Genomic DNA, 72,089 nt, shown 5'->3' with positions numbered 1-72,089 from the left:
GACGAAACTCCGTACAATAGTCCTCGGCAGTTCTAACTCCCTGCTGAATAGACAACAGATGGGACTCGGCCAAGGCAACTCTATTAGGGTCATCATAAATCTGACCTAATGTTTCAAAAAACTTTTTAACGAATTCCATTCAGGAGCTCCAGAAGGTAGAGCCAAGGCCCAGTCTTGTGGTGATCCTCGTAGAAGGGACACCACCAGCGCCACCTGCTCTGCTTCAGAAGAAAGGAAATTAAAACGAAAAAATAAATGGCAAGATTCCCGAAATGTTCGGAATCTGTCTGGTTTACCGTCAAAACGGTCAGGCAAGAGCATTTCAGGATCCTGACGGGTATTCAATGTGGGAAAAACTGGTGTTTGAATAGAAGAACCTGCAGCGGCTAATGCTGGATCAGGCAAAGCCTCCAGACGCTGCGAGACTTGGTTAATTAACCCAGCCATGCCCTGCACCTGCCTTGACAGTTCGTCCAGGCGGTCAGTTACAGAGTGTTCGGCATCCACACTAAACCACCGGGCGGCCTGTCTAGGGTAAGGGCCAGCCATTATGTAAGGATTGGAGTCAGGGTCAGGAAGTGCAAAGTGACACAGCTGGGAAAGCAACACTGTGCAGCTAATGACAAAAGGGGTCGCAGGCCCTGCAGCTATAACTATGGTGTAATATCTGAGATGAGGCAGACCAATGCACTTCCTAATTGAAGTGCGCCTACCACGGCTCCTTACGCTTCTATTCGGCGGCTAGGATAAGGGGAGAGGAGGCCCTGAAAGTCCTAGGGACTGGAGTCACGGGGTCACACCTAAACAGAAAGCACAGTGTAACTGCAATGCCAAACAAAAGACTAAACAGCATGGAACCAGGGAGGACCACAAGTCCCAGCAAGACACAGAAGAGAAGGCGACGTCAGACGAGCAAGAGGTCGAGCCAGGAGATATAATAAAGGTACCAAATCAAAAGACAAGGGATAGTCAAAAATACAAGCCGGGTAAATAAACCAAGAGAACAGACCGAATACTAACAGACAGGGAATCAGACTGAGCAGAGGAACCAGGAAACCCAAAGTGAATGGCTGGCAAGGATCCATGCCTGGGTGGGGTTTAAATAGCAGCAGAGAACACACCTGATGGCTAATGGCATGGAGACTGAAAGCAAGGAAAAGATTAACCCTTAATGACCTAAGCACACCCAATAGAACTCCTAACACGTCTCCCAGGGAGACGCCACGCAGCAAGGAGACCGCGGCGACTCCGTATCCTGACAAGAGTATTCTACACTATGTATTATAGATAGGTTCCTAGGAGTCCTAAGAGTATTCTACACTATGTTTTATAGATAGGTTCCTAGGAGTCCTAAGAGTATTCTACACTATGTTTTATAGATAGGTTCCTTGGAGGCCTAAGAGTGTCCTACACTATGTTTTATAGATAGGTTCCTAGGAGCCCTAAGAGTATTCTACACTATGTTTTATAGATAGGTTCCTAGGAGCCCTAAGAGTATTCTACACTATGTTTTATAGATAGGTTCCTAGGAGCCCTAAGAGTATTCTACACTACGTATTATAGATAGGTTCCTAGGAGTCCTAAGAGTATTCTACACTATGTTTTATAGATAGGTTCCTAGGAGTCCTAAGAGTATTCTACACTATGTTTTATAGATAGGTTCCTAGGAGTCCTAAGAGTATTCTACATTATGTATTATAGATAGGTTCCTTGGAGGCCTAAGAGTGTCCTACACTATGTTTTATAGATAGGTTCCTAGGAGTCCTTAAGAGTATTTTACACTACGTATTAAAGATAGAGATGAGCGAACAGTGTTCTATCGTACTCATGTTCGATCGGATATTAGGCTGTTCGGCATGTTCGAATCGAATCGAACACCACGTGGTAAAGTGCGCCATTACTCGATTCCCCTCCCACCTTCCCTGGCGCCTTTTTTGCTCCAATAACAGCGCAGGGTAGGTGGGACAGGAACTACGACACCGGTGACATTGAAAAAAGTAGGCAAAACCGGGGACGGAGGTTTCCGTCCAGTTAGCTAGGGCTTAGATTCTGGGTAGGCAGGGACAGGCTAGGATAGGAAGGAGAAGACAACCAACAGCTCTTGTAAGAGCTAAATTCCAGGGAGAAGCTTGTCAGTGTAACGTGGCACTGACGGGCTCAATCGCCGCAACCCAGCTTTCCCAGCATCCTGAATGGAATACACTGACAGTGTATTCCCGTATACCCGATATATACACCCCAAATCCCCGTTCCAACGGTGTGCCCCCCCACCTTCACCCCAGAAATACCCTGCAAGTCCCCTACCAATAGAATTGGGGCTATATACACCCACTATTTTTGCTACTGCCATATAGTGCCATTGTCTGACTGGGAATTCAAAGAATATATTGGGGTTATAAATACCCTCATTTCTTGCTACTGCCATATAGTGCCAGTTTCTGACTGGTAATTCAAAGAATATATTGGGGTTACGTGCACCCACAATTTTTGCTACTGGTATATAGTGCCATTGTCTGACTGGGAATTCAAAGAATATATTGGGGTTGCAAATACCCTCATTTCTTGCTACTGGTATATAGTGCCAGTTTCTGACTGGTAATTCAAATAATATATTGGGGTTATAAATACCCTCATTTCTTGCTACTGCCATATAGTGCCAGTTTCTGACTGGTAATTCAAAGAATATATTGGGGTTACGTGCACCCACAATTTTTGCTACTGGTATATAGTGCCAGTTTCTAACTGGGAATTCAAAATGCACAAGGCTCCCGGAAAGGGACGTGGACGAGGCCGTGGGCGAGGTCGGGGGAATGGTTCTGGAGAGCAAGGTAGCAGTGAAGCCACAGGGCGTCCCGTGCCTACTCCTGTGGGGCAGCAAGCATTGCGCCACTCCACAGTGCCAGGGTTGCTTGCCACATTAACTAAACAGCAGGGTACAAACCTTAGTAGGCCCGAGAACCAGGAACAGGTCTTGCAATGGCTGTCAGAGAACGCTTACAGCACATTGTCCAGCAGCCAGTCAGACTCTGCCTCCTCCCCTCCTATTACCCAACAGTCTTGTCCTCCTTCCTCCCAAAATTCCCAAGCTTCACAAAACAATAACCCCAACTGTCCCTGCTCCCCAGAGCTGTTCTCCGCTCCTTTCATTGTCCCTCAACCTGCCCCTCCACGTCACGATTCCACGAACCTAACAGAGGAGCATCTGTGTCCAGATGCTCAAACACTAGAGTCTCCTCCATCTCCGTTCGATTTGGTGGTGGATGACCAGCAACCCACCCTCATCGACGATGATGTGACGCAGTTGCCGTCAGGGCATCCAGTTGACCGGCGCATTGTGCGGGAGGAGGAGATGAGACAGGAGTTGGAAGAGGAAGTGGTGGATGATGAGGACACTGACCCGACCTGGACAGGGGGGATGTCAAGCATGGAAAGTAGTGTGGATGTTGAGGCATTTGCAGCACCAAAAAGGGTAGCTAAAGGCAGAGGCAGAGGTCAGCAGCTTAGGTGAAACCAGGCCACACCCGGAGTCTCCCAAGATGTTCCAGTTCGTACCCAGCCCCGAAAAACTCCCACCTCGAGGGCATGTTTCTCGAAGGTGTGGAGTTTTTTCAAGGAATGCGCCGAGGACAGATATAGTGTTGTCTGCACAATTTGCCTCTCGAAATTGATTAGGGGCTCTGAGAAGAGCAACCTGTCCACCACTTCAATGCGCCGTCATTTGGAATCCAAGCACTGGAATCAGTGGCAGGCAGCAACGGCAGGACAAAGGCCGCCTGCCGTTCACGCCACTGCCACTGCCTCTGCCTCTGCCACTGCCACTGCTCACTGTGCTGGCGATGCACTCCAGAGGACGAGCCAGGACACCACTTCATCTGCCTCCGCCACTTTGTTGACTTCTTCCTCATCCTCCCCTGTTCCTGTCTTATCTCCTTCTCCTGCACCATCAAAGGCACCATCAGGCGCTTCTTTACAACAACCCACCATCTCTCAGACATTGGAGCGGCGGCAGAAATACACTGCTAACCACCCACACGCGCAAGCCTTGAACGCCAACATCGCTAAACTGCTGGCCCAGGAGATGTTGGCGTTCCGGCTTGTTGAAAATCCCGCCTTCCTGGACCTGATGGCAACTGCAGCACCTCGCTATGCCGTCCCTAGCCGTCACTACTTCTCCCGGTGTGCCGTCCCCGCCTTGCACCAGCACGTGTCACTCAACATCAGGCGGGCCCTTAGTTCCGCGCTTTGCACAAAGGTCCACTTGACCACCGACGCGTGGACAAGTGCATGCGGACAGGGACGCTACATTTCACTGACGGCACACTGGGTGAATGTAGTTGAGGCTGGGACTGCTTCCCAAACTGGCCCGGTGTACCTCGTCTCCCCGCCTAACTTTCCTGGCAGGGACACGAGAAGAACACCCCCCTCCTCCTCCTCCTCCTCCACCGCCTCCTCCTCCGCCACCGCCTCCTCCTCCGCTGTTAGATTGACCCCAGCTACGAGTTGGAAACGTTGCAGCACTGGCGTTGGTAGACGTCAGCAGGCCATGCTAAAGCTGATCAGCTTGGGGGACAGACAGCACACTGCCTCCGAGGTAAAGGAAGCCCTCTTCGATGAGACGGCAATATGGTTTGAGCCGCTGCACCTGGGCCCAGGCATGGTCGTTTGTGATAACGGCCGGAACCTGGTAGCAGCTCTGGAGCTTGCCGGACTCCAACATGTTCCATGCCTGGCCCACGTCTTCAACCTAGTGGTGCAACGTTTCCTAAAGAGCTACCCCAATGTTCCAGAGCTACTGGTGAAAGTGCGGCGCATGTGCGCCCACTTTCGCAAGTCGACAGTAGCCGCTGCTAGCTTAAAATCTCTCCAGCAACGCCTGCATGTGCCAATACACCGGCTTTTGTGCGACGTCCCCACACACTGGAACTCAACGTTTCAGATGTTGAATAGAGTGGTTGAGCAGCAGAGACCTTTGATGGAATACCAGCTACAAAACCCTAGGGTGCCACAAAGTCAGCTGCCTCAGTTTCACATCCATGAGTGGCCATGGATGAGAGACCTTTGTGACATCCTACGGGTCTTTGAGGAGTCCACAAGGAGGGTGAGCTCTGAGGATGCGATGGTGAGCCTTACAATCCCGCTCTTGTGTGTTCTGAGAGAATCCCTGATTGACATCAGGGATAACTCAGATCACACAGAGGAGTCAGGGATAGCATCCGATCCGTCACAGCTGGAGAGTAGGTCCACACATCTGTCCGCTTCATCGCGTTTAATGGAGGAGGAGGAGGAGGAGGAGGGGGAGGAGGAAGAAGAGTTGTCCGATGATGTGATGGTGATACAGGAGGCTTCCGGGCAACTTCGAATCGTCCCATTGTTGCAGCGCGGATGGGTAGACATGGAGGATGAGGAGGAAATGGAGATTGAACTTTCCGGTGTGGCCAGAGTAGTCATGCCAACTAACACTGTGGCAGACATGGCTGAGTTCATGTTGGGGTGCTTTACAACCGACAAGCGTATTGTCAAAATCATGGAGGACAACCAGTACTGGATCTTTGCTATCCTTGACCCCCGGTATAAAAACAACATCTCGTCTTTTATTCCGGTAGAGGGGAGGGCCAATCGCATCAATGCTTGCCACAGGCAATTGGTGCAGAATATGATGGAGATGTTTCCAGCATGTGACGTTGGCAGCAGGGAGGGCAGTTCCTCCAGTAGGCGACCAAGTTCTCACCGGTCCACACAAACGAGGGGAACACTGTCTAAGGTCTGGGACACCTTGATGGCACCCCCTCGCCAAAGTGCCGCCACAGAGGGTCCTAGTGTCACCAGGCGTGAGAAGTATAGGCGCATGTTGCGGGAATACCTTTCCGACCACAGCCCTGTCCTCTCCGACCCATCTGCGCCCTACACGTATTGGGTGTCGAAGTTGGACCTGTGGCTTGAACTTGCCCTATATGCCTTGGAGGTGCTGTCCTGTCCTGCCGCCAGCGTCCTATCTGAGAGGGTGTTCAGTGCAGCCGGTGGCATCATCACTGACAAGCGCACCCGTCTGTCAGCTGAGAGTGCCGACCGGCTCACTTTGATAAAAATGAACCACCACTGGATAGAGCCTTCATTTTTGTGCCCACCTGTGTAAAGCACCCCAACATGAAACTCCATGTCTGTACTCAACCTCTCCAATTCCTCCGCATCCTCATACTCATCCACCATAAGCGTTGCACAATTCTGCTAATACTAGGCTCCCTCCACCCTGATTTCCCCCAACTCTGCTGGTTAGAGGCTCCCTCCACCCTGATTTCCACCAACTCTGCTGGTTAGAGGCTACCTCCACCCTGTTTTCCCACAACTCTGCTGGTTAGAGGCTCCCTCCACCCTGCTTTCCCACAACTCTGCTGGTTAGAGGCTCCCTCCACCCTGCTTTCCCAGAACTCTGCTGGTTAGAGGCTCCCTCCACCCTGATTTCCACCAACTCTGCTGGTTAGAGGCTCCCTCCACCCTGCTTTCCCACAACTCTGCTGGTTAGAGGCTCCCTCCACCCTGATTTCCACCAACTCTGCTGGTTAGAGGCTCCCTCCACCCTGATTTCCACCAACTCTGCTGGTTAGAGGCTCCCTCCACCATGAATTGGTCCAAACTGGGCTGGTTAGAGGCTCCCTCCACCATGAATTGGTCCAAACTGGGCTGGTTAGAGGCTCCCTCCACCATGAATTTGCCCAAACTGGGCTGTTTAGAGGCTCCCTCCATCATGAATTGGTCCAAACTGGGCTGGTTAGAGGCTCCCTCCACCATGAATTTGCCCAAACTGGGCTGTTTAGAGGCTCCCTCCACCATGAATTTGGCCTAACTGGGGTTTTTAGAGGCTCCCTCCACCATGAATTGGTCCAAACTGGGGTTTTTAGAGGCTCCCTCCACCATGAATTGGTCCAAACTGGGGTTTTTAGAGGCTCCCTCCACCATGAATTTGCCCCAACTCTGCTAGTTAGAGGCTCCCTCCACCCTGCTTTCCCACAACTCTGCTGGTTAGAGGCTCCCTCCACCCTGATTTCCACCAACTCTGCTGGTTAGAGGCTCCCTCCACCCTGATTTCCACCAACTCTGCTGGTTAGAGGCTCCCTCCACCCTGCTTTCCCACAACTCTGCTTGTTAGAAGCTCCCTCCACCATGAATTGGTCCAAACTGGGCTGGTTAGAGGCTCCCTCCACCATGAATTGGTCCAAACTGGGCTGGTTAGAGGCTCCCTCCACCATGAATTTGCCCAAACTGGGCTGTTTAGAGGCTCCCTCCATCATGAATTGGTCCAAACTGGGCTGGTTAGAGGCTCCCTCCACCATGAATTTGCCAAAACTGGGCTGTTTAGAGGCTCCCTCCACCATGAATTGGTCCAAACTGGGGTTTTTAGAGGCTCCCTCCACCATGAATTTGCCCAAACTGGGCTGGTTAGAGGCTCCCTCCACCATGAATTTGCCCAAACTGGGCTGGTTAGAGGCTCCCTTCACCATGAATTTGCCCAAACTGGGCTGGTTAGAGGCTCCCTCCACCATGAATTTGCCCAAACTGGGCTGTTTAGAGGCTCCCTCCACCATGAATTTGCCCAAACTGGGCTGTTTAGAGGCTCCCTCCATCATGAATTGGTCCAAACTGGGGTTTTAGAGGCTCCCTCCACCATGAATTGGTCCAAACTGGGTTTTTTAGAGACTCCCTCCACCATGAATTGGCCCAAACTGGGCTGTTTAGAGGCTCCCTCCACCATGAATTGGTCCAAACTGGGCTGTTTAGAGGCTCCCTCCACCATGAATTTGCCCAAACTGGGCTGGTTAGAGTCTCCCTCCACCATGAATTTGCCCAAACTGGGCTGGTTAGAGGCTCCCTCCACCATGAATTGGTCCAAACTGGGGTTTTTAGAGGCTCCCTCCACCATGAATTTGCCCAAACTGGGCTGGTTAGAGGCTCCCTCCACCATGAATTTGCCCAAACTGGGCTGGTTAGAGGCTCCCTTCACCATGAATTTGCCCAAACTGGGCTGGTTAGAGGCTCCCTCCACCATGAATTTGCCCAAACTGGGCTGTTTAGAGGCTCCCTCCACCATGAATTTGCCCAAACTTGGCTGTTTAGAGGCTCCCTCCACCATGAATTGGTCCAAATTGGGGTTTTTAGAGGCTCCCTCCACCATGAATTGGTCCAAACTGGGGTTTTTAGAAGCTCCCTCCACCATGAATTTGCCCAAACTGGGCTGTTTAGAGGCTCCCTCCAGCATGAATTGGTCCAAACTGGGGTTTTTAGAGGCTCCCTCCACCATGAATTGGTCCAAACTGGGGTTTTTAGAGGCTCCCTCCACCATGAATTGGTCCAAACTGGGCTGGTTAGAGGCTCCCTCCACCATGAATTGGTCCAAACTGGGCTGGTTAGAGGCTCCCTCCACCATGAATTTGCCCAAACTGGGCTGGTTAGAGGCTCCCTCCACCATGAATTGGTCCAAACTGGGCTGGTTAGAGGCTCCCTCCACCATGAATTTGCCCAAACTGGGCTGGTTAGAGGCTCCCTCCACCATGAATTTGCCCAAATTGGGCTGTTTAGAGGCTCCCTCCACCATGAATTTGGCCTAACTGGGGTTTTTAGAGGCTCCCTCCACCATGAATTGGTCCAAACTGGGGTTTTTAGAGGCTCCCTCCACCATGAATTGGTCCAAACTGGGGTTTTTAGAGGCTCCCTCCACCATGAATTTGCCCCAACTCTGCTAGTTAGAGGCTCCCTCCACCCTGCTTTCCCACAACTCTGCTGGTTAGAGGCTCCCTCCACCCTGATTTCCACCAACTCTGCTGGTTAGAGGCTCCCTCCACCCTTCTTTCCCACAACTCTGCTGGTTAGAGGCTCCCTCCACCCTGATTTCCACCAACTCTGCTGGTTAGAGGCTCCCTCCACCCTGCTTTCCCACAACTCTGCTTGTTAGAAGCTCCCTCCACCATGAATTGGTCCAAACTGGGCTGGTTAGAGGCTCCCTCCACCATGAATTGGTCCAAACTGGGCTGGTTAGAGGCTCCCTCCACCATGAATTTGCCCAAACTGGGCTGTTTAGAGGCTCCCTCCATCATGAATTGGTCCAAACTGGGCTGGTTAGAGGCTCCCTCCACCATGAATTTGCCAAAACTGGGCTGTTTAGAGGCTCCCTCCACCATGAATTGGTCCAAACTGGGGTTTTTAGAGGCTCCCTCCACCATGAATTTGCCCAAACTGGGCTGGTTAGAGGCTCCCTCCACCATGAATTTGCCCAAACTGGGCTGGTTAGAGGCTCCCTTCACCATGAATTTGCCCAAACTGGGCTGGTTAGAGGCTCCCTCCACCATGAATTTGCCCAAACTGGGCTGGTTAGAGTCTCCCTCCACCATGAATTTGCCCAAACTGGGCTGGTTAGAGGCTCCCTCCACCATGAATTGGTCCAAACTGGGGTTTTTAGAGGCTCCCTCCACCATGAATTTGCCCAAACTGGGCTGTTTAGAGGCTCCCTCCAGCATGAATTGGTCCAAACTGGGGTTTTTAGAGGCTCCCTCCACCATGAATTGGTCCAAACTGGGGTTTTTAGAGGCTCCCTCCACCATGAATTGGTCCAAACTGGGCTGGTTAGAGGCTCCCTCCACCATGAATTGGTCCAAACTGGGCTGGTTAGAGGCTCCCTCCACCATGAATTTGCCCAAACTGGGCTGGTTAGAGGCTCCCTCCACCATGAATTGGTCCAAACTGGGTTTTTTAGAGAATCCCTCCACCATGAATTGGCCCAAACTGGGCTGTTTAGAGGCTCCCTCCACCATGAATTGGTCCAAACTGGGCTGTTTAGAGGCTCCCTCCACCATGAATTTGCCCAAACTGGGCTGGTTAGAGGCTCCCTCCACCATGAATTTGCCCAAATTGGGCTGTTTAGAGGCTCCCTCCACCATGAATTTGGCCTAACTGGGGTTTTTAGAGGCTCCCTCCACCATGAATTGGTCCAAACTGGGGTTTTTAGAGGCTCCCTCCACCATGAATTGGTCCAAACTGGGCTGGTTAGAGGCTCCCTCCACCATGAATTTGCCCAAACTGGGCTGTTTAGAGGCTCCCTCCATCATGAATTGGTCCAAACTGGGCTGGTTAGAGGCTCCCTCCACCATGAATTTGCCCAAACTGGGCTGTTTAGAGGCTCCCTCCACCATGAATTGGTCCAAACTGGGGTTTTTAGAGGCTCCCTCCACCATGAATTTGCCCAAACTGGGCTGGTTAGAGGCTCCCTCCACCATGAATTTGCCCAAACTGGGCTGTTTAGAGGCTCCCTCCACCATGAATTGGTCCAAATTGGGGTTTTTAGAGGCTCCCTCCACCATGAATTGGTCCAAACTGGGGTTTTTAGAGGCTCCCTCCACCATGAATTTGCCCAAACTGGGCTGTTTAGAGGCTCCCTCCAGCATGAATTGGTCCAAACTGGGGTTTTTAGAGGCTCCCTCCACCATGAATTGGTCCAAACTGGGGTTTTTAGAGGCTCCCTCCACCATGAATTGGTCCAAACTGGGCTGGTTAGAGGCTCCCTCCACCATGAATTTGCCCCAACTGGGCTGGTTAGAGGCTCCCTCCACCATGAATTTGCCCAAACTGGGCTGGTTAGAGACTCCCTCCACCATGAATTGGTCCAAACTGGGCTGTTTAGAGGCTCCCTCCACCATGAATTGGTCCAAACTGGGCTGTTTAGAGGCTCCCTCCACCATGAATTTGGCCTAACTGGGAATTTTAGAGGCTCCCTCCACCATGAATTTGCCCAAATTGGGCTGTTTAGAGGCTCCCTCCACCATGAATTTGGCCTAACTGGGGTTTTTAGAGGCTCCCTCCACCATGAATTGGTCCAAACTGGGGTTTTTAGAGGCTCCCTCCACCATGAATTGGTCCAAACTGGGGTTTTTAGAGGCTCCCTCCACCATGAATTTGCCCCAACTCTGCTGGTTAGAGGCTCCCTCTACCCTGTTTCCCACAACTCTGCTGGTTAGAGGCTCCCTCCACCCTGATTTCCACCAACTCTGCTGGTTAGAGGCTCCCTCCACCCTTCTTTCCCACAACTCTGCTGGTTAGAGGCTCCCTCCACCCTGATTTCCACCAACTCTGCTGGTTAGAGGCTCCCTCCACCCTGCTTTCCCACAACTCTGCTTGTTAGAAGCTCCCTCCACCATGAATTGGTCCAAACTGGGCTGGTTAGAGGCTCCCTCCACCATGAATTGGTCCAAACTGGGCTGGTTAGAGGCTCCCTCCACCATGAATTTGCCCAAACTGGGCTGTTTAGAGGCTCCCTCCATCATGAATTGGTCCAAACTGGGCTGGTTAGAGGCTCCCTCCACCATGAATTTGCCAAAACTGGGCTGTTTAGAGGCTCCCTCCACCATGAATTGGTCCAAACTGGGGTTTTTAGAGGCTCCCTCCACCATGAATTTGCCCAAACTGGGCTGGTTAGAGGCTCCCTCCACCATGAATTTGCCCAAACTGGGCTGGTTAGAGGCTCCCTTCACCATGAATTTGCCCAAACTGGGCTGGTTAGAGGCTCCCTCCACCATGAATTTGCCCAAACTGGGCTGTTTAGAGGCTCCCTCCACCATGAATTTGCCCAAACTGGGCTGTTTAGAGGCTCCCTCCATCATGAATTGGTCCAAACTGGGGTTTTAGAGGCTCCCTCCACCATGAATTGGTCCAAACTGGGTTTTTTAGAGACTCCCTCCACCATGAATTGGCTCAAACTGGGCTGTTTAGAGGCTCCCTCCACCATGAATTGGTCCAAACTGGGCTGTTTAGAGGCTCCCTCCACCATGAATTTGCCCAAACTGGGCTGGTTAGAGTCTCCCTCCACCATGAATTTGCCCAAACTGGGCTGGTTAGAGGCTCCCTCCACCATGAATTTGCCCAAACTGGGCTGTTTAGAGGCTCCCTCCACCATGAATTTGCCCAAACTGGGCTGTTTAGAGGCTCCCTCCACCATGAATTTGCCCAAACTGGGCTGGTTAGAGGCTCCCTCCACCATGAATTTGCCCAAACTGGGCTGTTTAGAGGCTCCCTCCACCATGAATTGGTCCAAATTGGGGTTTTTAGAGGCTCCCTCCACCATGAATTGGTCCAAACTGGGGTTTTTAGAGGCTCCCTCCACCATGAATTTGCCCAAACTGGGCTGGTTAGAGGCTCCCTCCACCATGAATTTGCCCAAACTGGGCTGTTTAGAGGCTCCCTCCACCATGAATTGGTCCAAATTGGGGTTTTTAGAGGCTCCCTCCACCATGAATTGGTCCAAACTGGGGTTTTTAGAGGCTCCCTCCACCATGAATTTGCCCAAACTGGGCTGTTTAGAGGCTCCCTCCAGCATGAATTGGTCCAAACTGGGGTTTTTAGAGGCTCCCTCCACCATGAATTGGTCCAAACTGGGGTTTTTAGAGGCTCCCTCCACCATGAATTGGTCCAAACTGGGCTGGTTAGAGGCTCCCTCCACCATGAATTTGCCCAAACTGGGCTGGTTAGAGGCTCCCTCCACCATGAATTTGCCCAAACTGGGCTGGTTAGAGGCTCCCTCCACCATGAATTGGTCCAAACTGGGCTGGTTAGAGGCTCCCTCCACCATGAATTTGCCCAAACTGGGCTGGTTAGAGGCTCCCTCCACCATGAATTTGCCCAAATTGGGCTGTTTAGAGGCTCCCTCCACCATGAATTTGGCCTAACTGGGGTTTTTAGAGGCTCCCTCCACCATGAATTGGTCCAAACTGGGGTTTTTAGAGGCTCCCTCCACCATGAATTGGTCCAAACTGGGGTTTTTAGAGGCTCCCTCCACCATGAATTTGCCCCAACTCTGCTGGTTAGAGGCTCCCTCCACCCTGATTTCCACCAACTCTGCTGGTTAGAGGCTCCCTCCACCCTTCTTTCCCACAACTCTGCTGGTTAGAGGCTCCCTCCACCCTGATTTCCACCAACTCTGCTGGTTAGAGGCTCCCTCCACCCTGCTTTCCCACAACTCTGCTTGTTAGAAGCTCCCTCCACCATGAATTGGTCCAAACTGGGCTGGTTAGAGGCTCCCTCCACCATGAATTGGTCCAAACTGGGCTGGTTAGAGGCTCCCTCCACCATGAATTTGCCCAAACTGGGCTGTTTAGAGGCTCCCTCCATCATGAATTGGTCCAAACTGGGCTGGTTAGAGGCTCCCTCCACCATGAATTTGCCAAAACTGGGCTGTTTAGAGGCTCCCTCCACCATGAATTGGTCCAAACTGGGGTTTTTAGAGGCTCCCTCCACCATGAATTTGCCCAAACTGGGCTGGTTAGAGGCTCCCTCCACCATGAATTTGCCCAAACTGGGCTGGTTAGAGGCTCCCTTCACCATGAATTTGCCCAAACTGGGCTGGTTAGAGGCTCCCTCCACCATGAATTTGCCCAAACTGGGCTGTTTAGAGGCTCCCTCCACCATGAATTTGCCCAAACTGGGCTGTTTAGAGGCTCCCTCCATCATGAATTGGTCCAAACTGGGGTTTTAGAGGCTCCCTCCACCATGAATTGGTCCCAAACTGGGTTTTTTAGAGACTCCCTCCACCATGAATTGGCCCAAACTGGGCTGTTTAGAGGCTCCCTCCACCATGAATTGGTCCAAACTGGGCTGTTTAGAGGCTCCCTCCACCATGAATTTGCCCAAACTGGGCTGGTTAGAGTCTCCCTCCACCATGAATTTGCCCAAACTGGGCTGGTTAGAGGCTCCCTCCACCATGAATTGGTCCAAACTGGGCTGGTTAGAGGCTCCCTCCACCATGAATTTGCCCAAACTAGGCTGTTTAGAGGCTCCCTCCATCATGAATTGGTCCAAACTGGGCTGGTTAGAGGCTCCCTCCACCATGAATTTGCCCAAACTGGGCTGTTTAGAGGCTCCCTCCACCATGAATTGGTCCAAACTGGGGTTTTTAGAGGTTCCCTCCACCATGAATTTGCCCAAACTGGGCTGGTTAGAGGCTCCCTCCACCATGAATTTGCCCAAACTGGGCTGTTTAGAGGCTCCCTTCACCATGAATTGGTCCAAACTGGGGTTTTTAGAGGCTCCCTCCACCATGAATTTGCCCCAAACTGGGCTGTTTAGAGGCTCCCTCCAGCATGAATTGGTCCAAACTGGGGTTTTTAGAGGCTCCCTCCACCATGAATTGGTCCAAACTGGGGTTTTTAGAGGCTCCCTCCACCATGAATTGGTCCAAACTGGGCTGGTTAGAGGCTCCCTCCACCATGAATTGGTCCAAACTGGGCTGGTTAGAGGCTCCCTCCACCATGAATTTGCCCAAACTGGGCTGGTTAGAGGCTCCCTCCACCATGAATTGGTCCAAACTGGGTTTTTTAGAGAATCCCTCCACCATGAATTGGCCCAAACTGGGCTGTTTAGAGGCTCCCTCCACCATGAATTGGTCCAAACTGGGCTGTTTAGAGGCTCCCTCCACCATGAATTTGCCCAAACTGGGCTGGTTAGAGGCTCCCTCCACCATGAATTTGCCCAAATTGGGCTGTTTAGAGGCTCCCTCCACCATGAATTTGGCCTAACTGGGGTTTTTAGAGGCTCCCTCCACCATGAATTGGTCCAAACTGGGGTTTTTAGAGGCTCCCTCCACCATGAATTGGTCCAAACTGGGCTGGTTAGAGGCTCCCTCCACCATGAATTTGCCCAAACTGGGCTGTTTAGAGGCTCCCTCCATCATGAATTGGTCCAAACTGGGCTGGTTAGAGGCTCCCTCCACCATGAATTTGCCCAAACTGGGCTGTTTAGAGGCTCCCTCCACCATGAATTGGTCCAAACTGGGGTTTTTAGAGGCTCCCTCCACCATGAATTTGCCCAAACTGGGCTGGTTAGAGTCTTTCTCCACCATGAATTTGCCCAAACTGGGCTGTTTAGAGGCTCCCTCCACCATGAATTGGTCCAAATTGGGGTTTTTAGAGGCTCCCTCCACCATGAATTGGTCCAAACTGGGGTGTTTAGAGGCTCCCTCCACCATGAATTTGCCCAAACTGGGCTGTTTAGAGGCTCCCTCCAGCATGAATTGGTCCAAACTGGGGTTTTTAGAGGCTCCCTCCACCATGAATTGGTCCAAACTGGGGTTTTTAGAGGCTCCCTCCACCATGAATTGGTCCAAACTGGGCTGGTTAGAGGCTCCCTCCACCATGAATTTGCCCAAACTGGGCTGGTTAGAGGCTCCCTCCACCATGAATTTGCCCAAACTGGGCTGGTTAGAGACTCCCTCCACCATGAATTGGTCCAAACTGGGCTGTTTAGAGGCTCCCTCCACCATGAATTGGTCCAAACTGGGCTGTTTAGAGGCTCCCTCCACCATGAATTTGGCCTAACTGGGGTTTTTAGAGGCTCCCTCCACCATGAATTGGTCCAAACTGGGGTTTTTAGAGGCTCCCTCCACCATGAATTGGTCCAAACTGGGGTTTTTAGAGGCTCCCTCCACCATGAATTTGCCCCAACTCTGCTGGTTAGAGGCTCCCTCCACCCTGCTTTCCCACAATTCTGCTGGTTAGAGGCTCCCTCCACCCTGATTTCCACCAACTCTGCTGGTTAGAGGCTCCCTCCACCCTTCTTTCCCACAACTCTGCTGGTTAGAGGCTCCCTCCACCCTGATTTCCACCAACTCTGCTGGTTAGAGGCTCCCTCCACCCTGTTTTCCCACAACTCTGCTTGTTAGAAGCTCCCTCCACCATGAATTGGTCCAAACTGGGCTGGTTAGAGGCTCCCTCCACCATGAATTGGTCCAAACTGGGCTGGTTAGAGGCTCCCTCCACCATGAATTTGCCCAAACTGGGCTGTTTAGAGGCTCCCTCCATCATGAATTGGTCCAAACTGGGCTGGTTAGAGGCTCCCTCCACCATGAATTTGCCAAAACTGGGCTGTTTAGAGGCTCCCTCCACCATGAATTGGTCCAAACTGGGGTTTTTAGAGGCTCCCTCCACCATGAATTTGCCCAAACTGGGCTGGTTAGAGGCTCCCTCCACCATGAATTTGCCCAAACTGGGCTGGTTAGAGGCTCCCTTCACCATGAATTTGCCCAAACTGGGCTGGTTAGAGGCTCCCTCCACCATGAATTTGCCCAAACTTGGCTGTTTAGAGGCTCCCTCCACCATGAATTGGTCCAAATTGGGGTTTTTAGAGGCTCCCTCCACCATGAATTGGTCCAAACTGGGGTTTTTAGAAGCTCCCTCCACCATGAATTTGCCCAAACTGGGCTGTTTAGAGGCTCCCTCCAGCATGAATTGGTCCAAACTGGGGTTTTTAGAGGCTCCCTCCACCATGAATTGGTCCAAACTGGGGTTTTTAGAGGCTCCCTCCACCATGAATTGGTCCAAACTGGGCTGGTTAGAGGCTCCCTCCACCATGAATTGGTCCAAACTGGGCTGGTTAGAGGCTCCCTCCACCATGAATTTGCCCAAACTGGGCTGGTTAGAGGCTCCCTCCACCATGAATTGGTCCAAACTGGGCTGGTTAGAGGCTCCCTCCACCATGAATTTGCCCAAACTGGGCTGGTTAGAGGCTCCCTCCACCATGAATTTGCCCAAACTGGGCTGTTTAGAGGCTCCCTCCACCATGAATTTGCCCAAACTGGGCTGGTTAGAGGCTCCCTCCACCATGAATTGGTCCAAACTGGGGTTTTTAGAGGTTCCCTCCACCATGAATTTGCCCAAACTGGGCTGGTTAGAGGCTCCCTCCACCATGAATTTGCCCAAACTGGGCTGTTTAGAGGCTCCCTCCACCATGAATTGGTCCAAACTGGGGTTTTTAGAGGCTCCCTCCACCATGAATTTGCCCAAACTGGGCTGTTTAGAGGCTCCCTCCAGCATGAATTGGTCCAAACTGGGGTTTTTAGAGGCTCCCTCCACCATGAATTGGTCCAAACTGGGGTTTTTAGAGGCTCCCTCCACCATGAATTGGTCCAAACTGGGCTGGTTAGAGGCTCCCTCCACCATGAATTGGTCCAAACTGGGCTGGTTAGAGGCTCCCTCCACCATGAATTTGCCCAAACTAGGCTGTTTAGAGGCTCCCTCCATCATGAATTGGTCCAAACTGGGCTGGTTATAGGCTCCCTCCACCATGAATTTGCCCAAACTGGGCTGTTTAGAGGCTCCCTCCACCATGAATTGGTCCAAACTGGGGTTTTTAGAGGTTCCCTCCACCATGAATTTGCCCAAACTGGGCTGGTTAGAGGCTCCCTCCACCATGAATTTGCCCAAACTGGGCTGTTTAGAGGCTCCCTTCACCATGAATTGGTCCAAACTGGGGTTTTTAGAGGCTCCCTCCACCATGAATTTGCCCAAACTGGGCTGTTTAGAGGCTCCCTCCAGCATGAATTGGTCCAAACTGGGGTTTTTAGAGGCTCCCTCCACCATGAATTGGTCCAAACTGGGGTTTTTAGAGGCTCCCTCCACCATGAATTGGTCCAAACTGGGCTGGTTAGAGGCTCCCTCCACCATGAATTGGTCCAAACTGGGCTGGTTAGAGGCTCCCTCCACCATGAATTTGCCCAAACTGGGCTGGTTAGAGGCTCCCTCCACCATGAATTGGTCCAAACTGGGTTTTTTAGAGAATCCCTCCACCATGAATTGGCCCAAACTGGGCTGTTTAGAGGCTCCCTCCACCATGAATTGGTCCAAACTGGGCTGTTTAGAGGCTCCCTCCACCATGAATTTGCCCAAACTGGGCTGGTTAGAGGCTCCCTCCACCATGAATTTGCCCAAATTGGGCTGTTTAGAGGCTCCCTCCACCATGAATTTGGCCTAACTGGGGTTTTTAGAGGCTCCCTCCACCATGAATTGGTCCAAACTGGGGTTTTTAGAGGCTCCCTCCACCATGAATTGGTCCAAACTGGGCTGGTTAGAGGCTCCCTCCACCATGAATTTGCCCAAACTGGGCTGTTTAGAGGCTCCCTCCATCATGAATTGGTCCAAACTGGGCTGGTTAGAGGCTCCCTCCACCATGAATTTGCCCAAACTGGGCTGTTTAGAGGCTCCCTCCACCATGAATTGGTCCAAACTGGGGTTTTTAGAGGCTTCCTCCACCATGAATTTGCCCAAACTGGGCTGGTTAGAGTCTCCCTCCACCATGAATTTGCCCAAACTGGGCTGTTTAGAGGCTCCCTCCACCATGATTTGGTCCAAATTGGGGTTTTTAGAGGCTCCCTCCACCATGAATTGGTCCAAACTGGGGTGTTTAGAGGCTCCCTCCACCATGAATTTGCCCAAACTGGGCTGTTTAGAGGTTCCCTCCAGCATGAATTGGTCCAAACTGGGGTTTTTAGAGGCTCCCTCCACCATGAATTGGTCCAAACTGGGGTTTTTAGAGGCTCCCTCCACCATGAATTGGTCCAAACTGGGCTGGTTAGAGGCTCCCTCCACCATGAATTTGCCCAAACTGGGCTGGTTAGAGGCTCCTTCCACCATGAATTTGCCCAAACTGGGCTGGTTAGAGACTCCCTCCACCATGAATTGGTCCAAACTGGGCTGTTTAGAGGCTCCCTCCACCATGAATTGGTCCAAACTGGGCTGTTTAGAGGCTCCCTCCACCATGAATTTGGCCTAACTGGGGTTTTTAGAGGCTCCCTCCACCATGAATTTGCCCAAATTGGGCTGTTTAGAGGCTCCCTCCACCATGAATTTGGCCTAACTGGGGTTTTTAGAGGCTCCCTCCACCATGAATTGGTCCAAACTGGGGTTTTTAGAGGCTCCCTCCACCATGAATTGGTCCAAACTGGGGTTTTTAGAGGCTCCCTCCACCATGAATTTGCCCCAACTCTGCTGGTTAGAGGCTCCCTCCACCCTGATTTCCACCAACTCTGCTGGTTAGAGGCTCCCTCCACCCTTCTTTCCCACAACTCTGCTGGTTAGAGGCTCCCTCCACCCTGATTTCCACCAACTCTGCTGGTTAGAGGCTCCCTCCACCCTGTTTTCCCACAACTCTGCTTGTTAGAAGCTCCCTCCACCATGAATTGGTCCAAACTGGGCTGGTTAGAGGCTCCCTCCACCATGAATTGGTCCAAACTGGGCTGGTTAGAGGCTCCCTCCACCATGAATTTGCCCAAACTGGGCTGTTTAGAGGCTCCCTCCATCATGAATTGGTCCAAACTGGGCTGGTTAGAGGCTCCCTCCACCATGAATTTGCCAAAACTGGGCTGTTTAGAGGCTCCCTCCACCATGAATTGGTCCAAACTGGGGTTTTTAGAGGCTCCCTCCACCATGAATTTGCCCAAACTGGGCTGGTTAGAGGCTCCCTCCACCATGAATTTGCCCAAACTGGGCTGGTTAGAGGCTCCCTTCACCATGAATTTGCCCAAACTGGGCTGGTTAGAGGCTCCCTCCACCATGAATTTGCCCAAACTGGGCTGTTTAGAGGCTCCCTCCACCATGAATTTGCCCAAACTGGGCTGTTTAGAGGCTCCCTCCATCATGAATTGGTCCAAACTGGGGTTTTAGAGGCTCCCTCCACCATGAATTGGTCCAAACTGGGTTTTTTAGAGACTCCCTCCACCATGAATTGGCCCAAACTGGGCTGTTTAGAGGCTCCCTCCACCATGAATTGGTCCAAACTGGGCTGTTTAGAGGCTCCCTCCACCATGAATTTGCCCAAACTGGGCTGGTTAGAGTCTCCCTCCACCATGAATTTGCCCAAACTGGGCTGGTTAGAGGCTCCCTCCACCATGAATTTGCCCAAACTGGGCTGTTTAGAGGCTCCCTCCACCATGAATTTGCCCAAACTGGGCTGTTTAGAGGCTCCCTCCACCATGAATTTGCCCAAACTGGGCTGTTTAGAGGCTCCCTCCACCATGAATTTGCCCAAACTGGGCTGTTTAGAGGCTCCCTCCACCATGAATTTGCCCAAACTGGGCTGGTTAGAGGCTCCCTCCACCATGAATTGGTCCAAACTGGGGTTTTTAGAGGTTCCCTCCACCATGAATTTGCCCAAACTGGGCTGGTTAGAGGCTCCCTCCACCATGAATTTGCCCAAACTGGGCTGTTTAGAGGCTCCCTCCACCATGAATTGGTCCAAACTGGGGTTTTTAGAGGCTCCCTCCACCATGAATTTGCCCAAACTGGGCTGTTTAGAGGCTCCCTCCAGCATGAATTGGTCCAAACTGGGGTTTTTAGAGGCTCCCTCCACCATGAATTGGTCCAAACTGGGGTTTTTAGAGGCTCCCTCCACCATGAATTGGTCCAAACTGGGCTGGTTAGAGGCTCCCTCCACCATGAATTGGTCCAAACTGGGCTGGTTAGAGGCTCCCTCCACCATGAATTTGCCCAAACTGGGCTGGTTAGAGGCTCCCTCCACCATGAATTGGTCCAAACTGGGTTTTTTAGAGAATCCCTCCACCATGAATTGGCCCAAACTGGGCTGTTTAGAGGCTCCCTCCACCATGAATTGGTCCAAACTGGGCTGTTTAGAGGCTCCCTCCACCATGAATTTGCCCAAACTGGGCTGGTTAGAGGCTCCCTCCACCATGAATTTGCCCAAATTGGGCTGTTTAGAGGCTCCCTCCACCATGAATTTGGCCTAACTGGGGTTTTTAGAGGCTCCCTCCACCATGAATTGGTCTAAACTGGGGTTTTTAGAGGCTCCCTCCACCATGAATTGGTCCAAACTGGGCTGGTTAGAGGCTCCCTCCACCATGAATTTGCCCAAACTGGGCTGTTTAGAGGCTCCCTCCATCATGAATTGGTCCAAACTGGGCTGGTTAGAGGCTCCCTCCACCATGAATTTGCCCAAACTGGGCTGTTTAGAGGCTCCCTCCACCATGAATTGGTCCAAACTGGGGTTTTTAGAGGCTCCCTCCACCATGAATTTGCCCAAACTGGGCTGGTTAGAGGCTCCCTCCACCATGAATTTGCCCAAACTGGGCTGTTTAGAGGCTCCCTCCACCATGAATTGGTCCAAATTGGGGTTTTTAGAGGCTCCCTCCACCATGAATTGGTCCAAACTGGGGTTTTTAGAGGCTCCCTCCACCATGAATTTGCCCAAACTGGGCTGTTTAGAGGCTCCCTCCAGCATGAATTGGTCCAAACTGGGGTTTTTAGAGGCTCCCTCCACCATGAATTGGTCCAAACTGGGGTTTTTAGAGGCTCCCTCCACCATGAATTGGTCCAAACTGGGCTGGTTAGAGGCTCCCTCCACCATGAATTTGCCCAAACTGGGCTGGTTAGAGGCTCCCTCCACCATGAATTTGCCCAAACTGGGCTGGTTAGAGACTCCCTCCACCAGGAATTGGTCCAAACTGGGCTGTTTAGAGGCTCCCTCCACCATGAATTGGTCCAAACTGGGCTGTTTAGAGGCTCCCTCCACCATGAATTTGGCCTAACTGGGGTTTTTAGAGGCTCCCTCCACCATGAATTTGCCCAAATTGGGCTGTTTAGAGGCTCCCTCCACCATGAATTTGGCCTAACTGGGGTTTTTAGAGGCTCCCTCCACCATGAATTGGTCCAAACTGGGGTTTTTAGAGGCTCCCTCCACCATGAATTGGTCCAAACTGGGGTTTTTAGAGGCTCCCTCCACCATGAATTTGCCCCAACTCTGCTGGTTAGAGGCTCCCTCCACCCTGCTTTCCCACAACTCTGCTGGTTAGAGGCTCCCTCCACCCTGATTTCCACCAACTCTGCTGGTTAGAGGCTCCCTCCACCCTTCTTTCCCACAACTCTGCTGGTTAGAGGCTCCCTCCACCCTGATTTCCACCAACTCTGCTGGTTAGAGGCTCCCTCCACCCTGCTTTCCCACAACTCTGCTTGTTAGAAGCTCCCTCCACCATGAATTGGTCCAAACTGGGCTGGTTAGAGGCTCCCTCCACCATGAATTGGTCCAAACTGGGCTGGTTAGAGGCTCCCTCCACCATGAATTTGCCCAAACTGGGCTGTTTAGAGGCTCCCTCCATCATGAATTGGTCCAAACTGGGATGGTTAGAGGCTCCCTCCACCATGAATTTGCCCAAACTGGGCTGTTTAGAGGCTCCCTCCACCATGAATTGGTCCAAACTGGGGTTTTTAGAGGCTCCCTCCACCATGAATTTGCCCAAACTGGGCTGGTTAGAGTCTCCCTCCACCATGAATTTGCCCAAACTGGGCTGTTTAGAGGCTCCCTCCACCATGAATTGGTCCAAATTGGGGTTTTTAGAGGCTCCCTCCACCATGAATTGGTCCAAACTGGGGTGTTTAGAGGCTCCCTCCACCATGAATTTGCCCAAACTGGGCTGTTTAGAGGCTCCCTCCAGCATGAATTGGTCCAAACTGGGGTTTTTAGAGGCTCCCTCCACCATGAATTGGTCCAAACTGGGGTTTTTAGAGGCTCCCTCCACCATGAATTGGTCCAAACTGGGCTGGTTAGAGGCTCCCTCCACCATGAATTTGCCCAAACTGGGCTGGTTAGAGGCTCCCTCCACCATGAATTTGCCCAAACTGGGCTGGTTAGAGACTCCCTCCACCATGAATTGGTCCAAACTGGGCTGTTTAGAGGCTCCCTCCACCATGAATTTGCCCAAACTGGGCTGTTTAGAGGCTCCCTCCACTATGAATTTGCCCAAACTTGGCTGGTTAGAGGCTCCCTCCACCATGAATTGGTCCAAACTGGGCTGGTTAGAGGCTCCCTCCACCATGAATTTGCCCAAACTGGGCTGGTTAGAGGCTCCCTCCACCATGAATTTGCCCCAACTCTGCTGGTTAGAGGCTCAATCCACCCTGATTTTCAAAACAAATGTTGGTGCCAACCTCAACTCACTACAAGGGCCAAATTCACTGCTGGTGACAAGCTCTCCTCACTGCAATTGCCAAATACACATGTTTCAAGGTGTTTTCCTACTGTCAGAGAGGTGGTATTGAGTGTGTAAAGTGTGTAGTTAGGCTGTGATGTTGGGGTAATAGAGGGTCTTTGGTGTGTTAGATGCCCCCAGACATGCTTCCCCTGCTGTCCCAGTGTCATTCCAGAGGTGTTGGCATCATTTCCTGGGGTGTCATAGTGGACTTGGTGACCCTCCAGACACGGATTTGGGTTTCCCCCTTAACGAGTATCTGTTCCCCATAGACTATAATGGGGTTCGAAACCCGTTCGAACACACGAACAGTGAGCGGCTGTTCGATTCGAATTTCGAACCTTGAACATTTTAGTGTTCGCTCATCTCTAATTATAGATAGGTTCCTAGGAGTCCTAAGAGTATTCTACACTATGTTTTATAGATAGGTTCCTAGGAGCAATAAGAGTGTTCTACATAGAGGTCCTAGGAGCTCTCACAGTATTACATATTACATTATGTTTTAAGCCAATTTGAAGTGTTTTTGTACCAAACGTGTTCATCACAAAATAATCCATAAAAGGTTGCCCATCTCTAATTACACCAGAAAACTGTTTAGTATGTTGTGTGCTACATTTATCAAGTGTCTCGAGTCGTAACCTCGTGGGAAAGGGTTACGGCCTAAGTTGCATCTCTGTGTGCTAAAATTGTGCCAAAAATACACCAAGAACATTAAAAACAATTAATAGGATGTGCAAACTAGACAGTCTAAGAATATGCCAGCATCAGACACCTTGCTGAATCTGCTACAGTCTAAGTTTGTCTAGTCCAGTTGAGATTTATTTTTGACCTATTGGTAGTATTCAGAATGGCTGTACGAGGGTAGCTTTGTTCTTTAACCCCTTTGTTCTTTAACCCCTTTAAGCAGTAGACAACCGGCTCTAATGCCTCTGATCGGTCCCTGGACCTATCGGAGGCATTAACCCCTCCGGCGCCACGGTCAAAGGCTTTACAAGGCTCCCAAGCTCTGTCTGCAAGCTCTTTCTTTTGCAGGCTGGTCTATGCAGCCTGCAAAAGAAAGGATGATTTTTTGCAATGCATTGCAAAGCATTAGTATTGTAATGCATTGCATTAGTGATCAGACCCCCTGGGTTCAACACCTCTAGGGGTCTAATAAATGCAAAAAAAAAATTTTTTAAAAAGTAAAAAAATAATATAAAAAGTATTAAAAATTCAAATCACCCCCCTTTCCCTAGAACACATATAAAAGTAGTTAAATACTGTGAAACACATACATTTTAGGTATCCCCGTGTCCAAAATCGCCCGCTCTACAAATCTATAAAAATATTTGTCCTGTTCGGTAAACGCCGTAGCAGGAAAAATAGTCAAAAGTGCCAAACCGCCGTTTTTTCACTGTTTTAATTCTGATAAAAATTTGAATAAAAAGTGATCAAAGCAATAACATTTCCCGAAAATGGTAGAACTAAAAAGTACACCCAGCCCCGCAAAAAAAGACGCCCTATACATCCCCGTACACGCACGTATAAAAAAGTTACTGCCGTCAGAATATGGCGAGTTTTAGAAAAAAAAATTTTTAACACAGTTTGGGATTTTTTTTAAGGGGTCAAAATGTAAATAACACCATATAAATTTGGTATCCCTGGAACCGTACCGAAACACAGAATACAGGGGACAGGTCATTTTGGCTGCACAGTGAACGCTGTAAAACCAAAGCCCGTAAGAATGTCGCAGAAATGCATTTTTTCTTCAAATCCACCCCATTCTGAACTTTTTTCCAGCTTCCCAGTACATTATATAGAATAAATAATGGTGGCATCATGAAGAAAAATTTGTCCCGCAAAAACTAAGACCTCATATGACTCTGGGAGCGGAGAAATAAAAAAGTTATGGGGTTTAGAAGAAGGGGAGTCAAAAACAAAAAACGGAAATCAAAAAATGCCATCGGCGGGAAGGGGTTAAATCTGTTTAATTTCAAATTGCCAGCTGTCTCCATAAAGTCCTATATTTCACAACAGATATGTCTCAAGTAAAGAAATCAACCAGTAGAAATGCAGTTTTTACAAATTGAGGATGAAAACTTTTGAATTGTTGGTGGTTATTGGTTGCCATGATGTAATGCCATTTTCACAGATCTAATGACTCCCCAACGTAGACACCACATTCGGCTGCAGCCAGCGCAAGTTATCCTAAACTCATTTGCAATGCACTAAGCTGCACATGTCCATAACATATATCTCTTACAGGGTTAATGACAGGGGAAGGAGGGCTTATACACACTCAGGAGTAACCGATGACACCTGAGGAAGGGCGGTGAGTGCATATGGCCAGAAACTTTGGTTTGTGACGATTTTCTTCCAGTGGCAGTACCCTACTGAGTGATAATGACTGTAATAGCAATCTCAGGGACTGCAATGGTGTCCGTGGATTCAGGCAGACTTGGTGCCCAACATTGGACTCAATAGGCACTGACCAGGGTCAAATACTGTTCCTAACTCCATAATACTCGACACGTTCTCCACATACAGTGTCCAGATACTGGCCAGCATCAGAACCTTGGGTATGATGTCCATGCGCTGGCTAGCATTAACATCTGGATGTCAAGAAATTAAGAGTACTTGGGAGCAAGGAGCGATAAGTGTGAAAGAGTGTTTAGGAGGAGTGCTGTGCAGTTAAAACTCACGGACCCCATTATAGTCTATGGGTCCATGCGCTTTAACTGCACAGTGCTTGCAGTTGCACTGATATTCCATCCGATGGGGGGGGTCCTCCTGCTGACTCCTTCCGGATGGGAGGCAAGTGCTAATGTGAACAGGCTTGTCTTTGCTAGTTGGGAGAGCTGGCAGCTTGCAGTTATGCGGTAGCTGACTTTTTCTCATAGGAATGCATTGACCAGCGTTGATTGGCCGAATGCTATACAGTGTACAGCATTAGGCTGATAAACCCTGGCTCTGCTGGAGGCTCGTCTGTGAGGAAGCGGAGTGTAAGATAGGACCACAATGGAGACTGCTGTGGTCCGATCTTATAGTCCGCCTCCTCACAGACGAGCCTCCAGCAGAGCCAGGGTTTATCAGCCTAATGCTGTACACTGTATAGCATTCGGCCAATCAACGCTGGTCAATGCATTCCTATGAGAAAAAGTCAGCTTCCTCGTAACTGCAAGCTGCCAGCTCTCCCAACTAGCAAAGAAGAGCCTGCTGCAGAACCAGCGTTGATTTGCCAAATGCTATACAGCATTTGGCAAATCAACACTGGTTCTGAATTGAATCTTTACTGCAAATTGCAATAGTATTCAAACGAGTATGAGTATTTTGAATACCATAGTATTCATTTGAATACCTACTTGATTGAATACTACTCGCTCATCTCTAATTGTTACTACTCAGCTCTACCACCAGAAGTGGTCCAGGTGAAACAATCTGCCATTTGTGGACAAGTCATATAACCCAGAATGCACAGAGGGCTTCTCTCTTCACCAGTTTCAGTTTCGAAGCAGTGGAAACCCATCAGACCCCGCTGTTATCAATGAGGTCTGCCAGGGTCTGTATGTGACTTCTAAAACAGCGGTCTAGTTCTTTGATGGATGGAGAGCCAGACCCGATTGATGGTCATGTCCAGCCCAGATGTGAACCTCACCTAACATGTTTGTAACCCTTCCCCCATATGGAAAGCTACAGACTGCAAAATAACTGTATAGAATTAGAAGGGGGGTCTGAAAACTAGGCACCGGCTTTCAGACATGGCTACCCGGTTTTTGGTCCGGAACCTGAACTTTCCCTTACACTTCTCTTTTTCAGTCCTCTCATGTTATACAATTACTCTCACAATCACTACATTCTCCCGTGTATTATTCTCCAGTAATTGTTCCCTGGGGACAGTGATCTGGATACAGAGATACAGTCATTACTGTATAAAAGCAGCCGTGTATATAACCAGAGATCATTTCATGAACACCCTGACAATGACTAAACCCAGATCTTTACAATTCTACGTGTCGCCACAATGCAAACAACCACCTGGGAAAACCTTCTGATAGTCATGATGTGGTTATGTATTTCTGATGGAATATGTGAGATGTCTCACTGCCAACAATAGAAGACGGCGGAGTCTAGGAATCCAGAAAGCAAAACTATAACCTAGAATAACAAAAACAGAAAGGTAAGCGTTAGCTACAGCGAAGGGAGAGAGGAGGCCATAGCTGCTGATTTTTGTTCCCAATTAAATGTATTTAATGCCTGGAAGAAAAATTCCAAAAATCGCTAAAAACAGAAGTCACTAGTTTACTTTGATAGATTGAGATACATAAGTGCGGAAGGTTGGAGGATAGGAGAGAGATACAATAAGACAGGTCTGGTGAGTTCACCCTAATTCTGTCTATAGTAACCCTCACGAACTGGGATGTTCTATGGCAGCTCTTTAGACATTCGGAACATGAAAACATAAAAGAATCAATCGTCTCCCGGAATTGTCCCAGGCCGACTGTACATTAAATACTGTAAATTGAACTGTAAATTGAGGAATTCCACCCAAAAGTGAAGTACCCACCGACTTCCAAAGCCTGGTTGTGCTAAGACGTTTGCTCCCCTCCTTACTCTGCCATATGAGTCTTCAAATGTTCTTCAGTCCAGTAAGGGCCATGCCTCCGCACCATGGGCAAGGAACTTAACCCTTTCTTCCCGTATCCATAGAAGTTGTGTATTTTTACAGTTGTCTGATCCTCTGTAGTTCCTCATCTCATCTTGTTGCCCTCCATGACCTGCCATATCTATGTTACTGACTCTTGGCCTGTCTTTATCCACTTCCCTTCTCTCTGCACAATGCACATGTCCATAGGAATCATCACAAAAAATAGATCCTTAACCCCTCCTATCCTGCAGTCAATGTTCACCACACCATCTGAATGGATTGACAGTAAAAATTTGATCTGTCTAGTCTAACTGTATATTGTAGGGATTGTAGGGATTGTAGTGTTGATCCCAACACTGTAGGGATTGTAGGGTTATAGGTTGGACTTGATGGACTAATGTCTTTATCCGACCTCATCTACTATGTAACTATGTATACAATATATATTTGCTACCCAACAGGTTTCTCCTGGGCTAACATTGGATGTATTCACAGATGGTGCCAGTCAGAAATATAACCATGATCACTGAGATCCATCTTCTGGGATTTCGGACCTTCCATGAGCTCAGTGTTTTGCTCTTCATTGTGTTCGTCCTCATTTACTATGTAACAATTTGTGGGAATGGGATGATAATCCTCCTCGTATCTCGCAGCCATCGCCTGCACTCTCCAATGTACTTCTTCCTCACACAGCTCTCCATATCTGACTCCATGATGGCCACCAGTATCATACCCAACACGCTGTATGTAGTCCTGGACCATGATGCCACCGTCACCTTCCCAGGCTGCCTGACTCAGTTCTATTTCTTTAGTGCCTCGCTGGCATTGGAGTCTCTCCTCCTTACCGGGATGTCCTATGACAGATATCTCGCCATTTGTAACCCACTGTCTTATAACACTATCATGGATTATTCATTTTGTATGAGATTCATCACCTTTTCTTGGGTTTTGAGTTTTTCCTTAATATTAAACCACGTCCTCGCCATCTGTAATTTAGAGTTTTGTGGACCCAATGTCATTGACCATTACTTCTGTGATCTTTCTCCTCTGCTCGAACTTTCTTGTTCGGAGACCTTTCTTGTACAGGTAGAAGTCACCTTATTGGTCATCCCAATGGCTCTCTTTCAGTTCATTGTAGTGATTGTGTCTTATTCATATATCATTTTCACCATTTTAAGAATCCCATCAGTCACGGGTAGGCAGAAGGCTTTCACCACCTGCAGCTCCCACCTGACTGTGGTTTCCATGTATTATGGCACCCTTCTCTGCACATATCTTGTCCCAACACGAGGACAATCCTTAACTGCAAGCAAAGTCCTGTCTCTGCTGTATACGGTGGTCATTCCTTGTATCAACCCCATCATATATTGTTTTAGAAATAGGGACATAAAGGAAGCCTTCAATAGACATATCAGGCTTATGAGATGATGATTAGGGTTGAGCCATCGGGATCGGAAAAGATCGAATTCTGATCGGCGATCGAGCAAATTTCACGATCTGCTGGAAAATGATTGGAAATCGGATTTTGAAATCTCAAGATCGGCTCAACCCTAAGGGTGCATGCACACTACGGAACGCCGGGCGTGTATGAGAGCCGTACACGCCGGCGTTACAGCAGGGCTGCCGAACACTTCCCATTCACTTCAATGGGAGCGCTCGTAACAGCGGCGTTTACGAGCGCTCCCATTGAAGTGAATGGGAAGTGTTCGGCAGTCTGCCGTAATGCCGGCGTGTACGGCTCTCATACACGCCCGGCATTACTCAGTGTGCATGCACCCTAAAAGTGACTTTTCCCATAGAGAAGCATTGACTAGGGTTGAGTGATCAGGATCGGAAAAGATCGGATTCAGAGCAAATTTCACGATCAGGATCATCTGGAAAATGATCAGAAATCAGATTTTAAAATCGATCCTGAAATCTGAAGATCGGCTCGATTTACAATGTCTCAGACCACCTGTGATCCAGACAGAAAGCCATGTCCGTACCAGGGACACAGGGCCTTAACCCAATCCTTTCCTAAGAATGTGTTTGGTGCAATCTTTTGCACTGCTTGGGCATTGTCTGAAAGCTCTCAAAAAAATAAAAATAAGAAAATCCTCTTTTGTGATGGTGCTTGGAGCTCTGACCACTGGCAATTAATATTCATACCCCACCGCCTTTTAGAAAACGGTGTGTAGATGTGAGCAAACCAATTTGTAATTAACCAGATTCTTCATGATTTTTTGCAAAAATTTCCAGGTCGGCCAGAATATATTTCTCAGAGGCCCATTGGAGGGTCACAACATAATAATAAACATTTCCCTCTCCTCACCTCTTCTGGGTTCCCTTATATTGTTTGGTGCACGTTTCCCGCCATCTTTGATACTCTTTGGTTGTCTTCTAGTGCAGGTGCTTGCGTCAATGCATCATGGTGCATCATGGACCGCTGAGCCCTGCAATATCACAAAAGAGGCCAAAAGAGAACCAGTCTCTGGGGAATAAGCACCAGACACCATGAGGGAGCCCGTGAAAGGTAAGGAAAGATGGCTACCAGTGTGTATTATTTTTCTGCACCCCCACTGGACCTCCGATGAATTTCCTCTGGCGTCTGACGAGAGTAAAATAAAAGCACCTTTGGTTTGGACCGAGCAAGTCCTGCCTGAATCAATATTGGTGGGCAAATTTCTTGCCAGACAAATGGGGCTTCATAACGACACCATTTGATATTCTGAACAATGTATCGGGAAGCTTAAAAAAAATTCAGAATGTGGTAGAATTGGAAAAAAAAACACGATTGCACCATTTTCTTGCAGGTTTTATTTTTGTGGGTTCAGTGTGTTGTAGTAATAATGCAATAATGCAGCAATGTGACATTTCTATTGTTTTAACCCTCTTTCATTCTTTGGCATACTATTACATTGTACTAAGGGTTAATGCCCAGCACCATAATAGTACTGCTCTGTAATCCCATGGCCTCTATGCTGGGGTCCGTATGCAGACTCTACAGGGATACCAATTTTTTTTGCACAGACACAAAGTATGTCCTGTATGTCTGACTTTGTGTCCATGCAAAAATAAACTGCGAAGAGGCTGCATATGGACATCGACGATTTGCTTTAAGAACCCATTCAAATAAATGGCTGTTAAAACTGACCGCCGGGAAGCCACCCCCAATCAGGTTTCCCAGGGAAATAACAGTGTTTGCCCACTAGCTTGACCCATGTACATTGTGATCATATAGAACATTCTAGGTGCACAGACTCTCTCTTTTGGAAAACTGCAGGACTGTTCTCAAACTGAACATCAATAGAGTCACGTCTGACATGCTCACTTCTACCTTCATGAGCTTGAGGATGGAGATTCAAACAAATTTATTTAGGCTGAAGCAAAACTTAAAAGTCAAGAGGCCGAATCTGAAATGAAACCTAACAATAGTCAATATGTAAAGGAATAGAGCCAAAAGAGGTGCAAGCTGTAAAAGGATACATTAGGTAACACCAGATCTTATACAATTTTATGGCAAGCATGAAATACCTCATAGGGAGACATACCTGAATATTCTTCTATAATATTGGATCTCTGAAATCGTCTATTATATTCTTGACTTATAAAAATGTTCTGGTAACAATTCCACAAGTCTAGTTTGAGTCCTTCCAGTTTGTATTCCCATCTAACCAGAGATCACAAAAATATGTTGTTTCAAAAAGCTGTTCATCACGTGACACAAATAACTGAGAGACAAGTCCACTCTCTTTTCTTTATTAGGCCCAGTTCGCATTTGCGTTCAGTATTCTGTTTGGGGAGTCTACTTGGGACGGAAACCTATACGCAATAAAAAATGGTTATCAAAGAAAGATAGACTATGATGGGGTCCATGTGGTTTCTTAGCTAACCGCTTTTTAATGCGTATAGTTTTCCGTTTGGGGGGGTTCCCAAGTGGACTCCCTGAACGGAATACCAAAAGCAGATGTGACCTGTCTAGTCAGTGTTTAGACAGTCCTCTAAACCAAGTCACAATCGCAAAGTCCCACGTGTTCCAGGTAAGCTTGCATCATACAGGTAAAAATTAGGTAATGAAACATTCATCTGCCCCATAGCTTTAGATGCCTCCACCCTTAATGGGGTTGTCCAGAATAGAATGATCTTTCTCATCTAAGATAATGCCTAGACGTCAAGAAGAGGAGATGCCGGCTACCAAGAACATGGGAGGTTGTGTGCTGAGAAGATCCTGCCCGGAAGACAGGGAAGTATGATGGGGTGGGGTGGGTTAAATTAGTTAGGACAGGCTAGTAGTGTGCAGTGTAGCTAGGGAAACAGGGAGGGGGTGTAAGTGAGAAAGGTATTGGGAGTGAAAGAGAGGGAGGGGAGAGAATCAGCTGTAAGTAAAGCACAAGGCATCATGGTAGTTGTAGGAAAACAGACCAGGAAGCTACACCTTGTAAAGAAGTGCAGAAAATGCCAGGAGCTCACAGAGAAACCCAGAAGATCACACAAAACACTGGTAACACATTTATTATTAACCTATTAATAGCAATAAGAGACCTTTTTAAAATTATATTTTTGCCCAGAAAACCCTTTTACATAAGATTTAATCAGACATCCAGCTTTAGCAGACATGTGATGTCCAGGTTAATCTCAGACGGCACATCATCTTCATCTTCAGGTCGTGTCCTGTGTGATTGCTCTGTTTCCATGTTGGCATCTGTGAGCTATCTGTGATTTGCATGGACCTGTAGATTTAAAGGAGCTTTTGTGGTCCTCATTATTGACCAAAACAGAATATTTTTCAGCAATCAAGAGTGTGAATAAGACCTTAACCTGAATTTGGTTAAAGACTCCAATTTATATTTTTGTGACACATGTATAACGTGTTACTTTCTGAATAACAGAGATCACAAAATGGTGTTGTTTCCAAAAGCCGTTCATTTGTGTGACACAAATAACTGAGGGACAAGTCCACACTTTTTTCTTTGTTAGGCCCGATTCTCATCTGTGTTCAGTATTCTGTTTGGGGAGTCCGCTTGAGGACCCCCTGAGCGGAAACCTATACGCATTAAGAAGTGGTTAGCTAAGAAACCACACAGACGCCATAGACTATAATGGGGTCCGTGTGGTTTCTAAGGGCTTGTTCACATGGGGCAAGAGGGGTGGATTCTGGTGGAATCCCCCCCCCCCCTCACAATAGAGGTCTATGTAGACCGCTAGATTCCTTTTTCCTGTGAGCGGTATGTTCTGGCTCATGGAAAAAAGAAACGAGCTGTCCTTTATTCAGATTCCGAGGTTGAGTCAGCCCCGGCGTCCACCTCGCGACAGCACCCTCCGGACTAGGCCCATTCTTATGATCCTACTCCGGAGGGGGATGCTGCAACTGACAGTCGTGGCAGGCTCATTTTGGTCCAATTCTGATGCGGACCAAAATACGTGGCCCCATGTGCTAACCGCTTTTTAATGCATATAGGTTTCCATTTACGGGGTCCCCAAGCAGACTCCCTGAATGGAATACCAAATGCAGATGCAAACTGGGCCTCAGTCCTCTAAACACAATCACACATGAAAGACTTGTGCAGGGAACCTCCTTTCTCACCTGGGTCGAGTACTGGACTATCCTATACATGGGGATGTAGTCATATATGGCCCCACTCTATACACTCCACATGGACTTGATACTTTAGTATGGAATAAACTAGTGTTGTTATGGAATTGCTAGGACAGCAATTCCCCAGTAGCTGCTGGAAATCCTGGGAAGGGGCACAAGAGACAATGAGCCCTAAGCTGATGGCCCCCACTTTCCCTTCCAGCTTGCCTGGTCCTATCCTATGTAATAGGCGGCAACTGGACAACGGGCCCTACCTATATATGTCAAATAGAAAATGCAGACAAGACAAACAACACAAAGGGAGGTCAGCAAGACAAGGGTTCGGTAACAGTCGAGCAATGCAGTGCCAAATCGGAGTCCAAAGTCAATAGGGAAAGCCAGAGGTCGGAAGTCAGTAATATAATAGTAGAAGAAGAGAAGCTTAGCAGGGACAAAGTCAATAGCCAACACGTCTATGTGGGCTGATGACCTGTATATAGGAAGCCAAAGACCAGCCCTAGGTTTGATTGGAGGACAGGCTGGCAGTCACATGGCAAGACTAGAATTAACCACTTCATGAACAGAGGCAAACAAGGTACAGGAGACGGGCGTGGTGGAAATTCAATTACAGAAGTAGAGCCATGTTCACACAGTGCAACCAAAAACTCTAAGCAAGGAATGAAACTGCACATGCCATGCGAGCAGAGGGTGGCGCAGTGACCCAAACAGGCAGAGACGTTACAAGTGTCTTTCAAGTAGTTACAATGTTTTAATTTCAGCCGCCGTTAGACTATTTAATTGGATACCTGTAGTTACAACGAAACATCTTCACTTAGCAGAAAGTAACTTTACCATTACGAGTCTTATCTCTCGATTTCTCAAGCAGTATATAATAGGATTAAACAATGGTGTGACCACAATATACAAAAAAGAGATAAGTTTGTTAACAGTCAATGTTTGCCCATTAGCCGGAACCATGTAAATTGTGATCAGGGTCCCGAAATATAGGGCGACCACAGTGAGGTGGGAGCTACAGGTGGAGAAGGTTTTCTTCCTTCCTTTTGCAGAAGAAATCTTAAGGATCGTTATAAAGACACAGGTATAACTAACGATGACTAAGACAAAGGGTAAAATGATTATAGGGACAGCACCGATAAAGATCTCCCACTGTAAGGCCAACTTGTAAGAGCATGAAAGCTCAACAAAAGGAACAAGGTCACAGAAGAAATGGTTTATCACATTGAGGCCACAGAAGTGGAGTTGGCACAGAAAGTTCAGAGTGATCTGGGTGAAGAGAAAGCCAAAAACCCAACAGTAGGCAACTAAGGAACGCTGAAGCTTGGTGTCCATGATGGTGCTATAACGAAGGGGGTTACAGATGGCCAAGTAGCGGTCGTAAGCCATGACGGTGAGGAGGTGACATTCTGTGCACCCTATGGCACAATACAAGTAAGATTGGGCTATACATCCTATAACAGAGATGGTGGCTCCTTCTAACCAGACGACATGAAGCATGTTAGGAATAACAACAGTGAGGAACATGGATTCAACAAGTGATAATTGTTGGAGGAAGAAGTACATGGGGGAATGGAGCTTTGGCTTGATGGACACCAACACAACAATCATACAATTTATCAATAGAGTCATGATATAGACAAACAGAATCACATGAAATAAAACAACAGTCTTGGAGCCTTTAATTTCTGGAAATCCCAACAGTCTGAATTCAGTGACGGTTGTCAGGTTCTCTTTATCCATAGTAAAGGACGTCCCTTGAAAATAAAGGATGGTTTACTAGTCAACTTCACGATGGCACATGGTTATATGGTTTCTTACCTCAGAAGAATTGTATCAGTTCCATGGTCCTTACCAATATGAAGGAACGATTTCCATTATAGAGGTCATACACTACAGGGAAAGGACAATAATAGTCACATGTAACGAATGGAATAACACCAAAGACTGTAACAATGGCACAATACAAATTCTATAATATAAACAAATTATTGGACTGAAAGAAATGAGGTAAGAAAATATAAATGTAACCCTATAAAATAAAACATTGTGTGATGAAGTGGATGAGCAAAACCTGGGTGTAAAGTAATCGTGTAATAAGAAGAACAATAATATAATGTTGTATATGTGACTCGATGGAATAGTGGGCACGGGACATACGGAAAGGGAAATAGCACACAAGAAGCTGAAACGCGAACACACAAAGCAAAACCGGAACAGCTGTACAAAAATATAATGAAAGTGATTCTTGGCAAATACTACTGTGTTTCCCCGAAAATAAGACAGTGTCTTATATAAAATATTGGTCCTAAAGATATGCTATGTCTTATTTTCAGGGGATGTCTTATTTTATGTTTGTGTGCTGCTGCCACCACTGCGCTACGCTGAGATGTGCTCGCTGCGCAAAGACTGTATGAAGAAAAACATTGCAGCCGGCTGAACGCTGTGCGCGGTGCTACGAGTGCACAGGAAAACCGGCTGCTGCGATACCGTATGTTGTATCCATTGTTCCGGCTGCTGTGGGATGAGCTGGGAGAGTGGATTCCCCGCCGCATATGATGCTTAGTATATGCACAGCAGGCATCTCCCAGCTCATCTACGTATCGCAGCGACGTCAGCAGCCGGCATATCTGTGCACACGGAACATCGTGCACAGTGTTCAACCGGCTGCAATGTATTTCTTCATACAATCTTTGCACAGAAAGATTATTATCTTTGGGGGATGTCTTACTTTCTGGGGGTGCCTTATATTAGGTAATTCAACAAAACCTCTGCTATGTCTTACGTCCGGGGGATGACTTATTTTTGGGGAAACAGGGTAGGTGCAGAATGGTGAACGATGGAAAATACCATATGCAAGTTTGTGAATGCAATATGATACATCTTGTATCATACAGCAGGTTACCCATAGAGGGACACAGATTGTCTCTCTCTTCCCGATAAGCCTTCATCTTCTTTGAAGGACTGCATTTAATTATTGCGAGCTAAGATATACATTTCATGTTTGTAACCTAATAGACAAGTAAGCGCTGTAACTCTCAGCATGTCAAGCCAACAATAGACCGTGTCAAAGAACAATGCATTTTATTATTACTTTTAGGGTCCATTGAAGCCAATGGGAGAATTTTATTCCAAGTGGAATCTGACGCGGATTCAGCGTCAAAATCAGCGCCAACATTCTGGTCCTTTTTTTTTTTTTCTTATTTTGCACCTTTTTGGTTTACTTGTAATTTAAAATGTGGTGAGTGCCATGATAATGGGGTTGTAGTTTAGGTGCTTTATAGGGTTCCCATTTAATATATACCGTTTGGGTTTTTTTCTTTTGTGCAAGCACAATCCAATTCCAAGTGACCGAACAGTAACAAATGTATGAACCAGCCTGATACATTTTGATAAATTTGTTGCATAAAACACAATAGTAAGAAATAAAAATGCAGGTTTTCCACTTCAGAAATAAGTAAGCATCCAAACATGAGCACTTAGTGTCTACTGGCCTAGGGGAACCAACTCTTGTGTGCACCAAAACCCAGAGAATGACGACTCCTCACCTTCCTTCGTCTAGTCCAACCTTTCGTACCATGATGGATTCCAGGTTTCCATAGCACAAAAGTAATAGAAAATCCTTAATTCATGAAATTGTCACTAGAACATTTTAATTCGTATTATTGGTGTAAAACATGAACAATCAAGAAAGGAAGATTATTAAGGAGTGTGCGGGCTCATTCCTCCGATATCCTTGGTGAGTTTTTATTCCTAGAACATTCTGGATGTTAATTGAACGGTCACAGCCACAAAACGGAAGCCTTCCTTACAGCGCAATCTCTGCAGCAACAGCAAAAGGAGACGATGAGACAATGTCATCAATGTACTGGCACATAAAGATCTGGGAACATTTTATAGCTGAAGAAATGTCCTGAGAATTGGTTATTATTGAGATGTTAATGAAGAATCTGGGGACAAGATTAAGATTCAGATAGTGTGAGATTTAAATAGATCAAAAATGCTCCAATGGCTCAAAGTCTAAGAGAACACTGGAGAAAAGTAACTTTCTGAAGTTTTGTTTCAGTTTTGGATGGTTTGTCTAGTATTTCATTTTCATGTAAAGGACTCCTAGGACTATACAGTGTTGGCCAAAAGTATTGGCCCCCTGCAATTCTGTCAGATAATCCTCGGTGTCTCCCAGATAATGATTACAAGCACAAACTCTTTGGTAATATCTTCATTTATTTTGCTTGCAATGAAAAAACACAAAAGAGAATGAAAAAAAGTCACATCATTGATCATTTTACACAAAACTCCAAAAAAGGGCCGGGCAAAAGTGTTGTAAGTACTTGTTAAACATGGAAAACTTTACACAGGGGTCACATCCATCTGGGGTGATGGGTCATCGGGATGACTGACCATAAATTGAATAGAAACCATATTGAGCATATAGCTTCTCAAAACCCAGGAATGATGCGCTCCTCACCAAGAAAACAACAGAACCACCACGGAGCGCGAATAATCCAGGCTTTATTCCAACAGATAGATGCTTTTCGGGGTATTTCAGCGTACAAACAGAATGCACCCCTTCATTAGAGCCTCATCCTTGTTACTGCCCAGGCCCGCTGTGCTTCAGTCTCCAGGGGCGCCACAAAGTACACTATTGAACATTATCTTGTGGGAGACACTGTGGATCATTATAGTATGTGGAGGCACAATGGAGCATTAATCTGTGGGAGGCAGTGTGGAGCATTTTAAACTGTGGAGTAATTTATACCATGTGGGGACGCTGTGGAGCTGTTTAGCATTATATGGTGTGTAGAGACGGTAGAATTATGCTTTATGGAGATACTATGGTACATTATACTTTACGGGGATACTGTTGAGCCTTATGTTGTGGGAGACACTGTGGAACGTTATTCTGTGGGCAGCAGTGTGGAGCATTATGTGTTGGAGGTTCTTTGGAGCATTATGATGCAGGAGGCGCTGTGAAGAATAATACTGTGTGGAGACATTGGAGAGCATTTTATAGTGTGTGGGGCCACTATGGAGCATTGTACTCTGTGGGGAGCACTGCAGGATATTATATTGTGTAGGGAGCACAATATATTCTGAATAGAGCCTCAGAATTCTTGATGCCAGTATGTGTTCCTACTGAGTTGTTTTGGACAGGAATTTGTTGAGGAAACTGACTCAAATTCCTCCTCCAAAAAACGCCTCACCATACAGTCCTATGGGGTCACTCCTTTGGGGAATCCACTTTTCTGGCACCTTACAGGCTCTTCAAACATGACATACCAAACATCTGAATCTTCACTCCAAAAGCTACATAACAGTTCTTCTCTTTTGTGCCCTGCTGTGTGCCCCACATCTATGACACTGGTGTACCCAGGATAACGTACGAGATGTCATATGTGGGTATAAACTGCTGTTTTGGCACAGAAGGGAACAAGCTATTTTTGTTTTTGGAGCACAGGCTTAAATGGACACTGTTTCCCTTTTTCAGACCCCTGAAATGCACTCTTGGGCTCAAAATAATAATACCCCTTGATAAACTCTTAGAGGGGTATAGTTTCTAAAATGGGGTCACTTTTTGTTGGTTTCCATTTGTTGGCTCTGCGAATGCGACATGGCACCTGGAAACTATTCTGGCAAAATCTTCCCTCAAAAAGCCAAATAGCACTTTGAAAATGAAAACTTTGGGGATAAAGTGACATTTTAGTCACTTTTCATTTACATTTCCCAATCCCATCCTATATTGTTTATAAATAAATACAAAAATATTGATTAGTGGTACTAGTAACAAGAAGTACAATGTGTCATGAAAAACAATCTCAAAATCACTTGTGGAAGTTAAAGCGTCTCAAAGTTATTGCCATATAAAGTGACACATTGTGAAGTGAAGATCAGGTTGACAATAAAGAAAGATTACTCAGTAAAGTGGTACGATGTCAGAGAAGGAGGAGGATTCTTACTCGATGTCACAACATGATTGCCAGCTTTTATATTCTGCTGTGACCAGGGGCATAACAACTGGGGAAGCAGCTGAGGCAGCTGCCACAGGGCCCGGGACATTAGGGGGCCCGGTGACAGCCGCTACCGCTGCATTTTGTTTTTTAATAGGCCGTTACTGACTGGAGTTACTCCAGCCGGTAATGGGCCCTACTTACTTACCGATCCTGGCAGGGGCCAGGATCGGTAAGTGACAGCGCGGGCCCCGCAAACATCATTATTATACTCAGGGGACTTTTCAGACCCCCGAGTATAATGATTGGAGGGGTAAGCGAACATAACAAACTTGTATGACGTCTCAGACGTTATAATGCCGGGATCACATGACGTCCCTGACATAATTGAAGATAGCCGACAGCGGGGAGTGCAGGGATAGGTACGTAACAGTGTTTATGTTTGCATCCCCCTCTCAGTCTCCGATTATTATACTCTGGGGTCTGAAAAGACCCCAGAGTATAATAATTGTTAATGGGTGTCCACAATGGAGCATAATGCTGGGTGATGGGGCCACTATGGGGCACAATACTGGGTGATGGGGCCACTATGGGGTATAATGCTGTGTGCAAGGGCAACTATGGGGCATAATAGTGCGTGCAGGAATGCGGGGGGGGGGGGTTCGGGGTCTTCAGCGTCAGTCGGGGGGGGGCATGTCAAAGGTTCACCACGGGGCCCCACCATTCCTAGTTACGCAAATGGCTGTGACTAAGATTATCTTCTTCATTCTCAGGAAATACAACAGCCCTGTGACTACTGGAGGGACTGCCAAGATGGTAAGTAGTGTTTCTGTTACCGTCTACATTCTTACTATTTACTAAAACACATATATAATGACAGCTCGATTTTCGATTTTATCCATTTTCACAAAATCACTCGCATAGACTCACTACAACAACTGTCAAAGAAAAACTCCTGGTGCAAAAGGGCTGAAATTTTTGTGAGTACATTCCAAAAATATATAAATAATAACTTGCGGAGTCCAACTGGGCTCTGAGCCTCAGAGCTACCTTGCTGTGAATGAAGCCTGACTGTTAGCTTCACTGCCGGGCTACTCCACCATTTTGATTTTTCTGTTAACCCCACAGGGACAGCCTCTGCAGCTCAGAGCAGCCGCTAAAGAAATACAGTCTAGTCAGCACCTCTGAGCTAGACAGACCAACTTAACGTGTGTGCTTCCAGTGCAATACAGAAACAAGGCAACTTGCTGCTAGAGAACTAATGATGTGATTCTTACTAAGGGTAAACTTAAATTCTTACTATGGCCAACTACAGAGCAACAGCACTGGAACCTGCACACAACAACTCAGAAAGAGGATCTGGAAAAAGGCTAGGACAGTGGGCTGAGCCACCTGCCTCCTTAAATAGGGAAGGGGCGGTCCAACCAACCAGCCTAGCCGGCCACGCTGGGCGAACATTGGCTTACACAGTGCTAAGCAGGACTGTTTGCAACAGGGAAAGGGCGACAGCCGGCAAAAAGCCACAACAGAGGAGCAGGCTGTGACCTGACCCCTAGGCGGTAGCTGCTGCACTGTTCTAACACATCCTAGCCCCCTTTGTTACTTTGATATCCAATGTAAAAGAAAGTGCTTGATTTCATCACAACTCAATCTTCTGAAATTACAGCCAAGTCCTAGGATAGATGCAAGCTTGTATTTTTTAGGGTGGGAATGGGACAATAATTTGAAATTTAACTAAGGTAAAGCCAATAGCCTTAGGCTAGTCTTATCAGTAAAGGGAAGTCCATGTTTATTGACCCCTTCCGAGCCTAAAACTACTAGTCTGTGTCAACTCTTGGGTTTAATTGCTACTGCAGATGTGCTGGTTCTACTGGTACCTGGCTCTTCCTGGTACCCCTTATTGTTATAGAATAGTAAGAGTACATTAATAACAGGTTTTTTTTGTTGGTCTGGTTCACAAGTGGCTATCACAGGCTTAGCAATGAAACAGTTTCAAAGGCAGTAATAAGGTTTGAAAAACACACATACACACTTTTACTTTACAATTAACTTTAATAAAGTTTACTCCACACATATATGTTTGAGTGTTTATACAACACATTGAATTTATAATCTATTCAGATTATGGAACAAATATATTTTTCAATACAGTCTTGTGTTTATTGTCTAACACTAACACTGATTAACTTCTCCATGACGGTTTTCATTTCTTGGTTCCTCAAGCAGTAGATGATCGGGTTGAACAAGGGAGTGACTACAATGTATAAAAGTGCAATTAGCTTGTTGAGGGTCAAGGTATCTCCATTAGCTGGGACCATGTAGATAGTGATGAGGGTTCCATAGTACATGGTGACCACAGTGAGGTGGGAGCTACAGGTGGAGAAGGTTTTCTTCCTTCCTTTAGCAGAGGATATGCCAAGAATTGTTATAAAGACGCAAATGTAACTGATAATAACTAATATAAAAGGAATGACAATAGCAGGTATAGCAAAAATCAGAATCATTATCTGGAAGGCAATTTTTAGAGAACAAGAAAGTTGAACAAACGGAGCAAGATCACAGAAAAAATGGTTTATTACATTGGAGCCGCAGAAGTGAAGTTGACAAAGAAATATAAGAGTGATCTGGGTCAGGAGGAAGCCAAAAACCCAACAGTAGATGACCAAGAATTTCTGTAGTCTGGAGTCCATGATGGTGCTGTAGTGAAGAGGGTTACAAATGGCCAAGTAGCGGTCATAAGCCATGACGGTGAGAAGTTGACATTCTGCATTTCCTAAGGCACAATACAAGTAAGACTGGGCTATACAACCCCTAACAGAGATGGCGACTCCTTCCCACCATATAACCTGGAGCATGTTAGGAACAACAACAGTGAGGAACATGGATTCAATAAGTGATAACTGCTGGAGGAAGAAGTACATGGGAGAATGAAGCTGGGGCTTAATGGACACCAACACCATGACCATAGTGTTTATCATGAGAGTCATAATGTAAATCACCAGAATCACAATGAATAAAATGGCGGCTCGAAAGCCGGTGACATTTGGAAACCCTAAGAGTAGAAATTCAGTGACCACGTGGCTGCTGCTATTCATGATGTGTTATTACTATTATTATTACCTCGGTGGAGTATTTGGGTGCAATAGACTTTATTTGGATCTTAGTTGAACTATTGCTACACTTTATGTTATTTCCAAATTTAGATCATTTCCTGATTATGAAGATGAAACATTGGTCCACCCCATAGAAGAGGTCGTAATGAACATGATGAGTTGTCACTTCCCATGACCCGAGAACATCATTAATGTGACAGTAAGGACGCTCGTAATAAGCGAACCATGTTTATCTACTATTGGCATTAATATTTGTTAGGTCGTCTGTAGGAGAGAAAGACAGATAACAATAACAGTTAATTATCATGTGATATAGGATGAAGGAGCATATTGGTTTATAGAAGTGTAAGGGCTCGTTCACACGGGCACAGAGGGGGCGGATTATGGCGCGTAATCCATGTCATAATCTGCCCCCTCACAATGGTGGTCTATCGAGACCACCAGGCTACTTTTTTCCGTAAGTGGCATGTTGCAGCAACCTGCGGAGGGGGAAGCCGCGACAGTCGTGGCAGGTGGGTTTTGACCCGAGAGCGACACGGCTCCTCATGTCACTCTCGGTGCCAAAATCCACCATTACGCTCCATGTGTGAACGTAGCCTAATTGTCTCAAACATGTCCAACCATATACAGTAGAGATCAACAAGTACTTATCAAAAGGTGATTCAGGGTGAGCAGAATGTTTAGCTTAGGGTCAGGGCCTATGGATCGCTTCACCAACACATTTACCAAGATTATCATGGCCCCTCCACCATAACAGTTTTCCCAGTATGATATTTAGCATACACAGGACTTCCTCTGTCTTCTATATGCCAAAATGGAGAGCAACAATCGTAAAATTCATAGATGACTATTCAATAGAACAGCTGGCACTCATGTACCCTACATACCCCCGGCCATAATAGCTGAGGTTAGAGGACAGATCTGCACTCAATGACTGGCGGCAACCAAGGGTTGTCTCACAAAGACCATACACCATACTTACATCTGTCATATATGTCATAGAACAAGATTGGAAATGGGGAATGTCTATCATAACAGGGAAATAATAATACAGATATTGGTAGTTTATTCACACGAGCATGATAATAGATGGATAGACAATGTACTGAGTGCACCGGCGCCATCCTCAGGTAAGGCATGTAGGCAAGGAGGCAGATGGACAATCTTACCTGTGTATGGTATTATAGTGGTGTGAATAACGTCCCTGTATATATATATATATATATATATATATATATATATATATATATATTATCTTCACTAACCTATGCTTGTCTATGTCTATCTTGTCTATTCCCCTTCAGCAGGATCTACATTAGCAATGTCTTACCACGTAGATGGTGCATTAGCTGGAACTAGAAGAGTTGTCAAATCATTGTCAGCAATCTCCAAAAGAATTGTCTGAGTTTTGGTTCCTTTAGCGCTTAGTTTTTAGATAGTGTAATAATTTTTGGCTTTTTTTCCCAAATAGCCTTATCCCTTTCAACATATGGAAGAAAACGGTAACTATCCAGGCCATTTATTATAAAGAATGAGACACATTGATTTCTCTTTGTTTTTTATGTCTTACAAATTGTCCTGAGAATTGGTTGGTTTGGAATAATCGTCAAACCGTCCGGGGATAGAAAGTCATTTATCCAATTAACATATAAATAAATAAATGAAATCTTTATTTATTTAAAAAAAAAAATAAAATAATGAATTTATCCAGAAATCTTAGCTGGTTACATGTTAACATCTGATATTTTGTGTTCCTATTTCTTCTGAATACGTTGTTTGTGGTGACATTTTAGTCTTGACAAGCACGAGTTGTGTTATACAATGTATCAAACATTTATAGTAATGGATAAATTACATTTTGCTTTGTTTATTAGGGTTACTTTGATTTTTTTTATGCTTTACTGATGTTCCCAAATATACCGTAGAAAATAGTAATATGACCGGAAATTCTGAGACCTAGACGTATGCATGTAATACCCAACTACTACTCCATTCAGAAGGGAGAAGAAAAGACCCCCATTCTCCTGATCAGTGAGAGACTGAAGCTTTGGACCCCACTGATCTGCAAGTTATCCCCTAACCTATGGAAGACAACACACCACTAAATGAGTTAGGTCGGTATTACAGATGAGCGAACAGTGTTCTATGGAACACATGTTCGATCGGATATCAGGCTGTTCGATGTGTTCGATTCGAATCGAACATCACGTGGCAAACTCCAAAAAAATTTGATTCCCCTCCCACCTTCCCTGGCGCTTTTTTTGCACCAATAACAGCGCAGGGGAGGTGGGACAGGAACTACGACACCAGAGGCATCGAAAAAAATCGGAAACAGTCATTGGCTGCCGAAATAAGGTGACCTCCATTTTAGACGAATAGTGGATTTCAAATCCGGGTCATATGAGAATGTGAACTTTGTGACTAAGAGACAGGGATAGCTGTACAGGCAGGGATAGCTAGGGATAACCTTTATTTAGGGGGGAATGTTATTAAAAATAACTTTTTGGGGCTCTATCGGGTGTGTAATTGTGATTTTTGTGACATAAACTTTTTCCAATAGGAATGCATTGGACAGCGCTGATTGGCCAGAGTACGGAATTCGACCAATCAGCGCTGGCTCTGCTGGAGGAGGTGGAGTCTAAGATCGCTCCACACCAGTCTCCATTCAGGTCCGACCTTAGACTCTGCCTCCTCCGGCAGAGCCAGCACTGATTGGTCGAATTCCGTACTCTGGCCAATCAGCGCTGGCCAATGCATTCTATTAGCCCGATGAAGTAGAGCTGAATGTGTGTGCTTAGCACACACATTCAGCCCTACTTCATCGGGCTAATAGAATGCATAGGCCAATCAGCGCTGGCCAATGCATTCTATTAGCGTGAGCTGAGTTTGCACAGGGGTTCTAGTGCACCCTCGGCTCTGCTACATCTGATGCACACTCGGCTCTGCTACATCTGATGCACACTCGGCTACAGCAGAGCCGAGTGTGCATCAGATGTAGCAGGGCCGAGTGTGCATCAGATGTGTAGTTGAGCAGAACTGGCTCAGCACTGCTAAGTCTCTGCATTCGCATAGGAATGCATTGGCCAGCCTTCGGCCAATCAGCGCTGGCTCTGCCGGAGGAGGCGGAGTCTAAGGTCGGACCTGAATGGAGACTGGTGTGGAGCGATCTTAGACTCCGCCTCCTCCAGCAGAGCCAGCGCTGATTGGTCGAATTCCGTACTCTGGCCAATCAGCGCTGGCCAATGCAATGACAGGGATGACAGGGATTTCCATGCAATCAGCCCATCTGATATAGCAGAGCCGAGTGTGCACACTCGGCTCTGCTACATCTGATGTGCCGGTCAACCCATCTTATATAGCAGAGCCGAGTGTGTGATGTAGCAGAGCCGAGTGTGCACACTCGGCTCTGCTACATCTGATGTGCCGGTCAGCCCATCTGATATAGCAGAGCCGAGTGTGTGATGTAGCAGAGCCGAGTGTGCACACTCGGCTCTGCTACATCTGATGTGCCAGTCAGCCCATCTGATGTAGCAGAGCCGAGTGTGTGATGTAGCAGAGCCGAGTGTGAATATAGGAATCCATAGGAATGCATTGGCCAGCGCTGATTGGCCAGAGTACGGAATTCGACCAATCAGCGCTGGCTCTGCCGGAGGAGGCGGAGTCTATGGTCGGACCTGAATGGAGACTGGTGTGGAGCGATCTTAGACTCCGCCTCCTCCAGCAGAGCCAGCGCTGATTGGTCGAATTCCGTACTCTGGCCAATCAGCGCTGGCCAATGCATTTCTATGGGGAAAAGTTAGCTTCCGAAAATCGCAAGCTGACAGGGATTTCCATGAAATAAAGTGACTTGTATGCCCCCAGACATGCTTCCCCTGCTGTCCCAGTGTCATTCCAGGGTGTTGGTATCATTTCCTGGGGTGTCATAGTGGACTTGGTGATCCTCCAGACACGGATTTGGGTTTCCCCCTTAACGAGTATATGTTCCCCATAGACTATAATGGGGTTCGAAACCCGTTCGAACACTCGAACAGTGAGCGGCTGTTCGAATCGAATTTCGAACCTCGAACATTTTAGTGTTCGCTCATCTCTAGTCGGTATGACATATTGCCCTATCTGTTCCCCTAATAATTGAATCCCCCACTACCATTACTTGTGAGGCCTTCGCTGGTTCTTATTCCTTTTCTCACTGGAGCAAACCTTTCCCTGGCCATCACTGGTAGTGTCTTGCTCTAGTAACATCCTCCTCATCCGACAACTTGTTGGGGTATGTGAGTTGAGGACTAACCTCCCTGTCACTCTACTTGCTGTCACCAATCTAGCTTCCTCCTGTTCCAGTACCTCCATATTACCACCCCCCTCCGCACTTACACCAAATTCCTGCTATGTGAGCAATACACTCTTTTCCAAGCTCTCAGTGGACCTCAGTCTTACAATTTGCTCATTTTGGTCCAGGATCTGGGCTTGAAACTAGAGATAAGCGAATTGATTCTGCAGATTCAATCTGAATTTCAGGAAATCTTCAAAACGCCAAGAATCCACAATGACTGATGCAGCAGATTAAATGATCCATGCGGCCTCACCTCACTCTGTTAATTGGTCTTTGTATCACCTTCTAAAACTGTTGCTATCATCATATTATATCAACTTGCCACTCTGTGGCCTTCTGTTGCTGCTGCTACCTCCACACTCTGCCACTGGGTAACTCCATGGGCTCCTCTTGCTGCTGCAACCTCCACGATCTGTCACTGGGTCTCTGTATGGCCTCCTAAGGCTGTTGTTTCCTCCAAATTATATCGAATTGCCACTTTGTGGACTACTCACGCTGCTGCCACCTCTGCACTCTGGCACCGGGTCACTGTATGGCCTCCTAAGGCTGTTGCTACCTCCACATTATATCTACTTGCCACTCTGTGGCCTACTCACACTGCTGCAACCTCTGCACTCTATCATTAGGTCACTGTATGGCCTCCTAAGACAGTTGCCACTTTTTTTCTCTGCACTGGGTTACTTTATGGGCTGATCATGCTGCTACCACCTCCGCATTCTTCCACTGGGTCACTCTATGGCCTCCTGAAGCTGTTGCTTCTCCACATTATACATTGTATCGACTTGCCATTCTGTGGCCTACTCATGCTGCTGCCACCTCTGCATTCTGGCGCTGGGTGAATGTGTGGACTCCTCACACTGCTGCCACCTCCACACTCTGTCACTTGGTCTCTGTATGGCCTCCTAAGATTGTTGCTACCTCCACATTATATCAACTTGACACTCTTTATTCTTCCTCTGCCACCTCTTCACTGTATGGCCTCCTCATGCTACTGCTGCCTCTCCACTCTGCCACTGGTTCACTGTATGGCCTCTTATGGCTGATGTATCCTCCACACTCTGCCAATTGGTCAATGTATGGCCTCCTCTTGCTTCTGCAACCTCCACACACTGCCACTAGGTCACTGTATGGCCTCTTAAGGCTGCTGCAAACGCCACAATCTGCCAATGGGTACCTGTATGGCCAGTCATACACTACCAAGCACACCCTTCTTGAGTTACAGTGGGAGAATGGCCTCCCATAACATAGGCTGATATACGATGTTTCCACCTCTTGGCATTTAACCCTCCATATGTAAGATCAACTATATGAGCACAGAAAATCAATAAACAATTTCTTGATGATCCAAGTTGATAGAGGTACTCCGCTATGTAACTTTAACATTATGGCGTACTCCCATTGCTGGCACCTCTTCGCTCTGTCACTGGGCACTGTAAGGCCTTCACACACACAAAAAAAAAACCCTAAATAATAGTACTTCACTACTGTGTGACACTTATATCGATCATGTAAGCGCATGCAGAGCATTTGCACACACAGAGAAACTCTTAAAATATTTTGATCACATTTACAGCAAAGCTTAGCCTCCTTCACACTGTGTATGGACACCAGATCGGAGTGCTTAAAAATATATTGCATTCCTCTTTCTAAATGTGTTTTTTAAGATTACAGCAGGCTACATTGTATTGGGTGAATAAGATATTTTACATTAGAGAAGAATGCAGTACTAGTGCCTTGGCCACCACTGCTACTGTACTGTACTACTGTGTGTTAGGGACATCTAGCATTACATATACACATGCAGTGCACTGGCACATATAGAGAGAAAGGGTTAAAAGATTCTGTTCAGATTGAACGCAATGCTAGAAATAATGTGTTATGTGTAGAGAGAAGAGATGTCAAAAGTAGGCAAATTACAAATATTAACCAAAACCAGATGTTACAGGAGACAAGTCAGGGGCAAGTTCCGGACATTCATTTGAATTGACATTCTCTTCATGTATTTACATATGATGGTAACACAAGTGTGAAATGTGGCTCTGGTATCAGCAGTTATTTTCTTAAAGTTATAAGATTTCAATAAAGTTATATCTTTCAATGTCTTTCTAGCTAAATCACCAATCATACTTTGCTTTTCTAGTGTTATATCTTGAAAAATAATAAGGATAGATTTTAGTACGCCCAACTTCAAAGCAAGTTACCAGTGATGGGACACCAAAAGTTGACCTAAAATTGTGTGAACTAGTCCAACACATTAAATGAAGAATTCCAACAAACCAGTCCAAGACATTGACTTTATAATTTATTTAGTAAATTATGTAACACATTAATTTTACAATACAGTCTTGTGTCTATTGTCTATCACTCACGCGGAATAACTTCTCCATGACGGCTCTCATTTCTTGGTTCCTCAAGCAGTAGATGATCGGGTTGAACAAGGGAGTGACCACAATGTACAAAAGTGCAATTAGCTTGTTGAGGGTCAAAGTATCTCCATTAGTTGGGACCATGTAGATAGTGATGAGGGTTCCATAGTACATGGTGACCACAGTGAGGTGGGAGCTACAGGTGGAGAAGGTTTTCTTCCTTCCATTTGCAGAGGAGATGCCAAGAATTGTTACAAAAACACAGATATAGCTACAAATAATTAACATGAAAGGAATGACGATTGCAGGAATAGAAAAAAACAGAATCATCAATTGGAAGGCCATTTTAAGAGAACAAGTCAGTTGAACGAATGGAGCAATATCACAGAAAAAATGGTTTATTACATTGGAGCCGCAGAAGTGAAGTTGACAAAGAAATATAAGAGTGATCTGGGTCAGGAGGAAGCCAAAAACCCAACAGTAGATGGCAAAGAAATTCTGAAGTCTGGAGTCCATGATGGTGCTGTAGTGAAGAGGTTTACAAATGGCCAAGTAGCGGTCATAAGCCATGACGGTGAGAAGTTGGCATTCTACATTTGCTAATGCACAATACAAATAAGACTGGGCTATACAACCCCTAAAAGAGATGGCGACTCCTTCCCACCATATAACCTGGAGCATGTTAGGAATAACAACAGTGAGGAACATGGATTCAATAAGGGATAACTGCTGGAGGAAGAAGTACATGGGAGAATGGAGCTGGGGCTTAATGGACATCAAAACCATGACCATAGTGTTTATCATGAGAGTCACAATGTAAATCACCAGAATCACAATGAATAAAACGGTGGCTCGAAAGCCGGTGACATCTGGAAACCCTAAGAGTAGAAATTCAGTGACCATGTGGCTGCTGCTATTCATGATGTGTTATTACTATTATTATTGCCTCGGTGGAGTATTTGGGTGCAATAGACTTATTAGTTTAGATATTAGTTGAAGTATTGTTACACTTTGTTATTTCCAGATTTAGATAATTTCCTGATTATGAGGATGAATCCATAGGATACTTGGTAATGAACTTGAGTCCATGCACAGGATTTCTTCTTCACTTTCCATGACCGGAGAAAATCATTAATGTGACAGTAAGGACATCTGTAGGACAAGACAGAATTGTGGGTTGTTTGGGGCATTGTTACAAGTGAAAACAAAATGTTGCAAAAGACGGATAACATTAGCATTAGTGAGATTGCTGCCATCTTTTTGGTTAGGATTTTGAGGCGGATACGGCCTGGTCTGAACTTATCCTAATTGTCTCAAACATGGCCAAACACGTAGAGATCAACATCTGCTTATCCACAGGTGATGCAGGGTTAGCAAAATAGGGTTCACAATCAGGGCCCATGGATCGCTTCACCAACACATTTATAGAGACTATCATGGCCCCCACCATTCCAGTTTGATATTCAGTACACACAGGGTTTACTCTATCTTCTATATAATTGGGGAATTCCATACTTTATATGGATGTCTATTCAATAGAACAGCTGGCACGCATGTACCCTACATACCCCCAGCTATAATAGCTGAGGTTAGAGGACAGCTCTGCACCCAATGACTGACGGCAACCAAGGGTTGTCTCACAAAGACCATACACCGTACTTACATCTGTCATATATGTCACAGAACAAGATTGGAAATGGGGAATGTCTATCATAACAGGGAAATAATAATACAGATATTGGTAGTTTATTCACACGAGCATGATAATACATGGACAGACAATGTACTGAGTGCACCGGCGCCCTCCTCAGGTAAGGCATGTAGGCAAGGAGGCAGATGGACAATCTTACCTGTGTATGGTATTATAGTGGTGTGAAAAGCGTCCCTGTATATATATATTATCTTCACTATACTATACTTGTCTATGTTATTCTTATCTCATTCCCCCTCCGCAGGATCTACATTAGCAAAGTCTTACCACGTAAATGGCGCATTAACTGGAACTAGAATAGTTGTCAAATCATTGTCTGCAATCTCGAAGAGAATTGTCTGATTTTTGGTTCCTCAAGAGCTGATTCTTTTCATAGTATAATAATGATTTGGGCTTTATCCCTTCCGATACATGGAAGTAAACTGTAGCGATCCAGGCCATTTATAATAGTGAATGAGACACATTGATTTCTCTTTGCTTTTTATATCTTACAAATTGTCCTGAGAATTGGTTGTTTTGGAATAATCATCAAACCGTCCGGGGATAGAAAGTCATTTATCCAATTAACATGAAATTAAAAATAAATAAATATGAATGTAGCGAGAAATATTAGTTGGTCTGGATATGTTAAAGGGATCCTATCATTCACACTCATTTTTTTCTTGCTAACATGTTGGAATAACCTTAAGAAAGGCTATTCTTCTCCTACCTTTCAATGTCTTCTCCGCGCCGCCATCCACTTAAAATTCGGTATGCAAATGAGTTCTCTTGCAGCACTGTGGGCGTCCCTAATGCTGCAAAAGAACTCTCTCCAGCGCTGCCTTCATCTTCTTCAGCAATGGCCTCTTCACGTGTCTTCTTCTGGCGCACGGGGGGGTCAAAATTCAACCATGCGCAAGTCGGCTCTGGCAGCAGGCCTCGGATAGAGGCGGCTTCACATGCAGATGGCCATAGAGCCATAGAACTACCGGAGGATACTGCGCACTACGTAACTTTGGCTAGTTGAATCAGAAGGCCTGCAGTTGTTTCCAGGATCCGAGGTGTTCTGCCTCATATCTCCCAGGACAGTCCATCAAAACACGCGTGAGGTAGAATAAAGGGAAGCGGCACTCACCATTGTCCAAAACATCTTCATGGTTTATTTGTGGCTCATAACAGAATAAATACAATGTAGCAGAATGACAGTAACACCAACTATCCGGGTAAAAGCTGTTTCCACAATTCTTCCAGCCCCGAGTTATATACAGCTTGGCGAGGACACCAGGCCGAAGTGTTAAAAAAAATATGAAATTCCTATTCTTAAATATTTTTCTTAAAGGGATTCTACCATTAAAACCTCTTTCTTGTGCGGATAAGACGTCGGAATAGTCTTTAGAAAGGCTATTTGTCTCTTACCTTTAGACGAGATCTCCGCTACGCCGTTCCATAGAAATACCGGTTTTTACTGTATGCAAATTGGTTCTCTCACAGCGATGGGGGCGGGCCCCAGTGCTGAAAATGCGATGGGGGCGTTCCCACTGCTGCCCGAGAACACGATCCTGCGACGCCTCTATCTTCGGCTGGATCCTCGCCTTCTCTGTCGTCTTCCTACTGTGTCACCTCCAACGCCTGCACAGTTGGCTCTGCCAATGAGACACCAGCAGAGCCGAGTGCGAATGCTAGTTGGCGGCCATTTTTGGGAGGCCGCTCCTGCATTGAACTACAAGAGCAAGAGCAGCCTCCCAAATATGGGCGCTGGCCGGCATGCGCACTCGGCTCTACTAGTGTCTCACTGGCAGAGCCAAATGCGCAGGTGTCGGAGGTGACGCAGGAGGAAGACGACAGAGAAGGGGAGGATCCAGCTGAAGATAGAGGCGTCGCAGGATCGTGTTCTCGAGCAGCAGTGGGGATGCCCTCATTGCATTTTCAGTGCTGGAGCCCACCCCCATCGCTGCAAGAGAACTAATTTACATACCCATAGAAACTGGTATTTCTAGGGAATGGCTATTCTATTCTACTCTGTTCTATTCTATTCCATTCTATTCTATTCCATTCTATTCTACTCTGTTCTATTCTATTCTATCACTGCTAATTTGCCTTATCATACTCCTTGATTCTCTCTAAGTCCTCCTATAACTGATCATCAGTTTTCTGTCTTGTGCGGCCTGTAGCTTACCTAATAGCTATGAGGTGCAATGAGATAGATGTGTGTACATGTCCAGCATTACAGCAAATAAAGGCTGTGCCACGAGTGTATAGTGATGTGTAAGTCACTGAATACATCACATTGTCTGCCCTGTATTTCCTGGTGTAATACGTGACGGTAACAATTTTCTCATAGCACGACCATTTGAATGACTCCCATTCACTCATTTAGATGACGTGGTCCAGGTTACTCTTGGACATATTAATCTGTAGCCTAAATGATCTCAACCAGCCACAGGACACAGCAAGCTGACAAAAGAAAATCACTGAGATTACAAATATCAGAAAAATAACTTAATTAACCTACTATTGTGTTTAGTGTTTTTCACAGGTTTTCTGGGGGAGCCTTTATTGCAATACATTATATTTTGTTTCTGAGTGTAGGTGTATATGTTTTAATACCTTCCTATTGCCATGATAATGGAGGTGTTTGATAGAAAGCATTCTAATATTAAAACAGGGACTTAGTTTTTGCTCTCATAATAGCTTATCATTATCCTGACAACCAGTACACCGGATGTACAAGGAAGTGTCAGGTGTCAGCAAAACTCAGTCTCCTGAAATGACTCCTGAGTCCTAGGACAGTTGCAGGCTTGTAGGATAGGAAAGGAGCAATAACAATGGACCTTTCTATCTTGATATCATGGTGGCTGCTGAATTACTTTTGATAGGTTATTTAAAAAAAAGGTGATGGTCCACAAAATGTTTCCACATTTGATATAATTTGAAAAATAGTACATGGGGATCTTCCTTTTTCATATCAAATCAAGGTAAAACATATAGCCTTATGCTAGTCGTATCAGTAAAGGAAGGTCCAGGCTTATTGGCCTCTTCCCAGCCTAAAACTACCAGTCTGTGTTAACTCTAGGATGTAATAATTACGTTAGATGAGATGGTTCGGCTGGTACCCGGCTCTTCCAGGTTCCCCTTATTTGTTGGATAATAGTAATAGGGGATTAATAATAGCTTTTACTGATTTGAGTCTTCGCTGGTCACCAATAAGCCACAGGCTTAGTAATTAAACACTGTCTATCAGATAATTTCATTATAAAGGCAGTAATAAAGTATGAAAAGCACACAAACTCGATTTTCTGAATAAAGATACCCCCAAGTATTCCTCTTTGTTGCAACAGCTCCTCATCCCTGGCATCTATTTCCATTGGCTGATTTAATGTGGTTTGGGTTATTTGCAGTTATCAATATCCTTTCAATTGTAGGCAAATTACTATGATTAACCCAAACCAGATGTTACAGGAGACAAGACAGGGACAAGTGCCGGACATTCCTTTGAATTGACAGGTTGCTCATGTATTTACATACAGTGGGGCAAAAAAGTATTTAGTCAGTCACCAATAGTGCAAGTTCCACCACTTAAAAAGATGAGAGGCGTCTGTAATTTACATCATAGGTAGACCTCAACTATGAGAGACAAAATCCAGAAAATCACATTGTCTGATTTTGTAAGAATTTATTTGCAAATTATGGTGGAAAATAAGTATTTGGTCACCTACAAGCAATCAAGATTTCTGGCTCTCACAGACCTGTAACTTCTTCTTTAAGAGTCTCCTCTTTCCTCCACTCATTACCTGTAGTAATGGCACCTGTTTAAACTTGTTATCACTATAAAAAGACACCTGTGCACACCCTCAAACAGTCAGACTCCAAACTCCACTATGGTGAAGACCAAAGAGCTGTCAAATGACACCAGAAACAAAATTGTAGCCCTGCACCAGGCTGGGAAGACTGAATCTGCAATAGGCAACCAGCTTGGATTGAAGAAATCAACTGTGGGAGCAATAATTAGAAAATGGAAGACATACAAGACCACTGATAATCTCCCTCGATCTGGGGCTCCACGCAAAATCTCACCCCGTGGGGTCAAAGTGATCACAAGAACGGTGAGCAAAAATCCCAGAACCACGCGGGGGGGGGGGACCTAGTGAATGAACTGCAGAGAGCTGGGACCAATGTAACAAAGCCTACCATCAGTAACACACTACGCCGCCAGGGACTCAGATCCTGCAGTGCCAGACGTGTCCCACTGCTTAAACCAGTACATGTCCGGGCCCGTCTGAAGTTTGCTAGAGAGCATTTGGATGATCCAGAAGAGTATTGGGAGAATGTCCTATGGTCTGATGAAACCAAACTGGAACTGTTTGGTAGAAACACAACTTTACGTGTTTGGAGGAAAAAGAATACTGAGTTGCATCCATCAAACACCATACCTACTGTAAAGCATGGGGGTGGAAACATCATGCTTTGGGGCTGTTTCTCTGCTAAGGGGTCAGGACGACTGATCCGGGTACATGAAAGAATGAATGGGGCCATGTATCGTGAGATTTTGAGTGCAAACCTCCTTCCATCAGCAAGGGCATTGAAGATGAAACGTGGCTGGGTCTTTCAACATGACAATGATCCAAAGAAACACCGCCAGGGCAACGAAGGAGTGGCTTTGTAAGAAGCATTTCAAGGTCCTGGAGTGGCCTAGCCAGTCTCCAGATCTCAACCCTATAGAAAACCTTTGGAGGGAGTTGAAAGTCCGTGTTGCCAAGCGATAGCCCCAAAACATCACTGCTGTAGAGGAGATCTGCATGGAGGAATGGGCCAACATACCAACAACAGTGTGTGCCAACCTTGTGAAGACTTACAGAAAATGTTTGACCTCTGTCATTGCCAACAAAGGATATATAACAAAGTATTGAGATGAAATTTTGTTACTGACCAAATACTTATTTTCCACCATAATTTGCAAATAAATTCTTACAAAATCAGACAATGTGATTTTCTGGATTTGTTTTCTCATTTTGTCTCTCATAGTTGAGGTCTACCTATGATGTAAATTACAGAAGCCTCTCATCTTTTTAAGTGGTGGAACTTGCACTATTGGTGACTGACTAAATACTTTTTTGCCCCACTGTATGATGATAACACAAGTTTGAACTGTGGCTCTAATATCAGTAATTTTATTACAATTATAAGATTTCATTAAAGATCTATCTATGAAAGTATTTCTAAAGGAACACCCATTCATATTTTGCTTTTCTTGTTTTATATGTTGAGACATAATAAGAATATATTTTAGGACCCAACATCAAAGCAAGTTACAAGTGATGGGACACCAAAGGTTAACCCCTGACTTAGACACCTACAAATTCAACCTGTCCAACACATTGGATTTATAATCTATTCAGCAGATTATGGAACAAACATATTTTTCATTGCAGTCTTGTGTCTATTGTCCAGTTCTCACGCGGAATAACTTCTCCATGACGACTCTCATTTCTTGGTTCCTCAAGCAGTAGATGATCGGGTTGAACAAGGGAGTGACCACAATGTACAAAAGTGCAATTAGCTTGTTGAGGGTCAAGGTATCTCCATTAGCTGGGACCATGTAGATAGTGATGAGGGTTCCATAGTACATGGTGACCACAGTGAGGTGGGAGCTACAGGTGGAGAAGGTTTTCTTCCTTCCTTTGGCAGAGGAGATGCCAAGAATTGTTATAAAGACGCAGATGTAACTGATAATAACTAATATAAAAGGTATGGTAATTGAAGGAATAGCAAAAATCAGAATCATCAACTGGAAGGCAATTTTGTGAGAACAAGTAAGTTGAACAAATGGAGCAAGATCACAGAAAAAATGGTTTATCACATGGGGGCCACAGAATTGAAGTTGGCAAAGAAAGTTAAGAGTGATCTGGGTCAGGAGGAAGCCAAAAACCCAACAGTAGATGACCAAGGATTTCTGACGTCTTGTGCCCATGATGGTGCTGTAGCGAAGAGGGTTACAAATGGCCAAGTAGCGGTCATAAGCCATGACGGTGAGAAGCTGGCACTCTGTGCACCCTATGGCACAATACAAATAAGACTGGGCTATACATCCTATAACAGAGATGGCGGCCCCTTCCCACCATATAACCTGAAGCATGTTAGGAACAACTACACTGAGGAACATGGATTCAATAAGTGATAACTGCTGGAGGAAGAAGTACATGGGAGAATGGAGCTGGGGCTTAATGGACATCAACACCATGACCATAGTGTTTATCATGAGAGTCATAATGTAAATCACCAGAATCACAATGAATAAAATGGTGGCTCGAAAGCCGGTGACATCTGGAAACCCTAAGAGGAGAAATTCAGTGACCATCGGGCTGCTGCTATTCATGATGTGTGTTATTACTATTATTATTACCTCAGTGGAGTATTTGGGTGCAATAAATTTATTAGTTTGGATATTAGTTGAACAATTGATACAATTTTTATTATTATTAACAGATTTAGATAATATCCTGATTAGATTGTAATGAAGCTGAGTCCCTGCACAGGATTCCTTTCTCACTTTCCACGACCGGAGAACATCATTAATGTGACAGTAAGGACGCTCGTAATAAGCGAACCATATTGTTCTGCTATTGGCATTAATAGTTGTTAGGTCGTCTGTAGGAGAAAACAGAATTGTGGCTTGTTTGGGGAATTTTTACCAGTGAAAACAAAAAATTACATAAGACAGAAAACATTAACAAAAAATTATTCCGCCTCAGCAGGATCTATTTCAGTAAAATCTTACCATGTAAACGCTGCCGTGTAGCTAGAAGAGTCAGAAGAGTCAAATCATTGTCAGCAATCTTGACGAGAATTGTGTGATTTTTGGTTCCTTAAAAGCTAATTTTTTGAAAGCTTCATAAATTTTTGGATTTCCTTCCAAATAGCCTTATCCCTTTACACATCTGGAAGAAAACTGTAACAATCCAGGACATTTATAGTAGTGAATGAGACACATTGATTTCTCTTTGCTTTTTATGTCTTACAAATTGTCCTGAGAATTGGTTGTTTTGGAATAATCAGCAAACCGTCCGGGGATAGAAACTCATTTATCCAATTAATATTTAAAAAAAAAAAAAAAAAAAAAAAAAATCTTTATTTTATTATATATTTTTAAATTAATGAATTTATCAAGAAATATTAGATGGCCTGGATATGTTAACTAGAGATGAGCGAAGAGTAAAATATTTGATGTTCGTTATTCGTTTCGAATAGCAGCTCAATATTCGACTATTTGAACGAATATCGAACCCCATTATAGTCTATGGGAGAAAATGCTTCGTTTCAGGGGATCCCACCATTCGACTCAGGAGGGTCACCAAGTCCAGTATCACACCTCAGCAAATGATGCCAACACCTCTGCAATACAACTGGGACAGCAGGGGAAGCATGTCTGGGGGCATCTAACAAGCCCAAGTCACTGTTTTACCCCAACATCACAGCCTAACAACTACACACTTTCCACACTCAAAAAAAACCTCTACCAAAGTGGGAAAATACCTGGAAACCTTCTTTACTCCCCAAATGGATGGACACAAACCCCAATTTAAGCTCAACAAACAGTAACAACCACCCCTTTAAATCACATTGCCCATGACAACCACAGATGGGATAGGCAATGGGAAATCCAACAGTACCCACACTGACCTGTCAGTGTGTGTGTGTGTGTGTGTGTGTGTGTGTGTGTGTGTGTGTGTGTGTGTGTGTGTGTGTGTGTGTGTGTGTGTGTGTGTGTGTGTGTGTGTGTGTGTGTGTGTGTGTGTGCGGTAAGACCTTCCAAAATTAACTTTTATGGCCCTTAACATGAGCCCTTCCAAATTAAGTTCCAGGCCCTTAAGCTGAACTACCAGCAGAGATTGAGGCCCTTCAGGTGACTTCAGCCTCTACCTGCAGAGTTTTAGGCCCTTGGCATGAGTAGAGCCTTGCACCAGCTCATCTCTAAACACTACTCCAACCATCTAGCCATTTTCTCCTCCAACATGGCCGCACCATCCCCATTTTGGGACCTTTTGAGGTCCTTGCCTTTACCTTGCATCCTGGATGCCTGAAATTATTTTTAGAGCTCTTCCATCTTTTTCTATCTTTACCAATTTGTGCCATGTTCTTCACCTACCGCACCACAGCAATCTATAGACCTAATCCACAATGTGTCAAACTTAAGTGCCAGGAAGACAACACACTGTTCAACAATTTAGGTCTTCGTGATAGATTGCCATATCTGTTCCCCTAATAATTGAATCTTTCACTACCAAAACCTGTCTGCAGGGTTGAACTGGTTCTCCGGGGGAACGGTGAATCCCCCAGTAAGCCCAGTGCCTTTTGGAGGCCTTACTGGACTCCCACTAGTTTTCTTTGATAGGCAGTGGAGGTGCGGTAAGGCCCCCTTTTACTTACCTCTCCTCGCTACAGGCCAGGGACCCCATACGTTGCACGTTACACCATCACAACGTAATGTGCAACACACATGGCTCAGGCTTCTGCAGGAAGAGGAGAGGCCACGAGCAGGAATGGGGTGAGGTAATTGATGCAGCCAGGTTCTCCCCGGTTCTGCAATACGGTTTTAATAACTGGTTGTCCATTTTTGCCTGGACAACCCCTTTAAGCCACTTCTTATTTTAGAAGATTGACTAGCCTTTAAAACTGCTGACATCAACAATTAAATAGGTTCCAGTATGCAATTTGGTGCCCTTTGAGGTTCTATTTATTAATCGCTCCAGAAACTTCATTCCTTGGTGAGAAATGAACTCTAACCCCTATTGTTACAAATGATCCGTTCCACAATTACAGGCCTATTCATTATATCCCTCCAAATGATAAAACAAGCATTGATAAAAAATATAAGGTAAAGGCCTTATGAGGCATAGACTGGGATGGTTATGGTTTTGCAAATACGCATACAAATATTAGCATTGACTACTGGAATTTTAATTGCAAACATGGACTTAATGCTTTGCATCATACACAGTCCAGTCATATGAATGTGACCCCCTGTCAAAATCCAGAATAACCACCTTTTGCAGAGCGGACCGCTGCGAGACGTGCAGGAAGAGAGGGGATGTTGTGATGATGTCACTGGGATGTTGAGTCATGCCGACTCCAGTGCCGTGGCCAGCTGTGCTAGATTATGCGATTGAGCATCCATGGCGCAAATAACCTGATCAAGGTGGACCCACAGTAGACTCATCCTGGTGCTCATTGAACCACACACGTACACTGCAAGCAGTGGGGTAACTAGGAATGGTGGGGCCCCGTGGTGAACTCTTGATATGGGCCCCCCCGACGCCGAAGATCTCAACCGAGCCCCTCCTATGCATTCCTGCGCACTCTATTATGCCCCATAGTGGCCCCTGCACACAGTATTATCCCCCATAGTGGCCCCTGAACAACATATTATGTCCCTCAGTGGCCCCTGCACAAAATATTATGTCCCATAGTGGCCCCTGTGCACAGAATTATCCCCCATAGTGGCACCTGTACACAGTATTATGTCCCATAGTGGCCCCTGCACACAGTATTATCCCCCATAGTGGCCCCTGCACACAGTATTATCCCCCATAGTGGCCCCTGCGCAAAGTATTATGTCCCTCAGTGGCTCCTGCACACAGTATTAAGTCCCATACTGGCCCCTGCACACAGTATTATCCCCCATAGTGGCCCCTGGACACAGTATTATCCCCCATAGTGGCCCCTGCACACAGTGTTATCCCCCATAGTGGCCCCTGCACACAGCATTATCCCCCATAGTGGCCCCTGCACACAGTATTATGTCCCATAGTGGCCCCTGCAAACAGTATGATGTCCCATAGTGGCCCTTGCACACAGTATTATCCCCCATAGTGGCCCCTGCACACAGTATTATGTCCCATAGTGGCCCCTGCACACAGTATTATGTCCCATAGTGGCCCCTGCACACAGTATTATGTCCCATAGTGGTCCCTGCACACAGTATTATCCCCCATAGTGACCCCTGCACACAGTATTATCCCCCATAGTAGCCCCTGCACAAAATATTATGTCCCTCAGTGGCCCCTGCACAAAATATTATGTCCCATAGTGGCCCCTGTGCACAGTATTATCCCGCACAGTGGCCCCTGCGCACAGAATTATCCCCCATAGTGGCCCCTGCACATAGTATTATCTCCCGTAGTGGCCCCTGCGCACAGTATTATCCCCCATAGTGGCCCCTGCACACAGTATTATCTCCCGTAGTGGCCCCTGCACACAGTATTATCTCCCGTAGTGGCCCCTGCACACAGTATTATCCCCCATATTGGCCCCTGCACACAGTATTATGTCCCATAGTGGCCCCTGCACACAGTATTATATCCCATAGTAGCCCCTGCACACAGTATTATGTCCCATAGTGGCTCCTGCACACAGTATTATCCCCCATAGTGGCCCCTGCACACAGTATTATCCCCCATAGTGGCCCCTGCACACAGTGTTATCCCCCATAGTGGCCCCTGCACACAGCATTATCCCCCATAGTGGCCCCTGCACACAGTATTAAGTCCCATAGTGGCCCCTGCAAACAGTATAATGTCCCATAGTGGCCCTTGCACACAGTATTATCCCCCATAGTGGCCCCTGCACACAGTATTATCCCCCATAGTGGCCCCTGCACACAGTATTATCCCCCATAGTGACCCCTGCACACAGTATTATGTCCCATAGGGGGCCCTGCACACAGTATTATGTCCCATAGTGGTCCCTGCACACAGTATTATGTCCCATAGTGGCCCCTGCACACAGTATTATCCCCCATAGTGGCACCTGCACAAAATATTATCCCCCATAGTGGCACCTGCACAAAATATTATGTCCCTCAGTGGCCCCTGCACACAGTATTATGTCCCTCAGTGGCCCCTGCACACAGTATTATGTCCCATAGTGGTCCCTGCACACAGTAGTATCCCACATAGTGGCCCCTGCACACAGTATCATCCCCCATAGTGGCCCCTGCACACAGTATAATGTCCCATAGTGGTCCCTGCACACAGTATTATGTCCCAAAGTGGCCCCTGCACACAGTATTATGTCCCATAGTGGTCCCTGCACACAGTATTATGTCCCAAAGTGGCCCCTGCACACAGTATTATCCCCCACAGTGGCCCCTGCACACAGTATTGTGGCCCCTGCAAACAGTATTATGTCCCATAGTGGCCCTGAGCACCGTATTATCCCCCATAGTGGTCCCTGCACAAAGTATTATGTCCCTCAGTGGCCCCTGCACACAGTATTATGTCCCATAGTGGCCCCTGCACACAGTATTATCCCCCATAGTGGTCCCTGCACACAGTATTATCCACCATAGTGGCCCCTGCACACAGTATTATGTCCCATTGTGGCCCCTGCACACAGTATTATCCCCCATAGTGGCCCCTGCACACAGTATTATCCCCCATAGTGGCCCCTGCACACAGTATTATCCCCCATAGTGGCCCCTGCACACAGTATTATGTCCCATAGTGGCCCCTGCGCACCGTATTATCCCCCATAGTGGTCCCTGCACACAGTAATATGTCCCAAAGTGGCCCCTGCACACAGTATAATGTCCCATAGTGGCTCTTGCACACAGTATTATCCCCCATAGTGACCCCTGCACACAGTATTATCCCCCCACAGTGGCCCCTGCACTAAGTATTGTGGCCCCTGCACACAGTATAATGTCCCATAGTGGCTCTTGCACACAGTATTATCCCCCATAGTGACCCCTGCACACAGTATTATCCCCCACAGTGGCCCCTGCACACAGTATTGTGGCCCCTGCACACAGTATTATGTCCCATAGTGGCCCCTGCGCATCGTATTATCCCCCATAGTGGTCCCTGCACAAAGTATTATGTCCCTCAGTGGCCCCTGCACACAGTATTATGTCCCATAGTGGCCCCTGCACACAGTATTATCCCCCATAGTGGCCCCTGCACACAGTATCATCCCCCATAGTGGCCCCTGCACACAGTATAACGTCCCATAGTGGACCCTGCACACAGTATTATGTCCCATAGTGGTCCCTGCACACAGTATTATGTCCCAAAGTGGCCCCTGCACACAGTATTATCCCCCATAGTGACCCCTGCACACAGTATTATCCCCCACAGTGGCCCCTGCACACAGTATTGTGGCCCCTGCACACAGTATAATGTCCCATAGTGGCTCTTGCACACAGTATTATCCCCCATAGTGACCCCTGCACACAGTATTATCCCCCACAGTGGCCCCTGCACACAGTATTATGTCCCATAGTGGCCCCTGCGCATCGTATTATCCCCCATAGTGGTCCCTGCACAAAGTATTATGTCCCTCAGTGGCCCCTGCACACAGTATTATGTCCCATAGTGGCCCCTGCACACAGTATTATCCCCCATAGTGGCCCCTGCACACAGTATCATCCCCCATAGTGGCCCCTGCACACAGTATAATGTCCCATAGTGGCCCCTGCACACAGTATTATGTCCCATAGTGGTCCCTGCACACAGTATTATGTCCCAAAGTGGCCCCTGCACACAGTATAATGTCCCATAGTGGCTCTTGCACACACTATTATCCCCCATAGTGACCCCTGCACACAGTATTATCCCCCACAGTGGCCCCTGCACACAGTATTGTGGCCCCTGCACACAGTATTATGTCCCATAGTGGCCCCTGCGCACCGTATTATCCCCCATAGTGGTCCCTGCACAAAGTATTATGTCCCTCAGTGGCCCCTGCACACAGTATTATGTCCCATAGTGGCCGCTGCACACAGTATTATCCCCCATAGTGACCCCTGCACACAGTATTATCCCCCACAGTGGCCCCTGCACACAGTATTGTGGCCCCTGCACACAGTATTATGTCCCATAGTGGCCCCTGCGCACCGTATTATCCCCCATAGTGGTCCCTGCACAAAGTATTATGTCCCTCAGTGGCCCCTGCACACAGTATTATGTCCCATAGTGGCCCCTGCGCACAGTATTTTCCCCCAAAGTGGCCCCAGCAGACAGTATTATGTCCCATAGTGGCCCCTGCACACAGTATTATCCCCCATAGTGGCCCCTGCACACAGTATTATCTCCCATAGTGGCCCCTGCACACAGTATTATGTCCCATAGTGGCCCCTGCACCTGCACACAGTATTATGTCCCATAGTGGCCCCTGCACACAGTATTTTACCCCATAGTTGCCCCTGCACACAGTATTATGTCCCATAGTGGCCCCTGCACACAGTATTATGTCCCATAGTGGCCCCTGCACACAGTATTATGTCCCATAGTGGCCCCTGCACACAGTATTATCCCCCATAGTGGCCCCTGCACAAAATATTATGTCCCATAGTGGCCCTTGCACACAGTATTACTTCCCATAGTGGCCCCTGCACACAGTATTATGTCCCATAGTGGCCCCTGCACACCGTATTATACCCCATAGTGGCCCCTGCACACAGTATTATGTCCCATAGTGGCCCCTGCACACAGTATTATGTCCTATAGTGGCCCCTGCACACAGTATTATGTCCCATAGTGGCCCCTGCACACAGTATTATGTCCCATAGTGGCCCCTGCACACAGTATTAGGCCCCATAATGGTCCCTGCACACAGTATTATACCCCATAGTGGCCCCTGCACACAGTATTATGTCCCATAGTGGCCCCTGCACACAGTATTATGTCCCTCAGTGGCCCCTGCACACAGTATTATGTCCCATAGTGGCCCCTGCACACATTATTATGTCCCATAGTGGCCCCTGCACACAGAATTATACCCCATAGTGGCCCCTGCACACAGTATTATGTCCCATAGTGGCCCCTGCACACAGTATTATCCCCCATAGTGGCCCCTGCACACAGTATTATGTCCCATAGTGGCTTCTGCACACAGTATTATGCCCCATAGTGGCCCCTGCACACAGTATTATGTCCCATAGTGGCCCCTGCACACAGTATTATGTCCTATAGTGGCCCCTGCACACAGTATTATGTCCCATAGTGGCCCCTGCACACAGTATTATGTCCCATAGTGGCCGTCTGCACACAGTATTAGGCCCCATAATGGTCCCTGCACACAGTATTATACCCCATAGTGGCCCCTGCACACAGTATTATGTCCCATAGTGGCCCCTGCACACATTATTATGTCCCATAGTGGCCCCCTGCACACAGATTTATACCCCATAGTGGCCCCTGCACACAGTATTATGTCCCATAGTGGCCCCTGCACACAGTATTATGTCCCATAGTGGCCCTTGCACACAGTATTATGTCCCATATTGGCCCCTGCACACAGTATTATCCCCCATAGTGGCCCCTGCACACAGTATTATGTCCCATAGTGGCTTCTGCACACAGTATTATGCCCCATAGTGGCCCCTGCACACAGTATTATGTCTTATAGTGGTCCCCTGCACACAGTATTATGTCCCATAGTGGCCCCTGCACACAGTATTATACCCCATAGTGACCCCTGCACACAGTATTATGTCCCATAGTGGCCACTGCACACAGTATTATATCCCATAGTGGCCCCTGCACACAGTATTATGTCCCATAGTCGCCCTTGCACACAGTATTATGTCCCATAGTGGCTCCTGAACACAGTATTATGTCCCCATAGTGGCCCCTGCGCACAGTATTATGTCCCATTGTGGCCCCTGCACACAGTATTATGTCCCATAGTGGCCCCTGCACACAGTATTATGTCCCATAGTGGCCCCTGCACACAGTATTATGTCCATAGTGGCCCCCTGCACACAGTATTAGGCCCCATAATGGTCCCTGCACACAGTATTATACCCCATAGTGGCCCCTGCACACAGTATTATGTCCCATAGTGGCCCCTGCACACAGTATTATGTCCCTCAGTGGCCCCTGCACACAGTATTATCTCCCATAGTGGCACTGCACACAGTATTATGTCCCATAGTGGCCCCTGCACCTGCACACAGTATTATGTCCCATAGTGGCCCCTGCACACAGTATTTTACCCCATAGTTGCCCCTGCACACAGTATTATGTCCCATAGTGGCCCCTGCACACAGTATTATGTCCCATAGTGGCCCCTGCACACAGTATTATGTCCCATAGTGGCCCCTGCGCACAGTATTTTCCCCCAAAGTGGCCCCAGCAGACAGTATTATCCCCCATAGTGGCCCCTGCACACAGTATTATCCCCCATAGTGGCCCCTGCACACAGTATTATCTCCCATAGTGGCCCCTGCACACAGTATTATGTCCCATAGTGGCCCCTGCACCTGCACACAGTATTATGTCCCGAAGTGGCCCCTGCACACAGTATTTTACCCCATAGTTGCCCCTGCACACAGTATTATTTCCCATAGTGGCCCCTGCACACAGTATTAACCCCCATAGTGGCCCCTGCACAAAATATTATGTCCCATAGTGGCCCTTGCACACAGTATTATATCCCATAGTGGCCCCCTGCACACAGTATTATGTCCCATAGTGGCCCCTGCACACAGTATTATGTCCCATAGTGGCCCCTGCACACAGTATTATGTCCCATAGTGGCCCCTGCACACAGTATTATGTCCCATAGTGGCCCCTGCACACAGTATTATGTCCCATAGTGGCCCCTGCACACAGTATTATGTCCCATAGTGGCCCCTGCACACAGTATTATGTCCCATAGTGGCCCCCTGCACACAGTATTAGGCCCCATAATGGTCCCTTCACACAGTATTATCCCCCATAGTGACCCCTGCACACAGTATAATGTCCCATAGTGGCCCCTGCACACAGTATTATGTCCCATAGTGGCCCCTGCACACAGTATTATGTCACATAGTGACTCCTGCACACAGTATAATGTCCCATAGTGGCCCCTGCACACAGTATAATGTCCCATAGTGGCCCTTGCACACAGTATTATCCCCCATAGTGACCCCCTGCACAAAGTATTATGTCCCATAGTGGCCCCTGCACACAGTATTATGTCCCATAGTGGCCCCTACACACAGTATTATGTCACATAGTGACTCCTGCACACAGTATTATCCCCCATAGTGACCCCTGCACACAGTATTATATCCCATAGTGGCCCCTGAACACAGTATTATGTCCCATAGTGGCCCCTGCACACCGTATTATGTCCCATAGTGGCCCCTGCACACAGTATTATATCCCATAGTGGCCCCTGAACACAGTATTATGTCCCATAGTGGCCCCTGCACACAGTATTATGTCCCATAGTGGCCCCTGCACACAGTATTATGTCCCATAGTGGCCCCATGCACACAGTATTAGGCCCCATAATGGTCCCTGCACACAGTATTATACCCCATAGTGGCCCCTGCACACAATATTATCCCCATAGTGGCCCCTGCACACAGTATTATGTCCCTCAGTGGCCCCTGCACACAGTATTATCTACCATAGTGGCCCCTGCACACAGTATTATGTCCCATAGTGGCCCCTGCACCTGCACACAGTATTATGTCCCATAGTGGCCCCCTGCACACAGTATTTTATCCCATAGTTGCCCCTGCACACAGTATTATGTCCCATAGTGGCCCCTGCACACAGTATTATGTCCATAGTGGCCCCTGCACACAGTATTATGTCCCATAGTGGCCCCTGCGCACAGTATTTTCCCCCAAAGTGGCCCCAGCAGACAGTATTATGTCCCATAGTGGCCCCTGCACACAGTATTATCCCCCATAGTGGCCCCTGCACACAGTATTATCTCCCATAGTGGCCCCTGCACACAGTATTATGTCCCATAGTGGCCCCGGCACCTGCACACAGTATTATGTCCCATAGTGGCCCCTGCACACAGTATTATGTCCCATAGTGGCCCCTGCACACAGTATTATCCCCCATAGTGGCCCCTGCACAAAATATTATGTCCCCATAGTGGCCCTTGCACACAGTATTATGTCCCATAGTGGCCCCTGCACACAGTATTATGTCCCATAGTGGCCCCTGCACACCGTATTATACCCCATAGTGGCCCCTGCACACAGTATTATGTCCCATAGTGGCCCCTGAACACAGTATTATGTCCTATAGTGGCCCCTGCACACAGTATTATGTCCCATAGTGACCCCTGCACACAGTATTATGTCCCTTAGTGGCCCCTGCACACAGTATTAGGCCCATAATGGTCCCTGCACACAGTATTATACCCCATAGTGGCCCCCGCACACAGTATTATGTCCCATAGTGGCCCCTGCACACAGTATTATGTCCCTCAGTGGCCCCTGCACACAGTATTATGTCCCATAGTGGCCCCTGCACACATTATTATGTCCCATAGTGGCCCCTGCACACAGTATTATACCCCATAGTGGCCCCTGCACACAGTATTATGTCCCATAGTGGCCCCTGCACACAGTATTATCCCCCATAGTGGCCCCTGCACACAGTATTATCTCCCATAGTGGCCCCTGCACACAGTATTATGTCCCATAGTGGCCCCTGCACACATTATTATGTCCCATAGTGGCCCCTGCACACAGTATTATACCCCATAGTGGCCCCTGCACACATTATTATGTCCCATAGTGGCCCCTGCACACAGTATTATGTCCCATAGTGGCCCCTGCACACAGTATTATGTCCCATAGTGGCCCCTGCACACAGTATTATGTCCCATAGTGGCCCCCTGCGCACAGTATTTTCCTCCAAAGTGGCCCCAGCAGACAGTATTATGTCCCATAGTGGCCCCTGCACACAGTATTATGTCCCATAGTGGCCCCTGCACACAGTATTATGTCCCATAGTGGCCCCTGCACACAGTATTATGTCCCATAGTGGCCCCTGCACACAGTATTATGTCCCATAGTGGCCCCTGCACACAGTATTAGGCCCCATAATGGTCCCTGCACACAGTATTATACCCCATAGTGGCCCCTGCACACAGTATTATGTCCCATAGTGGCCCCTGCACACAGTATTAGGCCCATAATGGTCCCTGCACACAGTATTATCCCCCATAGTGACCCCTGCACACAGTATAATGTCCCATAGTGGCCCCTGCACACAGTATTATGTCACATAGTGACTCCTGCACACAGTATAATGTCCCATAGTGGCCCCTGCACACAGTATAATGTCCCCATAGTGGCCCTTGCACACAGTATTATCCCCCATAGTGACCCCTGCACAAAGTATTATGTCCCATAGTGGCCCCTGCACACAGTATTATGTCCCATAGTGGCCCCTACACACAGTATTATGTCACATAGTGACTCCTGCACACAGTATTATCCCCCATAGTGACCCCTGCACACAGTATTATATCCCATAGTGGCCCCTGAACACAGTATTATGTCCCATAGTGGCCCCTGCACACCGTATTATGTCCCATAGTGGCCCCCTGCACACAGTATTATATCCCATAGTGGCCCCCTGAACACAGTATTATGCCCCATAGTGGCCCCTGCACACAGTATTATGTCCCATAGTGGCCCCTGCACACAGTATTATGTCCCATAGTGGCCCCTGCACACAGTATTAGGCCCATAATGGTCCCTGCACACAGTATTATACCCCATAGTGGCCCCTGCACACAATATTATCCCCATAGTGGCCCCTGCACACAGTATTATGTCCCTCAGTGGCCCCTGCACACAGTATTATCTCCCATAGTGGCCCCTGCACACAGTATTATGTCCCATAGTGGCCCCTGCACCTGCACACAGTATTATGTCCCATAGTGGCCCCTGCACACAGTATTTTACCCCATAGTTGCCCCTGCACACAGTATTATGTCCCATAGTGGCCCCTGCACACAGTATTATGTCCCATAGTGGCCCCTGCACACAGTATTATGTCCCATAGTGGCCCCTGCGCACAGTATTTTCCCCAAAGTGGCCCCAGCAGACAGTATTATGTCCCATAGTGGCCCCTGCACACAGTATTATCCCCCATAGTGGCCCCTGCACACAGTATTATCTCCCATAGTGGCCCCTGCACACAGTATTATGTCCCATAGTGGCCCCGGCACACAGTATTTTACCCCATAGTTGCCCCTGCACACAGTATTATGTCCCATAGTGGCCCCCTGCACACTGTATTATGTCCCATAGTGGCCCCTGCACACAGTATTATGTCCCATAGTTGCCCCTGCACACAGTATTATGTCCCATAGTGGCCCCTGCACACTGTATTATGTCCCATAGTGGCCCCTGCACACAGTATTATGTCCCATAGTGGCCCCTGCACACAGTATTATCCCCCATAGTGGCCCCCTGCACAAAATATTATGTCCATAGTGGCCCCTTGCACACAGTATTATGTCCCATAGTGGCCCCTGCACACAGTATTATGTCCCATAGTGGCCCCTGCACACCGTATTATACCCCATAGTGGCCCCTGCACACAGTATTATGTCCCATAGTGGCCCCTGAACACAGTATTATGTCCTATAGTGGCCCCTGCACACAGTATTATGTCCCATAGTGACCCCTGCACACAGTATTATGTACCTTAGTGGCCCCTGCACACAGTATTAGGCCCCATAATGGTCCCTGCACACAGTATTATACCCCATAGTGGCCCCTGCACACAGTATTATGTCCCATAGTGGCCCCTGCACACAGTATTATGTCCCTCAGTGGCCCCTGCACACAGTATTATATCCTATAGTGGCCCCTGCACACAGTATTATGTCCATAGTAGCCCCTGCACACAGTATTATGTCCCATAGTGGCCCCTGCACACAGTATTATGTCCCATAGTGGCCCCCTGCACACAGTATTATGTCCATAGTGGCCCCTGCACACAGTATTATGTCCCATAGTGGCCCCTGCACACAGTATTATGTCCCATAGTGGCCCCTGCGCACAGTATTTTCCCCCAAAGTGGCCCCAGCAGACAGTATTATGTCCCATAGTGGCCCCTGCACACAGTATTATGTCCCATAGTGGCCCCTGCACACAGTATTATGTCCCATAGTGGCCCCTGCACACAGTATTATGTCCCATAGTGGCCCCTGCACACAGTATTATGTCCCATAGTGGCCCCTGCACACAGTATTAGGCCCCATAATGGTCCCTGCACACAGTATTATACCCCATAGTGGCCCCTGCAAACAGTATTATGTCCCATAGTGGCCCCTGCACACAGTATTAGGCCCCATAATGGTCCCTGCACACAGTATTATCCCCCAAAGTGACCCCTGCACACAGGTATAATGTCCCATAGTGGCCCCTGCACACAGTATTATGTCCCATAGTGGCCCCTGCACACAGTATTATGTCACATAGTGACTCCTGCACATAGTATTATCCCCCATAGTGACCTCTGCACACAGTATAATGTCCCATAGTGGCCCCTTCACACAGTATAATGTCCCATAGTGGCCCTTGCACACAGTATTATCCCCCATAGTGACCCCTGCACACAGTATTATGTCCCATAGTGGCCCCTGCACACAGTATTATGTCCCATAGTGGCCCCTTACACACAGTATTATGTCACATAGTGACCCCTGCACACAGTATTATATCCCATAGTGGCCCCTGAACACAGTATTATGTCCCATAGTGGCCCCTGCACACCGTATTATGTCCCATAGTGGCCCCCTGCACACAGTATTATATCCCATAGTGGCCCCTGAACACAGTATTATGTCCCATAGTGGCCCCTGCACACAGTATTATGTCCCATAGTGGCCCCTGCACACAGTATTATGTCCCATAGTGGCCCCTGCACACAGTATTAGGCCCCATAATGGTCCCTGCACACAGTATTATACCCCATAGTGGCCCCTGCACACAATATTATCCCCATAGTGGCCCCTGCACACGAGTATTATGTCCCTCAGTGGCCCCTGCACACAGTATTATCTCCCATAGTGGCCCCTGCACACAGTATTATGTCCCATAGTGGCCCCTGCACACAGTATTTTACCCCATAGTGGCCCCTGCACACAGTATTTTACCCCATAGTTGCCGCTGCACACAGTATTATGTCCCATAGTGGCCCCTGCACACAGTATTATGTCCCATAGTGGCCCCTGCACACAGTATTATGTCCCATAGTGGCCCCCTGCGCACAGTATTTTCCCCCAAGTGGCCCCAGCAGACAGTATTATGTCCCATAGTGGCCCCTGCACACAGTATTATCCCCCATAGTGGCCCCTGCACACAGTATTATCTCCCATAGTGGCCCCTGCACACAGTATTATGTCCCATAGTGGCCCCTGCACCTGCACACAGTATTATGTCCCATAGTGGCCCCTGCACACAGTATTTTACCCCATAGTTGCCCCCTGCACACAGTATTATGTCACATAGTGGCCCCTGCACACAGTATTATGTCCCATAGTGGCCCCTGCACACAGTATTATGTCCCATAGTGGCCCCCTGCACACAGTATTATCCCCCATAGTGGCCCCTGCACAAAATATTATGTCCCATAGTGGCCCCTTGCACACAGTAATTATGTCCCATAGTGGCCCCTGCACACAGTATTATGTCCCATAGTGGCCCCTGCACACCGTATTATACCCCATAGTGGCCCCTGCACACAGTATTATGTCCCATAGTGGCCCCTGCACACAGTATTATGTCCTATAGTGGCCCCTGCACACAGTATTATGTCCATAGTGGCCCCTGCACACAGTATTATGTCCCATAGTGGCCCCTGCACACAGTATTATGTCCCCTCAGTGGCCCCTGCACACAGTATTATGCCCCAT

At 47.1% G+C, this 72,089-nt stretch overlaps 5 protein-coding genes across 5 annotated transcripts; 1 reads left to right on the top strand and 4 right to left on the bottom strand.

Annotated features, from left to right (window-relative positions):
• Positions 1–27,899: 27,899 nt before the first annotated feature.
• LOC142204367 (olfactory receptor 11L1-like) lies at positions 27,900–28,832 on the top strand. Its single transcript, XM_075275681.1, has one exon. The coding sequence runs from the start codon at positions 27,900–27,902 to the stop codon at positions 28,830–28,832; it is 933 nt and encodes a 310-aa protein (XP_075131782.1).
• A 4,954-nt stretch (positions 28,833–33,786) lies between these two features.
• LOC142204366 (olfactory receptor 6P1-like) lies at positions 33,787–34,716 on the bottom strand. The gene has a single exon (XM_075275679.1). It carries the CDS (start codon positions 34,714–34,716, stop codon positions 33,787–33,789), a length of 930 nt encoding a protein of 309 aa, XP_075131780.1.
• A 6,364-nt stretch (positions 34,717–41,080) lies between these two features.
• Positions 41,081–42,016, bottom strand: LOC142204365 (olfactory receptor 11L1-like). Its single transcript, XM_075275678.1, has one exon. The coding sequence runs from the start codon at positions 42,014–42,016 to the stop codon at positions 41,081–41,083; it is 936 nt and encodes a 311-aa protein (XP_075131779.1).
• Positions 42,017–48,712: 6,696 nt separating this feature from the next.
• Positions 48,713–49,648, bottom strand: LOC142204364 (olfactory receptor 6P1-like). Its single transcript, XM_075275677.1, has one exon. The coding sequence runs from the start codon at positions 49,646–49,648 to the stop codon at positions 48,713–48,715; it is 936 nt and encodes a 311-aa protein (XP_075131778.1).
• A 6,206-nt stretch (positions 49,649–55,854) lies between these two features.
• On the bottom strand, positions 55,855–56,439 carry LOC142204362 (olfactory receptor 11A1-like). The gene has a single exon (XM_075275676.1). The coding sequence runs from the start codon at positions 56,437–56,439 to the stop codon at positions 55,855–55,857; it is 585 nt and encodes a 194-aa protein (XP_075131777.1).
• Between the last annotated feature and the right edge of the window lie 15,650 nt (positions 56,440–72,089).

Source organism: Leptodactylus fuscus, chromosome 5 (genome assembly GCF_031893055.1).
Source record: "Leptodactylus fuscus isolate aLepFus1 chromosome 5, aLepFus1.hap2, whole genome shotgun sequence".
Classification (NCBI taxonomy): domain Eukaryota; kingdom Metazoa; phylum Chordata; class Amphibia; order Anura; family Leptodactylidae; genus Leptodactylus; species Leptodactylus fuscus.
The sequence above is the reverse complement of the archived record's forward strand: the minus strand, read 5'-3'. Positions and strand labels throughout refer to the sequence as shown.

Bases quoted from the DNA above. Each gene is read 5' to 3' on its own strand.
- LOC142204367 (XM_075275681.1), top strand. From the start codon at position 27,900: ATGGTGCCAGTCAGAAATATAACCATGATCACTGAGATCCATCTTCTG.
- LOC142204366 (XM_075275679.1), bottom strand. From the start codon at position 34,716: ATGGATAAAGAGAACCTGACAACCGTCACTGAATTCAGACTGTTGGGA.
- LOC142204365 (XM_075275678.1), bottom strand. From the start codon at position 42,016: ATGAATAGCAGCAGCCACGTGGTCACTGAATTTCTACTCTTAGGGTTT.
- LOC142204364 (XM_075275677.1), bottom strand. From the start codon at position 49,648: ATGAATAGCAGCAGCCACATGGTCACTGAATTTCTACTCTTAGGGTTT.
- LOC142204362 (XM_075275676.1), bottom strand. From the start codon at position 56,439: ATGGCTTATGACCGCTACTTGGCCATTTGTAACCCTCTTCGCTACAGC.